Source organism: Pyxicephalus adspersus, chromosome 6 (assembly GCF_032062135.1).
Source record: "Pyxicephalus adspersus chromosome 6, UCB_Pads_2.0, whole genome shotgun sequence".
NCBI classification, from domain to species: Eukaryota; Metazoa; Chordata; class Amphibia; order Anura; family Pyxicephalidae; genus Pyxicephalus; species Pyxicephalus adspersus.
The window spans coordinates 23,914,990-23,982,897 of NC_092863.1; the positions used below are offsets into that span (position 1 = coordinate 23,914,990).

The 67,908-nt window shown below is 37.4% G+C and overlaps 1 protein-coding gene across 1 annotated transcript; it reads right to left on the reverse strand.

The window, feature by feature from the left end:
• Positions 1 to 22,704: 22,704 nt before the first annotated feature.
• MEOX1 (mesenchyme homeobox 1) lies at positions 22,705 to 60,525 on the reverse strand. Its single transcript, XM_072413742.1, has 3 exons — positions 60,000 to 60,525; positions 29,992 to 30,164; positions 22,705 to 23,472 (listed from the first exon to the last, which is right to left on the reverse strand). The coding sequence occupies exons 1-3, from the start codon at positions 60,412 to 60,414 to the stop codon at positions 23,350 to 23,352; spliced, it is 711 nt and encodes a 236-aa protein (XP_072269843.1). The 5' UTR covers positions 60,415 to 60,525; the 3' UTR covers positions 22,705 to 23,349.
• Between the last annotated feature and the right edge of the window lie 7,383 nt (positions 60,526 to 67,908).

Sequence of the window (67,908 nt, forward strand, 5' to 3'; positions counted from 1 at the left end):
TACTGAAATATGTAATGCGTGCATTGTAAACAAATGTAGATACTCACGCGTAAAGACATTAGCGATGAGTTCAGCTTTGACTCAACGTCCCTCTGCTATGCTTTGGGAGCCAGAGGCAGGATGTTGATGCACCTCTGGCTCGAGTTCCTCTGCAATGTCCCAGGAATCCCCATGGTGCAGGCACAGGTTGTGCAGGATGCAGCATGCCATGATGGCTCAGGCAGCTTTCCACCGCGCTTATAGGAGCTCACCAACGGGGTGCGCCAAGCACAGAAACGGTGGTTTTAGCAGCCCGATGGTTTGCTCCACAATCCCCCGGCTTTTTTTCAGAGCCATGTTGTAATTATGCTCTGCTTCAGACCAACATGTTAGTTCTTGGTATAGTAAGTGTTCTGTGAATGCAGTGTAACACTAGAGTTTTTTTACAAAGGTCGCTAAGGGTTGTGCTCTTCGGTCACTTTATTGCTTTTTGGTTGTTAGGAGACATTGTTACTATTGACTACCACACTGAAGTACCGTGAGCTGTAAAAATAGTAATTATACTAGAGCTTCTGGGAATATCTGAAAGTTAGTTCTTTCCCCATGCTCCCAATATTGTACAATATTTATAAAGTATTTGCTAAATTAGATGTTAGCACAAAATATGACATATATATAATATAGGTCATAGCCTGGCATTCTGACAATGCAAAGGGACATAGCAACAAAATAGGTGTCTTTAGGATTTGACTACTGTTAGTTGTATTACAGTAACGACATTATATATTACCTATTAACCAGCCTTCAGGCATTTCTCCAGAGATGAATTTCTGGTAGAGGGCTGTCGGACGCAGGATATAGGCATCATGGCATGATCCTGGGAATCCTGTGCGTGCACTCATGATTTTCCTGTTGGCATCACAGACTATCTGTACATTCAGTAAATGATATCGCTTCCGGTTGTGAAACGCAATTTCCTGCAATTTAGGGGCCTGAATGGCCACATGAGTGCAGTCAATGGCCCCCAAATCATTCGGAAATCCCGCTCGCCTGAAGAAATCCACCTTGACCTTCCTCTACTCCTGAGCTGTTTGAGGAAAATGAATATATAGTGGGACAAGGTCCACAATGGCATTGATGACCTTCGTAAAAACCCTGGAAACTGTAGGCTGGCTTAGCCCACAAATTAGGGCCGAGGAGGTTTGAAAAGAACCCCTTCCTAAAATATACAGAGTGGTCAGGAGCCTGGTCATTCCTGGCACTGCCTGGCTTCTCTTAGTTTTTTTTTCGAGTTCCAAATTTGAATCCATGATAACAGCAAACAAAATCCTTAAGCCGGCGCACATTTGAATGCACGTGCACGTTTGTGTGTGCACGTACTGAATCCCTATAAATTTTCCCAGTTTCTTAGCCATTCTGCTCATGCAAACCAAAACTTGGGGAGAAAACAGAAAAAGAACAAAAAATTGGGGAGAAAACAGAAAAAGAACAAAGGTTGCAACAAGAACAAGTAGAAATACACCATTGACTTTATTCCTCCAAAAAATGTTTTGGGTGTGTTGTCCCATACCTCTTTTATTTTGTGACTTCTAGTTACATGGAGCCAAGGAGAATGGCCACTGCCACCACCACTACCACCCCAGTGTCTTCAGTCCATAGACCAACAGGCAGCTCCCTCAGGCAAGCTAGGTTGCTCTGTGAAGCAGGCCAAGTAACATCTAGGCCCCTGGTCCCTTAACCTGGCACCTAAGCCAGTTTGAGCCGGACCAGGGATTCTGCTTCCAAGGCAACCAGCTTCACTCATGAGCAAAATGCAGCCCTCATAGAGTCCTACGTACAACATTTTCCTAGACTCCGTGGGGACTTGCACTCCTAGACTTCCCATGGTGTAAGGCAGGGACTCTGGGAGGAAATTTCCAGGAGTGTAAATGCAGTGGGCAGTATACAACGGACCATTACCCAGTGTCAAAAACGTGTGAGTGACATCTTCAGACATGTCAAAAGGGTCCTGGCCACAGAGGCCGGAAGGAGTTATGTGAAGACTTGTCACCACATTCATTCATTTTGATGTGATATACCATGTGCCTTTGTAGAACATCCATGTCTGCTGGTTTCTGGTTCTGAAGAGTTTTCACGGGCTGCATCCACTGTGGAGGTAGGCAAGAACTGGTCCATTAGTGTTTCTTTTGGGATGCGTTGGGGGAATGAACCTTTCCCAAAGTGTTCCATTTGTGTTTTTTTTTTTTTTTTTAGGGTCCCTCAGGTGGACATTTACCACAATCAGAAGAGGGGACACCTAAGTTTTCCGTAAGCAACCCATATTTAATGTATAGGATTCAGAAAAAAACTTTTGTCTAACATTAGTTGATGTTTTAATACCAGGATGCTGTCTGCATAATGTTATGGTGACCCACAAAGTTATGTGATATTGTAGTAATTTTTTATTTTCCCTTTATAGCAACCAGTGGATGCAGGTGGATTGGGTCAACCCAGTGTGGGCAGCCAGCTTCTAAACCTCAGTCAGAGGCTGGTTGACCATTTTGATAGAGGATCCTGGCCCAAGTTCTGATAATTTTGAACCGGTCCTTACGCTCCTACATGAAAACATAAATCAAAATCGCCAGGACCAAGAATTTAACCAACAACATCTGGCGGCTGTGCATCGTCTGATAGAATCGGTCCAAATTTGGGTCAATCGGCCAATTTGGGTGCCTACATATTCAGAGTTGACCATCTCTGTAACATGTTAGGTGAATCCCTAGGCCGACAATCTCGCCTACATCAGGCGATTATTCAAAGCCTGGGTTGGCAAATCCCAATAAGCCCTGCTGGCCCCCCATCTCCTGCAGACCAGCAAGCTCCACCCCGTGCCCCTGGCCGTCCATCCGGTGCCCCTTGCCGTCCACCCAGTGCGTCTGCCCGTCCACCCCGTGCCCCTGGCCGTCCACCCTGTGCACCTGCCCGTCCACCCTGTGAGCCTGGCAGTCCACCCCGTGCCCCTGCCCATCCACCCTGTGCCCCTGGCCGCCCACCTCCTAGCACACGGGCGAGCAATAGACATGCTCTGGAGGTGGGCCTCACTCGCGCCTGTGCTGTGCAGGTGGACCGTGGGCGTGCCGTGGGGGTGTCCCGTGGCCGAGGCCAGGAAATGGAGGTGACCCGTGGGTGCTAGGGTGGGCTGCTAGGGTGGGCCGCGCCCGTGGCCGGGCTGGTGAAGTGGGCTGTGGCCGGTTTGGGCAAACTATATAAGTGGATGCTGGGTGTCAGGTGAGAACATTCTTCACATTCTTCACTCAATTTTTTCAGGACTCCATGAGCTCGCCAGTGTGGGTTTGAGTTGGTATCCTGTGTGAAGACGCTTGTTTGTATAAACTAGCTTAATCTCTACTTTGTGTTTGCCCGATGTCCACAGGTTAGTAACCCTCGCACTTTGACACTTTACCTATGTAAGTTTGATGCGACCCAAGTATGCTCCAAATGCAGTTTTGCTATCTACTCCCCGTAGAATGTTCCAGTACATTTGTCAAAGTGATTCTAATCAAGTATGAAGTCTCAGCTCAATACTCTACAAGTATTGCTGTAATGACCTTAAAAAAAGCTAAAGATTCTTTCAAAATACACGATTGCATCTTTGTTCACTAAATGAACACAAATCTATAGAACTAGAACTAGGCCTAACAAACTATCTCTTAGTTTATAATCATGGTTCTAAATGAATGTTTACAATATCTAAAATGGAGAAATACTTAGTCAGATGAGGAACTTCTGTCCTGTGGAGGAGATGCTGGTGGCAAAGGCGCTGCAGCAACTGTAGATAAAAAATGAACAGCATAAGTAAAAGCGGGTGGGCAGGACTAAAGTAGATTTGTAAGGTTAGGTAAGGTGAATAGATTAATGCTGAACTTCTAAAATGATACTTTCTGCCTACGTCCAAAAATTTTAGGCAAACATTTGTCAGTACAACTATGGCCAAGTAAACAACTCATGTCTATTTTTAGTCATGCTAGCCAACAACCTAGAAAGAACGTTTATTTGATGCATGATTAATGACTGGAAGCTACATGAAATCCTGCTAGATCTTTCTTTGTATTTGTAACCAAAAATGGTGAAAGTAGTGTGAGAATGTGTTGAATTTCAACATATGTTACAAAAGTTGATTCTAAGGTTAGCTTACAGGCAATTTCCTCGGCCTTGGCCGCCTCCTCTCCTTCATCGGAGGACTCTGACTGCTCATGTGGTGCAGCGGGCTCCTCCTCAGGAGATGGCTCCTCCTCTGGGGATGGCTCCTCCTCCACCACGGATGCCACCTCCTTCACAAACAGCTCCTCCTCTGGGGATGGCACTGGCACCTCCTCCTCCTCCCCCGGGGATGTCGTCTCCTCCTCCTCCACATCCTGGGGGATGGCCAGGCGCCTGTGTTGCCGCTGGATAATTCGCAGCCAGCGTGATGGAGAGTTGGCTGTAATAACAAAATCAAATATACCAAATTAATAAGGGTAGTAAAATATAGGAAGTGAAAAACAAACAGTTCTAGGCTAAACAACACTACTTTACACAAACAAACATTCTAAAACACCAGTCCTTAACAAGAGGAGAAGACAAAATACCAAACAGGATCCGTTCCCCCACTTCACGCACCAAATCCGGTCTTCTACATTTGAGGTCGCTCCAAACGTGCTGAATTTGGACGACAGTTGAGTGCCTCCCTGCAGGGGTCCACAGCCTGTCTGCCAGCCTCTCCGTGATTTGGCGCTTTACAAAAATTGACCGCTGCTGGTCATATCTCTGCCTAATCATTGTCTAAAGAAAAAGAGAAACAAAATGTGAGTTATTTTGACAACAACCAAACACCTCTTAACCACCTGGGCGTTACACTGAGGTCTAGATTTCTGTACCAAAAGTGTTACAGGTTTTCATGAAATTTTTTTTTTTTTAAACTGTAGACCTGTAACTTACAGAAATATGTCCGAATAGGGGTCTAGTAGATATAATGAATATAAAAAATGTTTGAAACACACAATCAAAAACACATTGCAATGTGTTTCAAACATGCATGATGCATAAAACACATTGCAATGTGTTTCAAACATGCATGATGCATAAAACACATTCAAACATGGACAAAAATAGGCTAATTCTAGTAAAAAGAATGACCCTCCCCGCCCCCCCTAAAACTTTTCTAAAAATTCACTTACTTTCATAATAAAGCGCAGGTCCCTCTCTCCAAACAACGGTCGCGGCATGATGTCTCTCTCTCCAACTTCCTGATTAACTTCCCACCTACTGCAAAATGTGGCCACGCCACGTCACGTCACGCATTTGCACGTACGCCTGCTGTATGCGCATTCATACCCGCCAGTGGTCAGTTGTTGCGCATAGTTACGCGCATGTATTTTATAATAATAATACTTTTTGTATATATTTTTGGTTATGTTTCCCTTTGAGCCAGACATATGTTGTTGCTTTTCAAGCCTTTCAGGATGTTTATTCAATGTAAGCAATATCCAATGTATATCTTCCAATGAAGCTTTTATATAGGCGCCTATGTAGAAGAGTTGAACTCGGTTAACTCTTGCCTGACAGAAAAGAAATAAGTCATTTTAAAATATGCTTTTTCTTAGCGTATGTAGATGTTTTAAACATTTGAACAGCACAAACATTTTTTTATAGGGCTATGGGTAATATGTGTGCCATTGGAAAGAATGCTTTTTTAGGGGAACAGTGACTTTTAATGCAAGCTCGCCAGTGTAAAGCTGCCAGGGATGCGCAGCTCAGGCCGCGAGCTCATTCATTTGCTGAATTGCGCAACGGCTTCCGATTTTGGATCACGAATACGGATGCCTGAGCGACCTTCTGATTTTGCTTGATGAATCTCGGCCAATGTATTTAGTACTTTTATCCAGAAGAAATATTAGACATAATATTATGATTTAACAAAAAACACTCTGTCCATTTTTGTCTGCACCCAAAAATTTGGATAACATTAAAGAAAAATTAATAATCAGTTGTGAAACTGGATGTAAGGGAATTCCTGTAAATTTATCAGATATACCCATTTTGCTTGTAATAAACCGCATTGGTATATTCTTGAAGAAAGCTATCCTGTGATTAATTATATATGCATTGCAGTCTTTTAGTTGTATCATGCTACATTATATATAATTTGCATATATTTATGTAATTATTCCTTTACATTAGATATGTATACTGAATTTACCATTACAAATTACAGGGTTTTTATAAACAGGTTTGCTATACAGTATGCATGTTTGAACACAAAGCAAACTTCTGTCTTAATGACATTCATTTTTATTACCTGATTACACAGCTCAACAAAAAATAATTTTTTTTTGACTTGCCAAGAATTTTTAAATATATTTAGTGTATTTCAGGTTTGCTGAATCCAGAAATTACATCAGTTTAATTAAATAAGCTCCAGTTCTTGTGATACAGGAATCGGAATAGAAGACTTTATCAACAACAAATGTTAACAGCATATTATTATCATTCTTTATTTACACCAATGTTTTACATTTTATATATTAAATGTAGCATTATTTTCATGAAATTTTTTCCTTCTTTCTACCTTCTTCAGAAAGAAGTTGTTTAAATGACCCTATTGTATTTTGCTACATTTGTGGTGAATATTCTCAACTAAAACAGAGAAGAAACATTACAGAATTTGTGAAACAAGCATATCTTGCATATTTTAAGGGACCAATATATGGTATGCAAAACTTGTGTAGAGTGTCTACGTCATTGGAAAAATGGAAAACTAAAAAGTTTGAAATTTGGTGTACCTATGGTATGGCGAGAGCCCAAAAACCATCATAGTGATTGTTATTTTTGTGCTGTGAATGTAAAAGGTTTAAATCATTACAAGAAAAACAAATAGGAGTACGCTGATTTGGAATCAGCAAGACGACCTGTGCCGCATGGTGCTGATGTTCACATACACGCGTTCAGTACACTCCCTGATATTCCTGTATCCCGTCAAAACAAGCATCTGAACTTTAAGCATCGAGCTTAAAAGAAAAGAACTGACTGAGACTGGAAGTTCAAATAACGCTTTAAAAAACAAGAGCGGTGACACTCCTACCATATTTCAATGAAGATGGAGACATCGGGCCTAATTTATCAATGAAATCCGCGCTCGCTGGTCGCGCGTACTTTCGCGCCGTTATATCGAGCCGGTTTACCGCGGGCTGGAGTTATGCGCTCGTTCATTCGCATCTCACTGCTTGCCTTCATAACAAAATGGGCAATATGTGTGCCATTAGAAAGAATGATTTTTTAGGGGAACAGTGACTTTTAATGCAAGCTCGCCAGTGTAAAGCTGCCGGAGATGCGCGGCTCTGGCCGCGAGCTTTTTCAGTTGCTGAATTGCGCGACGGCGTACGATTTCGGATCGCAAATACGAATGCGCGAGCAAGCTTCCGATTTTGCTTGATGAATCAGCCTCAATATCTATGTAATATTAGGACACGCATCAATAGTACATTTAATTAATAACCATATTTTTATTGATTTAGATACAAGTACTACAACTGCCAAACACATGTTGCCAAACTATTACCCCTGAGAAAGCCTAATAAGGGGAAACGCATCGGGTACAACCATCAACATGATCCAATGGTTATATAATTGTATGGCAATATAATGTATATGTTGTGTTGAGATGAAGCATGTCTAGCACCCCCTAGGGCCAATTTGACATTTGGTGGACCCCAAGATAATATTGTGGTCCAACATCAAAACTGTCAAACTTATTTCATTATACGTTGTATTTTGTGACTTTTTGAAGCCTAATCTATATATTTTGTGCCACATGAAAATATTATGGCATATGTTAAATGCAATTTATTATGTTTATGTAGTACATTTATTTCTTTATGATAAATTGTACACCAAATACAGTTTTCTTTTTTGTGCAAAAACTCTGCTTTTCTTTCCTTCACAAATATGTTTTTTTGATATTTTATACTAAGGGTTAACACTTAGTTTTCTGAATTGTGAAATACACGGAGTGAGTGAAACAGTTGAGAAAAGAACAGCTTTTTGGCAACTGAAATAGTTTACCCAAAGTATGTGCAGTCAACCTAATAGGTTTAACATAGGTTACTGGTAAAAGACTTGTATAAAGGAAAACACAAATTGTCAGGAATGCAAGTGTTATCTGGAGGATTGCTGTAAATTTGAAGGATATCTAGCTGTCTCTTTATTTTATCCCGATGCATTTTGCTGTTTGGCCTTCTCTAAGAAGAGTAGAGACTTAACTGATATACAACATGGTAAACACAACAATAAATATTTGCAAGGCATACATTAAGGTTATTACTACAAACATTTATATGCAATTACAATTGAAAACAGTAATAATATTAAAAGTAAAAAATGACACAATACACCATCATCTGTTTTACTCTCAATCAATGTTTAATTACACACAAGACATGGCAACTTACTTTGGGATATGGGGAATTCTTAGGTTCCTCTGATTTGAATCTCTAATTGTGAAAAACAACAAAAGTCCTTTTGCATAAACAAAATTTGACCGCTTGCTGATAGGCGGTTGTCTCTGGGGCTCCTTTCTCTTCAAGCTTTGGGAAGCCACTGAGCTCCCAGCAGTCTGCTGCTGATCCTCAGATTTACTGTTTTATAAATACAGAGATATGAGAAGTTATTGGAAGGGAATATTGAGAAAATGCCCGATTTGTGAATACACTTGCCATATAGCTTTTTTAAAGCTTTTGACCTAAAGATATAACAATAAATACACTAACTGTGAAAATTATTTTACTGTTCGATTTTCCTAGCTATAGTTTTCTTTATTGTTCAAATAAAATACCTACTGTAAATGTTTTATACTTTTCATAAAAGTAATCTGTTAAATTAGATGACAGTATCCTTATCAGGCCATTTTGGCATTTAAAGTGACCTATCATGACATTTTCACATTTTATAAAAGAGTGGCTATCCATTTTAAATATTTAAAAATAAATGTTTTTTAACTTTTTTTTCCTATTGCGAATACCCAAGTCCAGGCATGCGTCATCAGGGGCTTTCCAAAATGTAAAAAAAGTTCAATCCTACACATGCACACACAAGGGGACTGGGACTTTTTTTTACATTTGCAGGAAGACACATTAATGAATCTCATTCATTGTGCATTTTGTGTACATGCCACCAATGTAAGGAAGCTTTACACTGATCCATGCTTCCCCCTCCAAAAAAAAAAAAAAAATACTGGATACACCACATTTTTTTTATATTATTTATTTACAACTTAAACATCACACATATATCAGCTGGAATATTACTTTTTTTTTATCAAAGGCTCTTGGAGACCTTAAAATGATTTCAGTGATTCTGCTTTTAAAAAGAGAAATAAAGTGGTATGGATGGTCAGTAAAGGCGCAGATTGTTGGCAGACTGCTTTTTTATAATGAATGATAATTTTTTTTTTTTTGGGGGGAAAGGTAATTTTTCTTTACAAGGTCATATTGTCAATGGTATTAGGGTATACAAATGCCAATAAAATGTTTTTATTGTGGTCATTGGAAAAGTGCAGTGCTTATGATTAATTTTTTTACACACTTTTGATAGAAATGTCATTGTTTTTAAATATGGTGGGGTAAAGTGATCATTTCCTAGTTCCATCGAATATTTTTTTTTTACAGTAGTTAAGAAGACACAGAAATGTTAGGTGTTGGAACATTATATGCAATCCTCAAATCTTAAAAATAGCATATACAATCTTCACAGCACAATGGCTCCAGTGAGTGTACTTACATCATGGTCACCCCAACTTAGGGTCCCTGGCTAGACAACTGCACAAAGATACACAGCACTAAACCACTTCAAAAGAGTAAACAATTTATTGACCAACAACTAGAAATACATCCAACCTATTTTGGTGGCTAGAAGAGCTCCCAATTTTTATATTTATTATTTATTAGAGCTCAAATGTATAGATTCTAAAGCTAGTACAGGCAGGGTTCACACTGAAAGCTTTTTGTATAATATGCCTAGCTATCAAGGCATATCTGTTTAGCAGCAAGGATTTGTAGACATTTATGAAGTGGTTTGGCACTTCTCTATGTATTTGTTTGAAATTCAAGCTATGCATGGTTGCTACTTTAAAATTAAATGCTGCACTACAAAGACATAAAGATTTCCCTTGTCCGAATGTTTAGCAGTCATAATAAATGAACAGTCTGCAAGGCCTTTCAGTTTGTTTTACAATATATAACTATCCCTTTGGTAGCTTTACATATAGGCAGGGAACTGTTCTGTGGCAAGTGGGTATTATTACAGAAGAAATTGAGTTGATCTTGAAATGTTAGGTAATCTGTCTTCTGGATCTAAATGATCTTCTCATTACAGTTATCTTGGTTCTCTAACTAACCACATTAAATTTAGAATCTATTGATTGATTTTCCCAGCAGCCAATGGCAGCGCAGGATGTAGCCAGGGACTAATCATCTAAATCTCCCTTCACCACAACCTCAGAGTATGTGCTGTGGATGCCAAGAAATTACAACTCAGGCTGCACAGCTAAAGCAGCAGATGTGAGCTGTGAAAAAACATAGCAAAAAAAAAAAAAAAGGACCCACATTTTTCCTACAACATTGCTTAAAATTTTCTCATAGCAGTGTGTGCTTGTGGCATACAATATTTACAGTACCACTCTATATTTTTTTCTACTTCATAATGACTGAAAAGTCCATCCATAATCTGACTGAAAAGTCCATCCATAATCTGACTGAAAAGTCCATCCATAATCAGAACCCAATGCACTTCCATTTAAATGCACTTCCATTTAAACAACAGGCAAGGTCACGTTGGGACCCTGGTCACGTGCCCAAATCTCAAGTGCCCAAATTATAAGTGCAATGGGAATTAATCCAGGGAACTCCATCATCATCATCATCATCCTCTACTAACATCACTGCTGAATGGAGGAATTCACCATCTTCATCTGCCTGCAACTAATGTTCATTTATCTCTATTTCTACAGGTACGTCTCCCAAACTGCCAAATCTCAGCACTGTGTTTGCAATTGTTTTCCCCTGCAACCCTCATCTGATACTGTATATGGTACGTCTCCCATTGGCGGATGCGCGACCCCTATTGCCCATTTTGTTATGAAGGCAAGCAGTGAGATGCGAATGAACGAGCGCATAACTCCAGCCCGCAGTAAACCGGCTCGATATAACGGCGTGAAAGTACGCGCGACCAGCGAGCGCGGATTTCATTGATAAATTAGGCCCATTGACTCATCTTTGCCCTACACCTAACTTTGATGTGGAGTTACTATAGTTATTATAATAATAATAATAATAAAAAATTATTTAAAATATATATATATATATATATATATATATATACATATAGAAAATACTTTTAACATGAAATCCTCCCTAACTTTATTTTATTTTTTTAATTATTTGAATATCTGTTTACTGGTGTACAAATCTAAAGGATCAATGATAATGAAATGTCCAATTGCAAAAAAAAAAACAAACAGCCAATTTCGACAGACTGCGCAAGTGCTAATTGCAAGTGAATTGCTATCATCTGTGCGCATAACTATGTGCATAAATTTGAGCATATATAAGGGTGTGGTTTAACTTGTTTTTTTTTTGTCTTTTTCTTTTCTTGAAGGGGCTGTTGTTTTGTGTGTTATCCTTATTATTCTATGTTGCTGCATTTGATACTTTGCTTACCATTTAGCACAGTAGCTTCTTTTTTATTTTTTTTTTACTTTGAATGTTTTAATGTCCATTTTGCAATTTTGAAGTCAATGTTAATGCTATGTTATTGTGTTTGTGGCCATGTTTGATTGCAAAATTTGATTGGTTTGGTAAGTATTTTTTGAATGCAATATTTGTTGGCCCATTTTGTTGATGTGTTTTTTGTTTTTTGGGGTTTTGATGTGTTTTTATATTTTATTGTGAACTTTTAGCAAATGTTTCTTTTGAATACAGTTGTTTGTAAAATGTTGTTGTTTGTTTTGTGGGGGTTTGTTATGTGATCTCCTTTCCAATCTCCCAGGACACACAGTTTAAAAAGACAATTGTGATTGTTTTTAAGCTGTCCTTCTTCTGAATTATTTGTAAAGCTAAAAACAGCACAATTGTCTTATTTGTTTGATGCGCATAGTTGTGCGCCAAACTTCAGGGGTTTTTGGACCCTATTGCTTCACATTGAAAAGATTGCCTATTTCTTCCTATGATTTCAGATATCATGGGCTTGGCTACAAGCAACATTCATGAAGGATATTGCTTCTGGTTAAAAGAAGGAATCCACCTTTATGTGCTTCCACTACCAAGCTGAGGGGAGTAAGTCAATTATATACAGTGGGCCAACATCTAAAATGCCATGCAAATCTGCAAAAACACCCTGAAGGGATGGAAAAGCAAGAAAATGTTTGGCACAAAGTGGATTTGGCCTTGGAACTTTGATATACTAATACTATTTGTTTTGTGTAAACACGTAAATAATGCATACACTCCAGTATTTATGAGCATTAAGTTAAGCAACAACACAAGATCTGTTCATTTCTAGGAGTGCGAGACCCTGCCTGTGAGCTTGGCAATCAATGTGCTTTGATGTTGTGCTTGGCAACCTGGACCTCTTTCCATCACCATCAGGTGTGTTAGAATGAGTAAGCAACTCATCTGGAAAACTAATTGAAAACTAGTTTGGACAGCAAGTGGAAGTGTGTTTGTATACAATAGGGCTAAGATCAGGCAGCACAGCACAATGACAACAAACCTATAACACAACTACAAATGAACACAGGAGTTGTGTGGGGACAAATCAACATGAATGCAAATGTCACGCTATAAAAAAAAACAAACAAACAAAAAAAAGAAATAAAATACCAATATGTGACAAAGGCAACGAGGGGGTTAGGTAGGAGTTTGGTGTGGAAACCATGCACACATTTGAACTCAATACTTGTGGAAAAAATGACAACACATTGCTGAAGAATTGCTAAACTACAGAAACTGGCATTACAAACCACAAAAGGCACAAAAACATTGCAGCAACAGATGAAGCTAACAATCATGAGGATTACAAAAAATCACATTAATGCATTCCATCCATGCAAACTTACTTACCCCTCCACACACACACACGCATACATACACACACACACACACACACACACACACAAACCAGTCCAGTTAAAATACAACTAGTTAAAATGCATATGTATTGCATAGTGTATGCACAAGTGAAATCACTAAATGTTCCTTAATACATGTATTATAACATGTTTGCCTATAATCCTTTACTAAAATATTTAATTTCTCTAAAGTCAAACTGGAACGAAATTTTTATGAGGTCACAAATATTTGTTCACATATTTTTTTACACTTATACTATTGTGTGATGACATGTTTGAAAGTGCCACTTAGTGTATATCCAGCTTGACAAAAATGAGTTTGCAGTGTTGCAACCAAAAGAAAAAGTAACAAGAAGTGCAACAAATGTAACTATAAATGAAGCAAGTTTGTGATGGAGTAGAATGTAACATAAAAAAGTAACACTTAAAAAAAAAAAAAAAAGCATTAAAGATTTAAACTGACCTGTAAAATGGACTGGAGAACACAGAACAGCGAGCAGGGGTGCGCTAATCAATTGCTATCACCTCATCATTGAGGTTAACATCTCCTGAATTGCGCAGCTGAAAATTAATAGCCTTAATTGGCGTATTCGCAATGTTTGCGGGGAAACCAGCAGGCAAGTTCACCAGAACTCGGGTCCGACTCACGGTACTAGACTTTACCATCCGGCGCGTAAAAACGCGCGTTGAGCATACGCGCATTTTTTATCGATAAATTAGGGCCAAAGATTTTAAAATCGATGACTTTAGGACCTTAAAAATTCGGCACGAATTGTACTTAAGTACACGTAAATAAGCCAAACAGCAAAATTGAACGTAAGAATTGAACGTAACTAAGTACTCTGACCATGATCTCCCTATTTCAACCTCTACACTGACCGAAACCTTAAAAGCTCCCACTATACCCATCAAACGGAAGAAACCAACTTTTTTTTCCCCCCCTTACATACAATACTCACGTTCAAACCTTTGTCAACGTTGTGACAGGAAATTTTGGAATTTGACCCTAGTTTTCTACACCCACCCTCAAATATCTCGAGATTACAACAAAAAGTCCTAAAAAATCTACACAATAATAAATCGATTACTATTGAACCGGCCGATAAAGGCAGCCGATAAAGGCGGCAATATAGTCATAATGGACAATCATCAATATGTCCGTATGTGCCTAAACATTCTATGTAATGCAGAATGGTACCAGACCACCAATAAATCAGATATAAAGATTTACCATGATGAATAACATTCGAATATTACAGAAGCATATAGATCAGGCATCATCGATACACCTACTAAGGAATTCTTATGGATAAAACATCTTGGTTTACCCAACTTTACCACCAGGACCCCCAATTGTGGCCGGTATAAATTCTATAACCTCAAGAGCAAGTGATCTTATTGACACCTATTTAGGACCCTATGTTACTGAATTACCATCATATCTTAGGGACACAAATCAATTATTACAAATTTTACAAGATTTGACAGTTCCCCCAAATACTTTTCTAACCACGGTGGACGTAGAAGCGCTATATAGCAGCATACCCCATTCTTTGGGTCTGCAATCAATATCAGATTATCTCCATATTGAAGATACTTCTTTAGAACCATACAACCCTTTTATTATAACATTATTAGAATATATTCTTACTCGCAATGTTTTCACATTTGATGATCAGATTTATTTACAATCGCAAGGTGTTGCAATGGGGACGAAATGTGCCCCATCATATGCAAATTTATATCTGGGACACTGGGAGAAACACCTTTTTTTCAATCCGGAATTTTCCCCTTATCTTCAGTACATATATTTATGGCGTCGCTATATTGATGATATCTTAATCAAATGGACTGGCCCAAAAGACATCCTAAAGAAGATGTTGCAGTCACTTCTATCTAATAACTACAACCTCAAATTCACTTGGAACATTGATTCCTGCAAGATAGCATTCTTGGATATTTTCATAAACATTTCACCGGACGATCACATCACTACTACACTTTACTTTAAAGAAACAACTGTGAATACTATTCTCCACGCTGAAAGTGCCCACCCTAAATCCCTCTTCAACAGTATCCCATATAGCCAAATGTTAAGACTAAGGAGAAACTGTACAACTAATGCAGACTTCAAAATTGCAGCAAAAGCCCTAACACAGAGATTGATTGCTAGAGGCTATAGTAAAATACTTCTGAAAAGGACCTATCAAAAGTCTCTAAATTAAATACAAAGGAATTTATTTCCAAACCCACATCAATACAGACTCAACCCAAATTACCCATTATTCAATGAACACCACCAGCGCGTATATCAACTAATTAAAGGACACTGGAACATCCATACTGCTGACCCCACCATTAGCACCATCATAGATGAAAAACCATGCATCACCTATAGGAGATCCAATTCGATACGAGACTCACTTTTTACAAGCCATTTCATTGCATAATCTACCAATATAGAACACACTAAGATCTTTGGAACCTTCAAGTGAGGCTCTTGTAACCAGTGCGACTGGATCCTAGAGAACCAAGCACTCAAATTACTCAATGGCACTATACACAAAAATCACGTGAATTGTCAATCGTCTGGTATCATCTATTTAATCGCCTGTTCCTGCGGAAGGTTTTACATAGGGAAAACCAAAAGACCATTGTGTAAAGGGATATATGAACACCTTTCAGTGAAACCCCTGTCAGTTATCATGTTGGATCGTTATATCAATTTGATACACACTGCATCACCTTTGCTGTCCTGGAGCAAGTACCATCTAGCCCCCGGGGAAGTGATTTTGATAAAAAAAAACTTCTACAATCAGAAACTAAATAGATTTTCCTCCAATTATTTTCCTGGCCTAAATGACACTTTTAGTTTTAAATCGTTTCTGTGATGACCCTTTACTATGATATAAAAGGAAAGTAAACCCACTAAAAATCCTTTTTCGAATTGATTATGTACATATTTGTCCGAAACGCACATATAGATCCTAACCACATATGTTACAATCATGTATATAAACTTTTTGGGGCACTTTTTATAAATGTAAAACTAGAGTATTTACACATACTGTGTAAAGTCGTTTATCTATTGTTGTTACAGATATATACTGCTGTTATAATATATGCTTTCCAAATTGTATGTATAACTTGGTTAATAATCTTGGTTCATTTACATTCATATTGTCATTATTTGGGCATTTTCCGGTTATCCATATTCCTTTGTTTCTGGCAGGGGGTGGAGGCCCCCCTCTCCCACCTGACTTGCGGGGACGGGGGCACTCATTATCATATTGGTGCCCCTCAGCTGTGCCCCACACCTAACTTTCATGTGCAGTCCTGCCTCCCCGCACATCCTCGTCTTGTTAGATGGGGATGCTGCGCTGCTCCGATCTCTGACAGGCTGCAACGCTGAGCCTGGATGGGTCACGGGTCTGCCCTCCTCCTCTCTGTTGGATGACGTGGGCGAGAGGGGCGGCGCAACGTGCTGGCCCTTGGGCTCCATATTGTCCAGCCGGCTTCTGGGGATTCCACGGAAGCCGGCTACATTCACTTGCGCTATGGGGGAGGTTCTGGGAACGCCGTCCTTTAAATGGAGCGGCGTTCTCTTGATCTCCCTTCTTCCCTGCACGCCAACCATCAGTTACAATCGGGACTTTGTTTACCTGGCATCTGCCAACACTCTGACTATACAACTAATAATCTGGACACCTGGAGTTTGCCAGTATCTTGATATTAAGGTAATATCTAACACTATATTGTTCCAGAAACTATTCCTAATAAGTTTTAGGACTTAAGCTACGTACACACGTCAGATTTTTATCGCCCGATAATCGGCATCGGCCAATTATCGGGCGAAAATCTGGCGTGTGTACAGTCGGTGTCGTCCATCGTCCGGACGACCGACCTGCCGGATCCACGGACGATGGACGACAGCCGATCCTAATGAAAGGGAAGGGGAGAGCTCGCAGCAGGGTGCCGCTCCGTCGCTCTCCCCCTCCCCTCTCCATAGAGCATGAACGGTGCTGTATGTACAGCACCGTTCATGCATCGTGCACTCCCTTGTCGTTGGAAAGGATCGTGAAAGATCCTTTCCAACGACAAAAATTGGAAGTGTGTACGCAGCTTTACAAAAACAATTTATTACTCTTTAAGGTACAGATGGGTCTGTCTATAACCCATCTATATACAGATATATACCATATTATTTTGAAAATAGTCAATAGTAATGTACAGGACATGCATCAATAGTACATTAATTAATAACCATATTTTTATTGATTTAGATACAAATACTACAAGTGCCAAACACATGTTGCCAAACTATTACCCCTGAGGAAGCCTATTAGGGTGAAACGCGTCGGGTACAACCATCAACATGATCCAATGGTTATATAATTTTTTGGCAATATAATGTTTATGTTGTGTTGAGATGAAGCATGTCTAGTGCCCCCTAGGGCCAATTTGACATTTGGTGGACCCCAAGAAAATATTGTGGTCCAACCTCAAAACTGTCAAACCTATTTCATTATACGCTGTGTTTTGTCACTTTTTGAAGCCTAATCTGTATATTTTGCTCCACAAGAAGATAATGTGGCACATGTTAAATGCAATTTATTATGTTTATGTAGTACATTTATATCCTTATGATAAATTGTACACCAAATACAGTTTTCTTTTTTGTGCGAAAAACCCTGCTTTTCTTACCTTCACAATTAGTTACTTACCAAAGAGGTAGTTAGTGGTCCAGCCAGGCTAATTTTTATTTTGGCATTTTTAAGTTGTGTCCACTGGAATCCATGTGCTACAACAAAGAACCTAGGTAGGAGCCTGAACTTTGCTTTGTTGAAAACTAACCGTGTGCGGTCTCAATGACCTGCTGCAAACCTGTTGCTATGAGCAAATACATACTTCAGAGATTATATAAGGTAATTCTGCATATTTATTTTGAATAGTATAAAAAAATTTTATTTGCTTAAATAATAACATGTAAGTACAAATGTAACGTTACCTCTGTATCACTTTTTTATCTAAATGTATTAAAAAATAGTCATAACACCAGATTCAGCTGTATTCCTTGTACATCTGGTTTTGTTCTCAGCACAAATTTCACAGAACTGATAATAAAATAAAAGGAGCTTTGAGTTTGGCATTATAAGATAATCATGAAGCAGAAGTTCATGTTACAAAGAAGCATTAATATTAGGTAATAACTTTATAAGAGAACCTATGAACATAGGTGTTTTAGTGATGCAAGCCTAAAAAGGATTCTTCGGCAGGCCACAATGATTCTCAAACATATAAATACCTGGCCAAAGGAAGAACAATAAATTAAATTTTCCATTTTACAAAAATAAAAACAAAGTTACATAGTAGGTTAGGTTGAAAAAAGACATAAGTCCATCAAGTTCAACCACTAGGGAAATAATATATCCCAGATATAAAACCCTATAAGACATAGTTGGTCCAGAGGAAGGCAAAAAAAAACAGTTGCTACAGTTTGCTTCAACAGGGGAAAAAAATTCCTTCCTGATTCCATGAGGCAATCGGATGTTCCCTGGATCAACAGTCACTGTTATTTTTTACTTTAAAGCCCTAATATCCAGTTATATTCTGTGCTTCTAGAAAAACATAAAGCTTTTTCTTAAAGCAATCTATAGTAGTTGCTGAGGGAGCTGATTCCACATATTCAGACCTTACAGTGAAGAATCCCTTCCTTATCCCGGGCTTAAACTGCTTTTCCTCCAGACGCAAAGAGTGCCCTCTTGTTCTTTGTAATGATCTCAAAGTGAATAATGGGGAAGAGAGTTCTCTATATGGACCTTTATATATTTATTCAGGGTGATCATATCCCCCCTTAAACGTCTCTTCTCAAGGGAGAAAAGATTCAGTTCAGCTAATCTGTCCTCATAGCTGAGCTCTTCCATTCATTTTATTATTTAGTTTCCCTTCTCTGCACTCCCTCCAATTCAACAATGTCCTTTTTGTGAACTGGTGCCCAAAACTGGACTGCATATTCAAGATGTGGTCTGACCAATGCTTTGTACAGGGGCAGGATAATGTCTCCATCTCTGCAGTCTATTCCTCTTTTAATACAAGAAAGTACTTTACTAGCTTTAGATATTGCAGCTTGGCATTGCATGCTGTTATTAAGTCTATAATATACCAGAACCCCCAGATTCCTTTCCATTTCTGACTCCCCCAAATGTATTCCCCCCAGACAGTTTGAAGCATGCATGTTGTTAGTCCCAAGTGCATAATTTATCAATATTAAATGTCATTTGCCACTTTGCTGCCCAATCAAACAGTACATCCAGGTCTGCTTGTAGATTATAGACATCCTGTATGGATTTAAATCCATTACATAGTTTAGTGTTGTTAAACAGTAAAGGTCCCAACACTGAACCCTGGGGTACACCACTAATAACCTCGGACCATGATAACCTCATTCAGAGCATGAATCATTAATTACAACTCTCTGGATGGGATCTTTAAGCCAGTTCTCTATCCATTTACAGATTGACTTTTCTAAACCTATTGACTCTAACTTGCATAACAACCATCTGTGGGGTACAGTGTCAAACGCTTTAGCAAAGTCCAAGTACATTATATCAACTGCTATTCCACTGTCTACCTGTTTACTTACTTCCTCATAAAAAGAGAGTAAATTTGATTGACAACATCCGTCTTTCTTGAAGCCATGCTGACTTAATATTATAATATTATTTTCCAGCAGAAATTCCTCTATGTGGTTCTTTATCAAACTCTCCAAGACCTTTCCAACTATGGACGTTAAACATTTTTAACTACTCCATTATTTCTGTCTGCCATCACCTATAATAAAAGCATGAATTAAAACCTCCTCTGAATGTAGTAATGGCTTTTAGGAAACAGAAACAAATTATACTGTACTGAAATAGTACAGTTAAGGAGGAACTAAACTGAAAAACTGGCAAAAAAAGTAGTAGTTAAGTGAGAAGTAAAGTTGGATCAGATGGCTCATTATTTCAGAAAGGGACAGCCAATGTCCCTTTTGCATTAACACCTTCTAACTGCGTGATCACTCTGGGAATCTGTCAAAAAAGTTGAGCAATCCATGCACAGCTTAGTTTTGGTTTCAAGGATACCCAGCAATCATGTCCCGTCCCACCCTGTGCTTGCCTTGATGCATTGTGCAAAGCAGGAAACAAACGTGAAACAAAAATGGCTGTTTATCTATCTGTATCTATACAATGCCATTTTTGCTACATTTTAAGTATCTTTATATATCGGGGGAGATTAGCTTCAAACACTCAAACACAAATATTTAGGGCTCTTTGCCTATTTTTATTCATGAAAAACGTCAACTCAGATCAAAATACCAGGATTTTTTCGCAGGGGATCAGTGTCATTCAGAGCATGACAACAAAAGCACAAACTTTAGTGTTCTGGCACTCTCTGTGGGTTCCACTGACCTAACTTTGGGAGACCTTTTAGGCTCTCCCAGCATACAGGCTGTACATAGTTTGTCCACATGAGCCACCTGGTCTCAGGCTGCAATTCCCCTGATTCAAAGACAGGTGCCATTTTATCAATAGCCAGGTGCTTCAGAGCCATTACCAATTTGCGACCTGGAAATGGGATGGAGTGCCTGGCCAAGCCATTATTTCTAGGTCACATCAAACCTGTATTCTTAATAGAGAGCTGTAATTCTGCAGCAATACAACTACTCATGGTCCTATCTAGGCCATTTAATTGCTTTCCCAGGAGATATGGGGGATGGATGATGGCAGATATCTCTTGAATTTGGCATTACATATACAAAATAATACATGAGTTAAAAAAAAATAATGTAGGTAGAAACAATAATTGTCTAACATTAACATAAACTGATATTATTTTTATCAAGCCAATCAAGAATAATTAGATCTAGGTGATATACTTAAACCAATGACACACAAATTGACATGGTATATTCAATTTCATAATCTAAATACTAAAAGTTCTTATTTGTCATGTTGAAAAAAAAATCAATACACTCTTACATTTACAATTTTAAATCCATATGATGATCAGGTGTTCCACATTAGGTGTCTATAATAGTAACATCTTTAGGGCGGAAAAAAGTTGGCAGGACTGGTTCTATTTAAACCTTTGATAATAAGTGGTTGGTGTTCTCGTTGCTTATGATATGTGTCAATTTTATGCCAAGATTAAAAGGTCTCACAGAAGGAAGGTTGTGGGTGTCCATGTGTCTAGCAAGGGATTTAAAAAGATCACAAAAATATTTGAACTCAATATTTCACTGTAAGAGAAAATGTCTAAAAGTGCTCCAGATTGTAAGCAAGGACTGGCTGGTCCAGCAAATTCACATCAGAACCTGACTGATGCTGGAGGTAGTTTCAGAGAACTCCAAAACCCCAAGAAAAGTTAGCAAATCAGCTTCTTCATGGTACCTTTTAACACTTACCTGAAGTTTGGCTTGAAAGTATTTTGGTTTTGAACTAGGATTATTCTGGCTCTGGATAACTCATCCCTTGACGTGTATAAACTGAAAGATTCTGCAGTGTCTTGTTTAAGTTTAATTAACCACCAATGTATTCAAAATATTGCACAAAATTACTTAAATGGTGACAACTCAACTTTATTCATGTGCTTCTTGTTCTGATGACATTATTCTGAAACTGATTTTGGTTATATTTAGTGCTAGTGGCTTGGTTTCCACGGGATAAATTATGTTTAACTGAATTTGTGGGAAAAGTACTACTTTGGTAGACTGCTACTTAGATTCCTGCCATGTTTAAAAGACTTTAACCTCTGTGACGGTCTCAATAAAAAGTACTTTTAAATGTCAAAGCGGTACATTAAAAAATATTTATATTTAAAATTTCCTGCCTTCCAGCCGCACAGTACTGCCCTATGGTCGCATGCTCGCATGGCCCTGCCCAGCCAGCATCTGCGTCCCCTTGCCTCATGTCCCCAACGTTCACACACCTGGGACGCAGATGCCGGCCGGGCATCATCAGAGGAAGCAGATGCTGGGCATCGATGGAGGACGAGTCACACTAGGGGTCACTTAAAACAAAGAACCCCACTTACCCTGTTTCGTTGTCGTCTCTCGGCGTCCTGCTGGTCCCTGCAGCTCCTCTGCACACGTATTTTTTCTTCGATCTTCTCCCGGCGTGTGCAGAGACGATCTTCTGGGTTTCATCGGTGCGGGCGCGAGGAGCGGTGGGAAATTCAAATAATTTTGTATTGGATTCAATCAAGTCAATTCAAGTCCAATAAAAAGAAATCTTTATATAACATATATATATATATATATATATATATATATATAAAATATACATGCTACTGTACAGTTATATTACATGTTTAACTATTTTTTTAATTTGCTTTTTTACAGACTTTTCTGTTTTTTTCTGTTTATTATTAAATGTAATAAATTTATTTATTGTGTGAGTGAGTTATGCCTAAGAATTACAGGCCTACAATGTAAAATTAATTTTCATGCAAAAAAATGTAACGCTTTTTGCATGGAAATACGAACAGAATTAGAACGCTAGTGGAGTTAATATTTTTTAGAACACAGACTTATTGAATACAAACACTTTCAAAACAACATTTTATTATAATAAAACCTGTATTAAAAAATACATTTTACACAGTAATTCCCGCAATTCAATACCTTAAAAAAGTTTTTCTTATAAAAATTAGTCAACTTTAGACAATGAATTGTAAGTCTGAGGAACTAATGGCAGGAAGGCAAGAATAAAAAAAACAAGAAAAAAGTTTTTAAAATTTAAAAGAATGCTTACATCTTCACCTATTGATCATGTACACAGTCAAACATATGAGATGAGTATGCTTTAAAAAAAAATCTTCAGAACACTTTGAGTTGAATGATCTCTGCATCACTAATATTTCATGAACTAATCTTACATCTAGTTCAAAAAAGTCCATGATATGAAATCAGCCATCTTGAGTTCATGTTGTAAATGCTAAATTATGAAAATAAATCCCCTGAAAAAATGTTCATGAGAGTTCAATTAGCATTCCATAACAACATGGTGTAAAACAACATGTTGTATATCAACATATGAGTTAAAACGATCTTCAATGCATTGGAGGGAATGTGGCTGTTTTCTTTTTTTTCCTCAAAGTTTTTTTTTTACACTGTGGATGTTATTAATGAGGATCAAAAATAGAAATTTTGAAAAAGACAAGGAAGTTCGCAAACCACAGTCAAGCATAAGTTATTCAGAGCTGGGGGATGCTGTGGAGTCCAAATCATCTGCATCTTGCTCATTTGGTGATACCGGTTGTCCACCTTTTACGCGCTTCCATTTCATTCTTCGGTTCTGAAACCAAACTTTAACCTGTAAGCAGAATATAAAAAAAGGTAGGAAAAGGTAAGAAAAAAAGTTATTCTTTTTACATGCTTATGGAATAATATTAAATTGGTAACACATGTTTTGGATTAAATTAGCCAAGATTCATATATTTCTTACTTTATATTTTCTAAATTACCTAACTGGTCAAGAAAATTGGTGGAAACTGTAGGTGAACCCTAAATTTAGTGACATTTGCAGAAAAGGGTCTTACAAAAACAGAGTTATCTAACATGCGCCTATTGCTTTGGCCCATTTGGCCTCCTCTAAGATTAGGTTGAAAAAATAGGTAAGCATATAGCATCGTTTGCTATATCATCCTGTTCTAAGTTCATAGGATGTTTGGCCACTGATGTTTATTTTTTCATTAATGTATGACCTTTGATTTTCCTGTAAATAAAAGTTAAATGTATTTAATTTAGGGAAGACCAAGGTTAAATGAAGGCTACCCTGAAAACATTTGACAACCAAAAAATGGCTTTTTAGCATACACTTTACTAAACCACTTCTTGTAGATATTGTGACACCAATGCAAGATTGGTGATAGAAGGGAGGTATATTTGCCCAAGATTCCTCTCCTATGTGAAGTAGCACGTGGAAAACTGACCTGCGAGGTAATTAACCACCTGGGCGTTACACTGATGTCTAGATTTCTGTACCAAAAGTGGTACACTGTTTTTATGAAATCTTTTTTTTTTAATTGTAGACCTGTAACTTACAGAAATATGTCCGAACATACAATTATTTATATATTATATAAGGATTTCTTTGTATTGGGACTCAATACAGCTTTTTTGTATTGAGTTCAATGCAAAGGATTTTAAATTTCCCGTCCCGCCTCCCGCCCGCACCGACGCATGCAGCGACGTCACCGGGAAACCCCGGAGATCGTCACTTCACTCGCCGGATGAAGACAGAAGACGTGTCCGGAGGAGCTGCGGGGAGAAGGTGAGTCTTTTTTTTTAGCGATCGACGCTGAAACAGAACAGATCATCCCAGCGGGGACCAGGTAAGTGAGGCGATTTGAACAGTGAGAAAAGTTCGGGTTTATCGATTTTTGCAAATATGATAAACCCGAACCAAGTTCGGGTTTAACAGTCGGGTGGTTAATGAAGCAGCACTGGGGGTGGGGTTATAACAGAGCCAGGAACTCAGTCAGTCTCTCTCTGCCTGGGGACACAGAAAGTTGGTCTGTGTGAATGAACTCAAACCTAAGTACAAGGTTGCTGAAAAGCTTTGTTTGGAGCTGACAGGGAGAAGCCCTCCAGCTGATAGACAGGAAAGTCGGATGTATAGTAAGTGCCGGACAGGCGAGGTTTTCTTTTGCTATTTTTGTTATTTTATCCGCAACCTTTAAATAAACCTGACTACAAGTCAGCTTAACACCTTTACCTCAGTGTGTGATCTGAATTGGATGAATCAGACAAGTGTCCCTTGACCCCAGCAAAGGCGATCCTGAGCTTAACCCCTCACAAGTGGTGGAGGATGCGGGCGGCACAATAAAGTCTGAAAATGGATGAAGTGGTAAAGGCCCTGATACAGTCTACGGCAGCCCAGCAGGAGGCAACCCGAGTACAACAGAGCACAAATGCAACCCTGCAAGAGGCCAACCCCTTGCTGTCTGCACAGCTCGCCACCCTGATAAAGGCCACGAGTAGAGAACGTCAAGTCTTGCAGGAAGTGGTGCAGCATGTGGCAAGTCTTCCAGTGATACAGCCAGGAAAAGAGCAGACAACTATCCATGTGGGTCACTTTTTGCAAAAGTTGACAGCAGAAGATGATGTGGAAGCTTACCTGGTTACCTTTGAGAGGGCACCAGTGCGGGAGGCTTGGCCAAAGGCACGGTGGGCAGGACTGCTCGCCCCATTTCTTGCAGGTGAGGCGCAAAAAGCCTATTTTGACCTGGAACCTGAGGCTGTGCAGGACTTTGATAAACTGAAGTCTGAGATCCTGGCTCGGCTAGGTGTTATCCTAGCAGTCAGAGCCTAGAGAGTACATCAGTGGACATAAAAAATGGATAAGCCCCCACGTTCGCAGATGTTCGATCTCATCCATTTGACTCGGAAGTGGCTACAACCAGAGATGTTTCCAGCCCCCGACGTAGTGCAGCGGGTGGTCCTCGACAAGTTCCTGAGATCGCTACCCCCAGCTCTAAGGAGTCTGGGGGAGTCATGGGGACCCCAAGACAGCATACCAGCTGGTGGATTTGATGGAGCGATACTCTGCGGCTGAGGATCTTCTAAATAACTCTCAGCCCTCATCCCCACGGATTCCGGTAGTTCCTGGTAGGACTGTTCTGGGGTGTAAGGGAGCTGGGAGAAATGTTAAGACTTTAAATGACGAAGATACTGAGACTGTGGGATCAGGAGAGCCCAAGGTGTATAATTTTGGAGTAAAAAAAGGACATATAAGATGTTTTCGGTGTAAGGAGTTGGGACACATTGCAGTGAACTGTTCTATAACTACTGAACCAATGCAATGTGATGTTGCCTTTATGAAAAACCGCATGTCTATGTTTGCGCAAGTGGTATGTACTGCGGCAGGTTCAGACAGCGCGGAAAAACATTTGTGTGAGTTAAAAGTGAATGATCAAAGTGTGACTGCGCTGCTAGACTCAGGGAGTGTAGTAACTCTTGTGAAAGCAGTGATAGTGAATCAGACACATTCACGGTGACTTGTGTGCATGGGGATACATGTGAATACCAGACAACCCTTGCTTATATTACAATTCCCTATGGGCCAGTGCTTCATAAAGTGGGATTATGCAGGAGATGATTCTTGGGGGAGATTTTCCACATTTTTGGAAATTATGGGAGTCCAAGTTGGAACCAAAAAGAGGTGCACCGCAGATATTTACAGCATCAGATATAAGCCCAGAACCCTTAGAAGATTCCCCACTAGGGGAGGTAGTAGAGGTATCGACAGATAGCTCCATCCCTTTTCCATTCTCTGTTATGGCCGGAGACCTAGATGAGTCTGCGTCAGGGACAGAGACAGAAGGGGTGACACTTCAGGGTATGCCTGTGCTAGACGTTAGGAAAGACAACTTCCAAAGTGAACAAATGAAGGACCTTACCCTTACGCGAGCCAGAGAGAATATAAAAGTGGTAAATGGGAATCCTGTGGAGTCGGCTTCTAGGCTTGTTGTATCAGATAGACAAGAAGGGAGAGGAGGTGGTACAGCAGTTAGTGGTTCCAAAGCCCTACAGGAGAACCGTTCTGGATCTGGCACATGAACACATTATGGGGGGGCATTTAGGGATCCAGAAAACTACTGAAAGAATTTTAGAAAGATTTTTCTGGCCTGGAATGCATGGAGACATTAAAGCATATTGCGAATCCTGCCCTCCGTGTCAGATTACAGCCCCTATGCCCCATTTCCGCAGCCCTTTGGTGCCCTTGCCAATTATTGAAATACCCTTTGAGCGCATCGGGATGGATTTGGTTGGCCCCCCAATAAAGTCAGCTCTGGGTCACCAGCATATTTTAGTCATAATGGATTATGCTACCCGTTACCCTGAGGCCATACCTTTGCGCAATACCTCATCAAAGACCATCGCAAAAGAACTGGTCCATGTGTTTAGTTGGGTTGGTATTCCGAAGGAAATACTCACAGATCAAGGGACGCCCTTTATGTCGAATGTCATGAAGGAACTTTGCAGGCTTTTTAAAGTTGCCCAACTACGTACATCAGTCTATCACCCCAAAACTGATGGTTTGGTCGAAAGATTTAACAAGACTCTGAAACAAATGTTGAGAAAGGTGGTAGATAAAGATGGAAAAAATTGGGACTTTTTGCTCCCATATCTGCTGTTTGCCATAAGGGAAGTACCACAGTCATCCACAGGGTTTTCACCTTTTGAGCTTGTATACAGTAGGCATCCACGTGGTTTGTTAGATGTGGCTAAAGAAACGTGGGAAGCACAGGCCACACCGTACAAAAGTGTAATAGAGCATGTGTCACAAATGCAGGACAGGATTTCAGCAGTCATGCCAATTGTTAAGGAACAAATGGAATGGGCTCAAGGAGTACAGAAAATGATTTAAAATAGGGGGGCCAAGATCTGAACATTTGCGCCAGGAGATCGAGTACTAGTTCTCATCCCCACCGTGGAGAGTAAATTTATGGCTAAATGGCAAGGCCCATTTGAAATTATGGAAAGAGTGGGTGAAGTGAACTATAAAGTATACCAACCAGGTAAAAGGAAGCCAGAACAGATTTACCATATAAATCTGTTAAAACTTTGGAAAGACCTGCCAGTCCTGGCAGCAGCACATGCTCCACCCATAAATGCTGGGGCAACAATGCCTGAGGTCAGAATAGCCGAAACTCTGTCCGATGTCCAAAAAAAGGAAGCCAGACAGCTGGTCGCTCAGAACAGAGGGTTTTTTTCTGAAAAGCCAGGGCAGACACCACTCATAAAACACGATATCATAACTAAACCTGGGGTTAGGGTCCATGTCAAACCCTATAAGATTCCTGAAGCCAGACGAGAGGCAGTCTCAAAAGAAGTGAAAGAGATGCTGGAGTTGGGAGTAATTGAGGAGTCTCATAGTGAATGGCCAAGCCCTATTGTATTAATTCCAAAGCCTGATGGTACCATAAGGTTCTGTAATGATTTTAGGAGGTTGAATTCTGTGTCTAAGTTTGACGCCTACCCTATGCCACAGATGGACAAACTTCTAGACCGACTGGGTACAGCCCGTTACATTACGAGCTTAGACCTGACAAAGGGGTATTGGCAATTACCCCTGACGGACGCTGCCAAAGAGAAGACAGCATTTTCCACACCTGATGGCCTATTCCAGTATGTAACTATGCCTTTTGGCCTGCATGGGGCTCCTGCTACATTTCAGAGGCTAATGGACAGAGTTTTGAGGCCACATAGACAGTACGCTTCTGCTTATCTTGATGACATAGTAATACATAGTGCGGACTGGGAGACACACCTACTCAAAGTACAGGCAGTGAATGATGATTTGAGGAGAGCAGGGTTGACTGCCAACCCCAAGAAATGCAGCATTGGTCTAGAAGAAGCGAAGTACTTGGGTTACATTATTGGGAGAGGTGTAGTCAAGCCCCAAGTGGCCAAGATTGAAGCCATACAGAACTGGCCCCAGCCTGTAAATAAGAAACAAGTGAAGGCATTCCTGGGGATTACTGGCTGTTATAGACGCTTCATACCCAATTTTGCAACTATAGCAGTTCCCTTAACTGATCTCACCAAGGGAAGCAGGTCAGGGGTGATAAAAGGAAACGATGAAGCAGGGGAGGCGTTTCAGATTCTAAAGCGGGCCTTTTGTTCCCAACCAGTATTGATGACCCCTGACTTTAAAAAAGAATTTGTGGTACAGACAGATGCTTCTAACACAGGAATAGGGGCAGTGTTGTCACAGACGATGAATGGAGAGGAGCATCCCGTGCTTTACTTGAGTCGAAAACTAAATAGGCATGAGAGGAACTACACAGTGGTAGAGAAGGAGTGTTTGGCCATCAAGTGGGCTTTAGAATCACTCAAATATTACTTGTTTGGTCGGAAGTTTCAGTTAGTCACTGATCATGCCCCTCTGAAGTGGATGAACTTGAGCCGAGAGAAAAATAGCAGAGTGACAAGATGGTTTCTGGCCTTGCAGGCTTACAATTTTACAGTGGAACACAGGCCAGGAAAGTGGCAAGGAAACGCAGATGCGTTGTCACGGGTGTACTGTCTGTTAGTTTCAGTTGCTCAGTCCCACTTGCCTGAGCAGAAGGGGGGGGGGGGGATATGTGACACCAATGCAGGATTGGTGGTAGAAGTATTTGCCCAAGATTCCTCTCCTATGTGAAGTAGCAGGTGGAAAACTCACCTGCGAGGTAATTAATGAAGCAGCACTGAGGGTGGGGTTATAACAGAGCCAGGAATTCAGTCAGTCTCTCTCTGCCTGGGGACGCAGAAAGTTGGTCTGTGTGAATGAACTCAAACCTGAGTACAAGGTTGCTGAAAGCTTTGTTTGGAGCTGACAGGGAGAAGCCCTCCAGCTGATAGACAGGAAAGTCGGATATATAGTAAGTGCCGGACAGGCGAGGTTTTCTTTTGCTATTTTTGTTATTTTATCCGCAACCTTTAAAAAAACCTGACTACAAGTCAGCTTAACACCTTTACCTCAGTGTGTGATCTGAATTGGATGAATCTGACAAGTGTCCTTTGACCCCAGCAAAGGCGATCCTGAGCTTAACCCCTCACAATATATTCAAGCTGCTGTAGGCATAGGATAGGATAGATCACAAACTGCAAAAGGGGAGATTGGGGTCAGTTAGGAAACTGATCTAATTCAATGCCAATTTTTGTAGTAAAACACCTGCCCTTGCTCTGTTTCAAGAACATTCTGGCCTTGTCTTGCTCAATAAAACTTTTTTTTAAAATTAAATAAAATATAATAAAATTTAATAAATTAATAAAATTTTTTACTTTCATATCATCTGTGGTCTCTAATTTCTTAAAACAGTTTGCCAGAAACTGAACATACCTGTCTCTCAGTGAGGTCAAGATTAACAGCAATCTCATATCGCCTTAGCCGGGTAAGGTAATTATGATGAGCAAATTCAGCCTCTAGCTCTCGAAGTTGCTCTTTGGTGAAAGCTGTTCTTTCTTTTCTTGCTTTGTTGCTTGTTTCTGGCTTGTTTGTGGCATCTCCATTTTCTGCAGAAATGAAAAAAAAAATACATTTAATATTTATAGAATACAACCTACACCAGACCAACCATTACAAAGACACTTCATGGGAATTTTCTGAGCGCTCCTGTGTATCTTCCTAAGAACTTACTTTAAGTAGAAGTGTGTATTTCTTGACATGGATTGTTACATTGTATCAAAATACTGATATTGCTAGTAATTAAGGGTACTGGAAACAATTGTGAAATTGTAATTTAAAAAGCTGCCCCTCGCAGATGAAGCTAGTAAGTTAGTAAGTAAACTCACTGGTATTACCTGGTTGCCCATATGATAAATAGGTTTGTAAAGTGGCAGGGCTGTGATTAATAACAATAATACACCATGATGCTGTAAGCAATAATAAATAAACACGACATCACAAACTATGTCTACCCGATCTAATGGACATGATGTGTGTACAAAATATGGTTGTGAGGAAGGAAAAAACATATATACAAGGCTAAGAATGAAATTATTTTATATATAAATGCTAAGTGAAGGGATTGTAGCTGAAATAATATTTTTCTGCTGGCTAATGGATTTTGGGAAGTTGTTCCAAACTCAAACTGGTATGAGGTAAAGAAAAAAATCCTGTGGAATTCCCTGTTCCCTTGTTGCAAGTTTTAAGTATTGTGGCTCTTCTCTATAATAAGTAGCCACCAAATAATAAAATACAGAGAAAGGGTTTTAAATGAAAGAATGTTTTTAGGCCCTTTTATAAACTAATAAACATATCTTATGTGCTCCCTTTTGGTCTATTTATCATAGCATTTGTAATATTTCGTTGAATCATGTGAGTTGTTTGGTTGTGCACTGGATGTATCTTTTCCACTGCTTAAACAAATGTTGGCTGTTCATGTACTGTTCCACCGATATGTACTATTTCTTAAATAGAAGTTTAAATAGACATTATCTATACCTTTCTCACTGTTTGTGCAAGTGCCTATACTGTATTTTATATTAGGCAGCACCATGGAAGATAATTGATTAGCTTTTCTCAACCTTTTTTAAAATGGGGGAACCCTTGAAATACCTTTCAGGTCTTCAGTGAAAGCCTGCTATAATTACTATGTCCATGGCTCACAGTATATTAGTGTGGCAAACAGTGGGAAGAATGCATCTTACATTGCTGGTCATTGGGCAGAATGCTAAAAATATCATTAGTGTCACTTAAACTGACCTGAGAGGCAATTACTCATTGCTAAAGAAACCCCTAGCAACATCTGGAAGAACCCTAGTGTTCCACAAAACTTTGAGAAATAATGTGCTACATAAATCCTTATTAAAAATAAAAACTTGGTTTTAAAGAGGAACTATACTCAAAAAAACAAAACAAAAACACACTTACCTTTAATCCCACAGGGCAGACCAATCACTCTAGGGGTGTCCAGCATCTGGTCCCGCGCCGTCCAGACATTCCTCCCGGAGGTGATGCTCTGGGCGCTGCCATCTTCATCTTCTCTTCTTGCTTCTTCATCCTACATCACCCGACCCAGGCGTGAGATCGGGTAACTTAGGATGACTGCGCATGCATGAGATTGGCAGTCATCCTAAGTTACGCTTGGAAACACACTAGCAAATATTTACACAGAGGTTTTCCAGAAACTCTTGGAGAGCTACTAAATGCTTGGTTGCAATAAGCGCTCCCAATTTAATTAGGGGGCAGTGCTGCACCTTTTTTTTTTTAAAAAAAAGGGTGTTGCATCTAAAAGAAAAAAAAAAAACAGAATTTTTACCCTACATAAAAGGGTTCTCTACCCTTTTATGTAAAGTGTTAATTCTGAGTATTATTATTATTATTGTTACGCAGCGCTGTACATTAAATAAGGATTGCAAATGACAAACTAATACAGACAGTGATACAGGAGGAGAGGACCCTGCCCCGAAGAGCTTACAATCTAGTGAGTATAGGTATGCTTTAAGGTTATTTACCCAATCAACCTCCACAAATGGCAACAAAAAATTATCCAAAATTGTCTGCCCTAATATATTTTTTTCAGCAACAGATTATTTATTTTATATTCTGGTAAATATTTACTACTAATCTATCTTGCTACTAATGAACTATCTTGCTACTAAATTCCAAATCAGTGACATTCATTGTAAATTTTGCAGCACTTGAAGTGTGAAAATATTGGGTAAATACCATAGTGAGATGAAATTTCTTACTGAGTCTTCTAACGCAAGACTCTAAAATCAGAAGCCCAGCCCAGTACATTTCCATTAATTGTAATGTATAGCTATTAACTATTTTCAACAAGTTGTTAATTGTCTTCATGAACTCTGTATCACGTGTATATGCCAGAAACCTTGCACTGGGGAACACATTTTTTGTTGTGTTAGATCTTACACTTGTTTTTTACTAAGTTTTGGGTCGTGAATCTAGAAATTACCCCAGTTTTTGCTATCACATCAAGTTTTACGATACAGGGTACAGTCAATTTTTGTCTAAAAACATACAAATTTTACATATAAAATATATTATTTTTAAATTTCTTTTGTTCATACAAAGGATTTACTGTTACTCTGACATTTTATTACACTAAAACATTTGAAAATTAATCGGGTAAGCGGTAAAAATTTACGCTTTTAGCTTTTCCTGGAGTGTTCAGTGTTAGGACAATCCCGCCAGATACTCCAACAATAGTCAGCCATCATATGTACATCCCATCTACCCTGATACCGTCCTTCCATGACCTTCAAATCGATGGAATCCTTCACCTTGCTCATCACTGACTCCACCAAAGTTTTCTGGGAAGTTAGAAAGATAGCTATGCAGAAAAAAAAAAAAGAGTTTCTGGAAAATTTCTGTGTAATTATTTGCTCGTGTGTTTCCAAGAAAGTTCTTGACAATAACTTTGAATGATAATTAGGCATTATTTTCGACTTCTGACATTGTCCTGATGAAATGTTGATCTTTGATGAGCTGCTGAATCTGTGGACCATCAAACACACCGGCCTTTATTTTTTCAAATGAGAGGCTAGGAAATGCCAAAATGAGGTACTTGAAACAGTCTCCTTCAGTTGGCAAATCTTAACAAACTGCTTCATCAGACCCAGTTTCATGTGCAGAGGCTGGAATATAATATTCTTTCTATCAAGTGGCTCATGTAGAATGTTTGGATCACCTGGTTTTAGGGCAGATCTTGGAGGCCAATTCCTTTCCACCCAATGCTTCTCACGAGCTCCGGTGTCCCACATGCACAGATAACAGGGATGGTGGTGTATCTGCGTTGCTGATCAAGAAGGAAGCATACCATTTTAAGGTCAACACAGATGACCCAATTGTGTTGGTGATATTGCAACAACTGAATGACTCTTTGGGCCAAATTTATCAAGCAAAATCGGTTGGCCGGTCGCGCATCCGTATTAGCGAGCTGAAATGCGAAGCGATCGCGCTAGTAATCAACTGGATGAGATCGTGGCCAAAGCCGCACAGCATCGGCAGCTTTACACTGGCGAGCGGCATCAAAAGTCACTGTTCCTCTAAAAAATCATCCTTTCTAATGGCACACATATCACCCTTAGCCCTAAAAAAAAATGTTTGCGCTGTTGAAATGTTTAAAACATTTATGTGCGCCAAGAAAAACTTTGAGCTATCAATGAATAGTCGCCATTCAGTTGAGTTATAGATTGGAATTCCCAATTTCTCCATTAAACCAGGTATGTTATGGCAATAGACAAAGCCACTGTACGTTCCAAAGTATTGCAGAAATGCAGTTTCTCTGGATGGAAAGTACACTACCTTTGTTCCTTTTTCAAGTAAGTTTTTCCCACACAGTCTTGATGCTAGGAGTTCTGAAGCCTTCTTCGATAGTCCCAAACCACTTGCCAAATTACTCAACTCATGCTGATCAAATCACCTACGAACAGAGTCCTCTTCAATTTCATCATTGTTGTCACCTAGTTCATCACCATAATCATGTTCTTCAAGATAGGGTAGTGTAACGAAAACCGGCACAGGGATTTCATCTGAATGAGCCACTGGGCATATGGCCGATGGTATACTAGGATACTCTATGTTACATATATTTTTCTTGTTATATCGTGAAGTTTTCACTATACAAAAGTAACAGTCACTGAAATGATCTCCTGGCTCTCGCCAAACAATAGGTATACCAAATGGCATCTTATCACGTGTTCCTTTGACTGGGGATGGTGAAACTGCCACAAATATTACAAAACGAATCAGGGTTGTTGAGGCACTTACGACGAGAAATTTTCCTCCATTTTAAGAACTATTCATAATTCAACGGAAATTAGCTGATCAGTAAATATTGGCATCTAAAAGATGCAATGCCACAGCCCAATTCGTTGAATCAATATTCATATTTTGTGCAGAAAAACAGGACTTTTTAGGCATAAAGTAAAATTAAACAATAAATACTTTAATAGTGAACATTTCAAAACCACAATGAAATTTGTACAGTTGTTTATACAACATAAACAATATCACAAAAGAGTATTTTCATCACAAATTCTTTTCATAAATGCTGGACAAGGATCTCTTTCTAACATGTGGTCTCTTAGTTGTACTATTCTACATCGACGCATTTCAGGACTATAAAGTCGCTTCTTCAGGATGAATCAATAATTTAGAGACCTACAATTAACAAACATGATATATAATAAACAACATATATAACACTTCCAATTGTAAACAATATATAAGATATCAGTTTTACAAATCATTTTACAAATAAGTTTAACATTATACTCACTACTGTGCAACACTGATAACCAAAATGCAATAGACTACTTTATCCAGTTGGAAATTGGATCCCAGCAAAGAATGGAGAGTGATGATAGCAGCAAATTGAACAAGAGCAGCAGATGTAGTTGAGAAGCCTATTAGATGAATGGATGGATTTTGAGAAATGTTTCCCTAAGTGGCAATACGACTAATAAGTAGTTGGTTGAATAATGAACTATTAATCAACCACAGTAAGGTCATATCATTATATTAATACTTATGCTTAACCAGTATCACTTCATAGTGCTACCTTTCCTCAAAGTGATAAACATTCCAATATATCCTATGAGTAAAAGTAGAATCATTTAACATGGCCATAATTTAAAAGAAAATGGTATTCATACATATTTGGTCAGTAAAGCATCCAACTATTAGGTATAGACTCAGGAATAGACATATATAAGGGCCAAGAAAAAATAATTGCCAATTTAAGCAGCAGGTAAATATCAATGCTTGGCAGTTGGATATAGATATATATAAAAGCCAAGGAAACATAATTGCCAATTTAAACAACAGGCATATATCAATGCTTACCTGTTAATTTAAGATGAAAGTAAAAGCACAAGAAACCTCCATTGGAAATACTCTGTTCATACACTAGTATCCTACATGCTGCACTGTCCACGCTAAGCTGCTTCCACATACTCTCCGCTCTTATGGGGCCGCAGGACTGGTGTCTCACATGTGTAGAGACCCGCCTCTGCAATCACGTGACGAGGGTAGTGGCCACGCCTACAAATTCTCCAATGCATCATCCGATGCACTGGAGAGTAAGCAGGCTTCCCCTCGTTGACTGCAATTGGCAGGAAGGGGAAGTCCGCGATGTCAGCGGACACCCAGTACATGGCCCAGCAAAGGATCCATGTTAGCTGCCAAACAGTACAACACCAAAACCCCACAGTAAGGGTATACATGGTGGATAGTAAGGCAACAGAAAGGGGGTGTTCACCAAGTAGGTTACAAAGCAGGTTCATACAAAAGTATACCAACATATACATTATCAGACTTTTGATGTTTACTCATAGATAAGTGTGAAGAAGACACAGCTTTTTAATCAAAGTTACAATAAATACAAAAAAGTATACAGTACTTCCACTACTTAAAAAATAAAGAGGCAAAAGGGGAGGGGAGGGGAGGGGGGGAGGCAAAAGAGAGTGGAAGGGAAGGGCATGGGGAAGAAAGATATGGGAAAGGAAAGAAAATTAAAGATAAAAGGAAAGACACTGGTCAGTTCAAGATGAAGAGAGGTGTTTATAGTCGCGAAACGCGTCAGAATAGTAGAATAGTAGAACATGTAGAATAGTACTAACCAAGAGACCACATGTTAGAAAGAGATCCTTGTCCAGCGTTTAGGCGAAAATAATTTGTGATGAAAATACTCTTTTGTGATATTGTTTATGTTGTATAAACAACTGTACACATTTTTTTGTGGTTTTAAAATGGTTCACTAATAAAGTATTTATTGTTTAATTTTACTTTATGCCTAAAAAGTTCTGTTTTTCTGCATAAAATATGAATATTCGTTTTAAGAACTACTTGGAGCAAATTACAATTTCAGTGACCTGCCCATAAAGAAATAAAACATTATTTCAGCACAATATAAGCAAGGTGAGTCACTGGTCAAGATTGGTTGAGACACTCAGACACACTTAGATAAAACTACAAAATGTAAAAATATATATTTGGATCTATTTACTTTATTGCATTGATAAATAAATGTAACATATAAATGAACTTATATAAAAATATGATCATAAGAGTTAGCAAAATATATAAAGGTCTCTGTATGATAATATTTTTGTGTTACTATCCTTGGAACTCCTTGACATACTGCAGCTATCCTAATGGAATATTTTGTCTCATCTGTACTTTTTAAAACAACATTGTTTTAAGTGCAAGACACTCTTCACTGTGTTTTCCTCATGCTCACATAAAAAAAAAAACTTGCACACTGGAACACAAATGATCCAGCATCTGGATTCTGCAAAGTAAAGCTGAGCAAAGATCACACCTTACTGCTCGTAAACCCGAAGATAGTCATGTACCTTTAACAAAATAACACTTTTTGTGAAGGTGGAAAGAAAAAAGAGCGTAAAAAGATCAACAAATTTTAGAGGTAAAAAATAGTCTACCGTTACTTGAAGTACATAATAAAAATGTTTCTGCTTAAACCTAAACATAAACTAAATAAATGTGGAGCTTCACTGTGTTTTACAATGTCATACTTGGTAAAACTTTCTTTCCTAAATGATAGAAGAAAATGCTGGCTTTTTACAAAACACATACATTTTTATATTTTTTTTAACACCTCCAGGCATTTACCTTTCTCAGTTTTCCATCAATCCACCAATTTGCTATGACCCAATCATACTGTCAATAATGCTGCTTCATAGTCATGAAATTTACTTTTAAAAAGGTATTTTTTCACCAAGTCCAGTGAAATGCTGTAGTAAAAAGCACTTACCAAGTGTTCGCAAATTCTTACTAGTGCATTACTGAACATTATATTTGCCGTTATCAGATATGATGCCCAAATAAATGGCATTACAGCACTGCCCTTCCTATCAAACAAAAAAATATTCTTATGTGGACATTATCTTCCTGTCTTCAATCCATTTTATGAGAATTAAGGATCTTTTCCCTGCTAAATCAGGCACTATCTATATCGTTACACAATGAAAAACTTTCTGTTTGTCAAACGTTTTTTTTCTTTCTTCATAGAATGCAGCATATACTATGCATATTAAGAACGTCATTGGTGAAAACTGTCATTACGTCAGCTCTTTCAACACTTTAAATGGACAATATCTGAGCTGTATTTTACTTTATGATATCCAATACTGCCTTTTGAAGTTTAGAAATGGTGAGAAAAACACTTCAGAATGTAACGGTATTTCCTGCATGCAGCTTAGGTTTAGAAAGTTTTCCTACTACCATTTGTCTAATGTGTGATTACGTAACAAATACAGGAAACCTTAAATCATTACTCCACACAATAATGTAATTGTTTTTACTTTGTTTAATATACAAAATATAGTTGTACTATAGATTTACTATACTAGTACTGTGTACCATATACCACATTATAGAAACTCAAATCAGATGAGATTCTTTTGGATCCAATTCTAAAATATTTGATCCTTTTTTTATAGTATAGAGATAACAGGTACGGTTTTTTAACCATGTTATATATTGGCCCCATCTGCATGAAAAAATACCTTGTGTTGTTTCCATGTTACCTGTTTCATAATTTTATACAGCGAAAGTGAACTAGGATGTTAATGTGTGTCATTGTTGAGAAGGTGTGCATGAAACTGCTCTGCTCCTAAGTAAATAGTGGAAATTAAATGTGCTAAATTGTCAATTTAGAGCAGAACAATTATAAACAATATTAGAATAAATAGAGTAGTCATATGACTACAAATGTGATGTGATAACTGCTGGTATTGCACATTTTTTGGTGACCAAACAAATAAGAAACCTCTAAAGTTTTTTTGAGTTGGGGCAAGTCAGCATTTGACCTAAGGTTTGTAGTAGGTTGGTGCCAGCGTATGTTGAAAGTTCTTAAGTTATTTACATGATGAGACTAGTCACATGCACACTTTGTAGATTCTTTTGGGTGGTTTGATAAATACATTGATGTACTAATTAAATGACTCTGGTATCCAACCTGAAAGCTCTTTGGTAGATAGTATTTGGCCCTCAGGCTCCACGAGGCTATAGCCATTGGTTTTGCTCAAGAATAGTGAATAAAAATTCTATTCTACTACTAAAATATTCTACTAGTTTAGTAGCTAAATTACTTGGTTTACTATTTTGACATTTTCATTTTCCTTTGTCACCCATTCTACCCACTCTTTTTTTCTTTTTGAATTCCTTTTTTTTTCTGATGCTGGGAGGTATGACAGATGTGGTGCTAATATTTTTAGGGGAGTGTAATTGGATCTCTAACAGTCTCCTATAACATCATAACTTCAGTCTTCGATTGTCTCATACAGCATGTTTCTAGGTTCCAAACATGCCGGTAGCATATCTGCAATCCTTGAAATTCTCCAGTATTACCTGCATTGTCGCTGGCCATCCACTATAGTATGTTCAGGGAAATATTGTCTCTTATCATTTTCTGGAAGGTAACATACAGTAAACTTCAAGTTCTGCCCTTTGGTGATGTCAGCAGTCACACTTCAGGCTTCCTATATTAGGCAAATTAACCACCATTGGGTATTAGTTGCCAAAAGAATACTGACTCACAGAGTACTCAAGAACACTGACTGAAACTTATACACTGAAACTGTGATGTGGCTTTAGTGGATCACTACTATACCAATTTTGAGGAACCTGTGGCATTTAAAGATGTTCTCAGCTGGTCTGATATTATCTATGATGTTGGGGGTCTAGGTAAAATATTCCCTGCATGTGGTACCAAAACCAGGCCATCTGGCATCTCATTAGGAGTAGTTTACTCTACACTGGTAATAGAAAGAAACACATTCAAGGTCCATAGGTTTGTCCACTGCAAGAACAGCAAGCAATAATTTTTATTTTAGATTACCAAAATTAATTGGTGTGATATAAATTCTTCTTTGTAACTGTAGGTTATTGCATTTCGCATTGTGCCTCCTAAAATCTATATTCCTGTTGGAGTGAAGGTAAAAATTTGTCAGTATGTTTTGTTTAACTTTTTAGGAATGATTTCACAGCAATCCTCTGCCATGCACAGTTCCAAAACAGTTCATTGTAAAATTAAACAAATTATTCTAAATCGTTTTGTGGCCTTGGTCTCTGCAGCCCCGGGAGTGGAGGTGATGGAAACAGATAAATGAAGCGTTACTTGCCATATGTGTCTTTTCTGCCAAAACTACTATGTCAAAAAATAAAAGCACATGTAAAAAGGAGAAGTTTTCTGAGTAAGTGAGCTCTGGTTATTTATGTTTTGTTGACATTTAACTCTTTTGTTTACTTAACTCTTGTAGTATGGAGTGCTATGATAACATTCTGATACAGATGTGTCACTAAAGTCTTACAAACATCTTGGAGGAACAACATTCTAGCCCTGAGCTGATGCTTTCCTATTTTTACATAGGATGCTTAAGTGCAAAAATTTAAACATCTACAATTTATACTTTTATGACAGTTCATTTAAGAAGATATATGGCTTCAGCTAAATCTAGGGGGAAATATCAGCTTTTCAAGAAATGCTAAGGAAATGTTAAGGAAACTGCTCCAGTGGTGGTATGGGTGGGCAGAAGATGGTAAAGAATTAAATGTTGATTCAAACATTTTCCAACTGAATCCAGTGTGCAAAATGTGTAAATGTTGATCAAAAATTTGGTGAATCTTGGTCAAACACATTTTTAAATAGATCCCTACATTTCCTTTTTACCAGTTTTTACAAATTAAATGCAATTTCTGTGAGAGCTATTAGCACTACTAATGCTACATTTACTATTTTTATTGTCTTTTTTGTAACTACAATAAACATCTAGCATTAGTTGTCCCAGTGTTATTTGTGTAACAAGCACTCCAAATATTGGTATTGGTAATACTAATGCTAATGGTGATCCTAATATTCTCTGTATCTGAATTGTTAAAAACTACAATACAATTTTAATTAGTATATTAATTTTATATTATTATAATATTATATTAAATATATGTATTTTAAGAGACAATTTATAGATCTTACTTCTGTAAAATAAAGCACATGGTAATGTGAAAACAAAACACGTACAAGAAATGTTCCTTTAAAGCCACTTTATAGACCATATGTCAGCGGAACACCCTATAAAACCCGATGACAAAGGTCAGAGGTTTGAGTCAACATATAGTTCTCCTTCACATGTTATGGTGGCAGGATTTGTACGTAGTCTGGAATTAGAAACTTGTGCTTTCATGAGCTTGAGAGAGATTACACATGGCCTGTACTGCCATAAAACCTTATGTGAGAGACTTGATCTCCAAGTGACCTAGCCCCCTTCCACACAAATGGAGAGAAACTACTAAAAAGCTGTATTACCTTATTACCCTAATCACTCTGTCATATAACTGTTTGAAACCTGCAAGTATGTTTTCTAAAATAAGAAGATGTATGCTGCTCGATACAGCCTGCAATAAATTCACTCATCTTTTATAAACTTATCTATTAACCAAAACGGGAAAAGCTGCAAGTTTTATTTAGTAATTCACATTTCAAATATGTATTCCAAATGGCTATAAAGTAGGTTAGGGTCACAAGTTTTACCCGAAAAAAAGTGAAAATTTCAGAGCAAGTTATGAATAGTAGAAACCTTATAAACTTCTTGATTTTACATGGTATGTAACATGTAACAGTATTTTAAAAGAGCTGCTGAAACCTATACAAGTCGATTCAAAAGACAAGCCACTTGGCTACCATTTCTGAATGTTTTCACAAGGCTGTGTGGGCACCAAGTCCTGTCAAGTGGAGAATGGGTTCAGCAGGTACCTTCTCTTCATAGTCCCCCAGAAATAAGTGTATTTCAAAGGCTTTGAAAATTCTGAGAGGAATAACATGATGGAAGCTTAACGCAAAAGTTTTTATTGCAGAGGGAGAGGTAAGAACACACCATCAGAGTTTCATATAAAAGACCTACTGAATTTGATGATAAAAAGATTGAGCTAATCAGCAAACTTAAGCCAGTTTTGTAGGGTTCACTTGAGAATCAGTTAACAACTGAGGGTCATCTTTAAGGAGGCAAAACATTCCTATATACACCCTATTTCCCTATCCTATTTTTTCAGGACATAATCTTTATTCCATTATACTTGTTCTCCTTAATTCTTTCTGCCTCCATATCTCTTAGATCATCCCTCCATCTCAATATTCTTTCTTGATCGTGTTACATCACATCACCTTGCATTTCACTTTTTCCTATTTTACTTGCCATATCCTAATAGCACAATTACCTTTACCTGGTTTCATGTACCCTATTTTACTTAGCCATCTTTTCGATCCTGCCTTACCCACCATTCCTAAACCTTTTAGTCTATTCTCATGTATCCCTGCGTATTCACTTATTCAAACCTTCAAAACTTCATTCAACCTTTATGCTACTTACATGGCTGTCTATATTTTTGCTATGTTTTATAAGACATTTAATTTATCTTTCTACTATCCTTATTCTGGCAACCAGTTCTGTAATGTATTCTCTACCCTATTGCTAGGTGTATCCACACCTTCTCCTTACGTCACCCACTAACTACTGTATATCAAATGTTTCAGATTGCAGCTAATTTTACTAAACAGTGTGTTGGTGTCACTAAGAGCTAAGATATGCACCCCATTTACACATTACCTTGTTCTATACTTTATATTTTCCTTTGGAGTACAACATTTATATTTTCCTTTGGCGTATAACATTTTTTTATGGGTATTTACAAATGTTACAGTATAGGGGTGTTCCTTTAGTTATTTATTTTCTCTGTATTTTTTTAATAAATAACAAGGAAAACTGCTTTATTGACAATACAGAACCTGGTTTGTCTTTGGACTGCAAGGGTGAAGACTACTTCATATATGAAATATATTTTACAGGTAGCATTTGTTTGTGCAAGATATGCATTTGCAGTTCTTTTCCCCTTTCAGGATATATTTAAAATGCAGTGGTCATACACCATGCATTTGTGTTTCACATGCTTACATCCATAGCTGTAACAGCCTAATGCTTCTGTTAACAGTCCAAAACTAGGCATGATTATCTATACATATATATTTCATTTGATGTTCATGCACTGGTTGAGTATCTTTGTTCTAATCATTTGATACAGCTTACCAAATTAATAACAAAATACATGTATTCCCCTTTCTATTGTACATCAAACATTAGATCACATGCAGCTGAGATTAGACTATATTTATACAAAGGTACTAGTCTAAGTATAAACTATTATCAAACTAAAACAAATCAAATACGTGATGTGGACTGTACATTCTAGTAAGACTGGACTGGGTTTTTTTAAGGACTATTTTGAACTGCTGATCCTGTCAACAGTCCTGGCAAAAGAACTGTCACTTCCTTATTAAAATAGGTAAATTAATTTCTTTTAAAACATCAAATGTACCAACTAGCATTGTAAATATCTATCACTCTGAGGGGGAAAATAGGGGTTTTGGAAGGACTTTCATTAATCTTTTGGAATGATTGATGCTGGCAGTCACCCACTAAGAATATGGACCTTGTGTCCTGCGTGATTTCTGACTCTCTTAGTGAATCTGACACTGATATTTTTTTAGCTCTACTTTTTAATATTAAAGATCAAAAGAAGTTAAGGTTGGATTAAGTAATAAATTACATAAATAGACAGTTGGCAGGGAATAGATGTATGAAGACAGCAGATGATGTTTAACAAAATGGAGGATGAAGAAAGATAAATCTGGGTATTATTCACACACTGTTTCCATTTCTTTGGTGTAATTAACATCCCTCAGAGTCATCTAAATGGGAGCTAAAAGTCTCTTTTTTATAATGAACACGTTTCCTAAAATTTCTCTGGAGCTTTTAGTGGAAAATTCCAAGTTTTGGAAAACAATCAGAACCGTAAAATTCAATCTTTTATTTTAATAACTGCTGTAAAAATTCCTCTAAACACAGCATCCGAAGTGAGACAGGAATGAAATGGTCCGAAACAAACAAGGGAATAACTTTAAAATCCATTGTGGCTGCTGGATCTTTCCACGAGACATAAATGCATGAGCTCAATTTCATGTTAATAAAGGTTTGTAAGCTATGGTGAGTATAAATATTTAGGAAAAAATTCAAAAAAATCCCTTAAATATCTGCAGGAAAAAAATGGAAAGGAAAAGGTAACCTGACCTAAACATATTTATTATTCCAAGATTTATTTAAAATTCTATAAAACACAAAGATTGTGGTAAAAAAATGAATTGAGTCATTTCCATATCCATATCCCAAGCCTTAAATTATGCCTTGCACCATTCTTTAAAAAAAAAGTTTAGAACTTTTTATAAAGTTTATTAAGAGGCCTAATTCTAAAGAGAATGAATAGATGACACCATTTTCTGGCAAACATCTCATTTATAAAAGTTGCGATCAGCCAATGGCTTTTTAGGTGCTACTAGATTTTATAGTTCACCAAAAAAACAGCCCTGCGTAATATGTTGGTGTTTGATAAATAATGTTCAATAATATTCACAAATGTAATTGTGAAGTTTGTATTTAGTGCATATTTCCCCTTACTTCCTGTCTGGTAAGTGTCACAAAAACAGGTGAGCAAAAATCTTTGTTGGAACCCCAGACAGCAAAAAAAACATACAGGTTTTCCATCCTCCCCCATTCTATTCAAACGTTTTAAAAAATGGTAAAGATTTATTTAAAGCACAGGGTTTTTGAAAAAGTAGTAGAAATACAAAGCCAAGTGAATATTTTACTACATTATTGTCAAGTAATTCAAAGAGTTCTCATCTTTGCACATAACTGGGTGTTAGGTGTGCACAAAATATTTTTGTAGATCACCTCTGCGTTGTTCAAAGCTACAAAGAAACACAAACACAAATTTTAACTAGATTAAATTTTTCTTTTGGGTAGCTTCTATTAAATAGAACTCATACTGCCTAATAAAACTATAGAAAATGTTGCTGGAATATAGATGTATGGGATTATGCACTGGTTAGCTTTTCAAACCTCTGAAAGCGTTATGGTTACGTAACATAATTAACAAAGTAAATCTAAACAATGATAATAAACACAGATTCACCAGTAGTATATGACTGCTTAAAAGATATACCCTAATATAATATGCACTGTTGCTCGCTGTGTGCACTCCTTAGGATGGGTCTACTTGGACTGTTTCCCCAGCGTTTACCTGAGGCATGCCAATGATCTAATCTAAACCAGGGCGTTTTCACTGAGGCAAATTTTTGAGCATTATATATAACCCTCTTTGCAACATTTTAAAAATTAAAATGGGGGGTTAATATGAGTAAAGATGGGTAAACGCATCTATTGATTTCAATGGGGCATTTATAAATGCTTGAAATCATAATGGCGGTAAAGTGCATTAAAATTCGGCACTGACGTTTTTTAGCAGTGTAAAGGCAAGCTTTATAACACTTGTAAAAAAGCATAAAACACATACAAAACGCAGTAGGAACAATTACATGCATTTTTAAAACTGTCCGTATAGACCCAGCCTAACAAAATAAAGATAGGTGTATTCACAATTATTTATCCTGAACAAGTTCATTTAAAGGAAAATAAAACCTTTTATCCATAAATATATAAAAAGATATTCTATTATTTAACCAATAATACTAGCATTTAATATGAGCGGCTTCTATGTCGTTTTATTGCTGCATACTGCCTACTTTGAATTCTAAAATGAGCCCTATGACATCATCTGTCTAGAATGCAAGCCTCATCTGAGTACATTTGTTGACTTCGGTTTGCACAGATCTGTAAAGGGATTTCCTCAGCCTTAAAATATATATATTTAGGACATAAATTATTGGAACAGAGGAAACCAAATTCAACACATTTGAAAAACCCAATTCATGTTCTATTTATTTTAGAACTTATGTCAAATTTTAAAATCAGATTAATAGAAGAATCAGTAGTGCTCTCTATTTACAAAAAGCATCAGCTAAGAGCGTCTACATAGCAGTGGATTTAGTGTAAAATAATGATTTCATTCCATATAGCAATGCAAAAAGCTGTGATGAATAGAAATTCACAGGAACCAAATTTCCACTTTCACATTTGCAGCTGTCAGAATACCGTAAGACAAATATGTTATCTGTTGTTTGGGTTTACTGCACTGTAATCAAGTACTTTTGTATATTTTCACCTATTAAAAATTCAAATAAGATTATTTGGTACAGCAATCTATAACAGTCACACATGCTACAAGAAAGTCATTTCGGCCTTTCTAGATAGCGACATAACACTTTCAGTGATTAATTGTTGAATTTTAAAAGTTGAATTTTAGCCTTTCCTTTACTCTTCCACAGCTCCTCTCTTTTAGATGAAGCCCACCTAACTTTACATCCAGCATTATCTAGTCCTTTCCTCCCCCGCCTTACTGTCCCTGATACACAATTTAATTGGAATTCTTTCAATCATCAATGCTCATAATCAAATGTGGCCATTAGTAGAGTAACCCAAAAAATTACCAAGCTTAAAATTTGCCTTTCATGGATAACAAGGAGGTAAGGGCCAAAAATCAGTAAAAGAAGCACTGATGAGATGGGCTTGCTTCATATTTTCAAAAGTGTGGGAGGGATGTTTTATAATAGTTGAGTGAAAAGTATGTTGTAGTTTGACTACCCCATGTTGTAAATCTGAATATCTGCAACCTGGGTGAGCCCACTTACAGTGGGTTTGGAACCCTCTTTTTGACAGTGTGCATAGGGGGATCTGGTTGATTTAAATAAAATGTTGCTTTAATTTACTGAAAATAATTTGTGAATACTTAAGTTGCAAAGTAAACAGTCTTTAAGTAAATTATCCTATTACATCTATTTTGTCATAGCAGAGTTGCAAACCTAAAAATGTATTTTATTTTCCATATCTATCTTTTGTATCCAATAACAATACTTTTAACTTCCTCTGATTTAAATCTTAGTACACATGGACTGTAAAAATAAACCTGTCTATTCTGTTAGTAAATAATTCTCTGTGGAGCGGTTTAGGTTTTTGAGTATTTGAAGACCTCAAAATATTTTTTGTTTCCTAGTAGCTCAGGTTAGCACTCTGGCCTTTGCAGTGCTTGGTCCCAGGTTCGAATCTTGGCCTGGACCCTATTAATAAAGATCATTAACTGTAATAAAACACCCCAGATTGTGAACTGGACTATAAAAATGCTAATATCCAGGTTCCTATTTTTATCAGTATTGATCTCAATCGTCTACAAATAAGCTAGTATTCAAATTTTTTATTGACATTCAAAGATCATGCCAAATCACTAATAACTTTTAGACCAAAGTATATATTTTTGCAAAGTTAGGGTTATGTCAACCCTAAGCGTCTTTACTAAATTAGTATTTTAAAGCTTTCCTGTATGAAAGTGACTAATAGGATGCAAATTATTAACCCCAAAGAACCAAAGTACAACATATTGTAACAAGTACACAAACAATTGGGCTTTTACTGACATATGTCTAAACTAAAAACTGCAGATATTAAAAAATAAAACACAATGTAACTAATAGCATTTTCTTTCATTTATGCTGTCATTTTAAATATTTAGAAAGACTTGCATATGTATTTTAATAAATTCTTTTAAAATTGCAGCCAAGGAAAAAGGTTTTTATAGAAAAAACAAAATCATATGTTGCATACAGAGTCTGGGTCAGTTACAGTGATGTATCCCATCAATACTGACTCCTTAAGGTCTTTATTAAAAATCTAAAGTATAAAAAAGCACTGTCTGTCAAAAAAAAGACTTTTGAGATTTTGTTTTTCACAGTTTTATTATTTTTGCAATGCAGAGTCCTCTGGGATAGATCTGGAAATGGGACATTTGTGCAAAGCTAACAACTGAAACTGTGTCAGACGTAACTACCAACAGTAAAATGTGCTCTATATCCCTTTCCACTGCCAGTGTAAACCAGGGAGTTTAAAGTAGGAGATTTTATCATATGGTAGAATCGATGCATCACCTATTTTTCAGTAAAGAAACGTATTGCACTAAACCACTTTTGAAGACAATATTTACAAACATCTATATTCCCTAATACTAGATAAAATCGCTTGTAAAACTAAACTGGGATCTTCATCAAGTTTACAGCTTCTGTCTGTCATAAAGTGTAAGCTGTATAGATAACTATTGTTTCTTACTTGACTAGACAGCCATAAGCATAAAAAGTAGCAAGTAAGTTTTTTCTCTTGTCAATATCTTACATTTATGACAGACTAAAATGCTTAGAACATTGGCTTTTAGTATAATAAACACACGTTCAGACTTCAGTTCTTTCAGGCTTTTGTAAGCATATTTACATCCAGCATACACTTACAAAAACCCTGTACAAATAGTTTAAATGAAAATTAATAGGCCTGTTTTGTGCAGACCTAAGGATGTTACAAGCGCAAGTAGCTTCTAAAGGCCTTTGGCCCCAGACCCAGCCTAGGCCTGGGACCCAGCTTGTCAAATGACTAAGAATTTAGGGAGGGGGATGAGTCTGTTTAATGGGAAACTTGGAATAAGCACAGCATATGCAGTATTAGTGCAAAAATCTTCTAGACTTCACAGTGAAAGGATTCATTTTCAAGTGTCCCAGCCTAAGTGCCAGGGATTCTTCAAATTGGCTGTCCCAAGGTGGGATCTCTCCAGGGGGCTCTGCAGTGGTGTGATGACATCACAGCACAAATCCAATCAAAGGATAGGTTTTAGAGATTTTTTATGCTGTGATTTACAATGTTAAAAAAATCCTTAAAGTTACAGTAATAACATTACTGTATCTAATTAAGTCACTTTAGGGCTCAGATAAACAGATAAATATAAATATATATATATAAATATATAATATATATATAAATATAAATATATATAAATATATATAAATATAAATATATAAATAAATATAAATATAAACAGATAAATAATTTGATAGATTTGATAGATGTCTAGATCGATTATCTTTGCATCTGAGTTTAATTATTTTCCCTCTGCTGCACAGAATAAAAAGGTATTCAACTTTTCTGTGTATTTCTCCATTGTTATATGAACAGAGTACAACACTAGAAAAGGTTTCAATACAGTAGATATTACATAATATATAACAGGCAGAATTTCATATATATACTTTTTCCAGGTAAATGTAATAATGCCATGGGTGAGCTGACAGTTTACAATGAAAGTGACAGGTACTATTCCTGAAGTAATCAAGGACCTAAACAAAACAACCCTCAACTTACGGGAGGAAATCTTCTATTGCTGCATATTGCCAAGTGATGGTAGTGATTACGTGATTAAGCAAGAACATTCAAATTGCACTTTATCATGCACTTAAGTACTTAGGATTTCAGTTTTAAAACCAAAATAAGAAAGAGTCAAGCTTCCCAATGTATTGATTTACTGAAAATGTACAAATTATATTTTTAAACCAGTGGTTTAGGGTGACCATAAACAAGAAAGTACTTCAGAGGAAAACAGGAAAGAAAGATTTGTCAAGCCTTAGGTCAGCCATAACATTTCCTGTATCCTTCACAAGCTCCTTATCTCAGCCGATGAACACATGTTGCACACATGTAAGAACAGATTGTTTAATCTAAACTTTTTCCTTTCACATTAGCCCAACAGTAAATGTTATGTAACATACAAATTTTACAATATTTTCAACTGACCATATATGCTACAGGGCAAATAGATATGCAGAAGAAATTTGACAACTCCCAGACACCTGCACCACTCAAAACATCAAGACATGGGTAACCATGATTAAGCATATGTAAAAAAGAGCAGAAGCCTCATGCTGCAGACACCCCATGTGGTGGCTAATCAGAAACAAGTGAAAAGATCAGACTAGGTCAATGTTTCTTATTCAGATTTGAGACTACCACACTAATGTACTGTGAGCTGTGAAATATAGTAATAATAGAAGGGGTTCTCTGAGACCTGAAAAATCTTTCAACATTTCTCATATGTTAAATAGGTTTAAAAAGGCTTGACTGGGTTGTCTGATTTTTGTTACACCCTTACCCTTGAGCATTTCTGTCTCTGGGTGCTCTAAAGATGGTCAGTGTAAAGTGGAGCTTGCTGGAAAAAAGTCCACTCATTATATCTGAGCAACACTTTTACATCAAGCTTGCACAATGTAATAATTAGCAAATATATTATTATTATTATTACACAGTATTTATATAGTGCCATGATATTACGCAGTGCTGTACAAAGTCGATAGTCATGTCTAACTGTCCCTCAAAGGAGCTCACAATCTAGTGTCCCTACCATAGTCATATGTCAATAATGTAGTCTAATGTCAATTGTGAGGGGAGGCCAATTACCCTTACTGCATGTTTTTGGGACGTGGGAGGAAACCGGAATACCCGGAGGAAACCCACGCAGACACGGGGAGAACCTGCAAACTCCATAGTATCCAGATAGAGTCCTGGCCGAGATTCGATACTGGGACCCAGCGCTGCAAAGGCCAGAGTGCTAACCACTGAGCCACCGTGCTGCCTAATAAATCAAGCTTGCACAATGTAAAAATTAGCAAATATATTATTATTATTATTACACAGTATTTATATAGCGCCATCATATTACGCAGCGCTGTACAAAGTCGATAGTCGTGTCTAACTGTCCCTCAAAGGAGCTCACAATCTAGTGTCATATGTCATTAATGTAGTCTAAGGTCAATTGTGAGGGGAGGCTAAAAATATACCAAAGTGTTAAAAGGAACATTGTAGCTCTGTATAACTGAGCCACCTACCTCATACTTAATAGTAAGAAATAAAACTATAGCATAATGAGTAATAAACATAATCCTATCCCTGGCTTCAGAAACCAGCACCTAAAAAATGGTGACATAATAACCCTTCAGAAAGATTCCAGAAAATGCTACCAATCCAAAATTTTGCAAGATGCTTCTGCAATGCACTGGAGTATTGTGAGATGATATTTGGGGTACTTGGCATTTCCTGGGATTGTGCCCTAAAGTTGCTATTTGGAATAGAGGGGTGCAAAAATTTTGGACTTTTTTTTGGTTTACACTGATAATGTGTCCCCTGTAACACCAATATATCCACTGATCAATTATTGTATGCAAGCCAGATGTAAAAGTGTCCATGAACCTCTAGGATAACAATTACCTATTACTTACAGTAAACTAATCTAAGCTTGTCCAATCGATGTGGGTTCAAAAACAAAGCAGTATACCCCTAGATACAGTATACTTGTTAAACTATAGTCCATATAAAAAAAAAAGAAGTGCTGCATAGTACCGATTACAATATTCCATGAAAGATGTATATTTATTTGTGTGATTTGCCAGCTTTTTATTACACATAGTTGACACAAAACACTATGTTCTTTTTAGCTCTTTCACAGCCATTTGGTGTGAAAATTACAAATAATGGCTCTAAAACCTATTTTCCCTGCACTGAGGTTTCTGTCCCTTTCCACGTTCCCTTTCATCCAACCTCCTGCTTTCACAGCACCCTGTAAGCTGTGAAAACAGCAGTTTATCACCTCCTCTATCTTGCCACCTATCAATCTCATTCTGAGTCTCCTGAGTTCTTCACTCACTACTAACCAAACAAACATCAGCCCTTTTGGCTGCTCTCCATCACAAGCTGTGATTCCTAGCCTTTGTACTGCAAACCTTATGTCCCTCTGGGCTCTGCTGCTGCATTCTGCTTCACAAACAACTTCAGTAACCAATGGATGTCAAAACATTTGGCTAATACATACAGCATACTTAATTTACCACATAACAATAAATAAGCACACAATTACTGTAAAATATTTTGAAAAGCATACTGAACTGTAGATTGTTTTTAATGACAAAGATTTCTGATGTTGGCTACAATCCTTCCTTGTTGTGCCATAATGCTAATAAAAGTTGACAAATTGGTAACCACTAAAGAAAAAACACTTTAATAATGAGCAATTTCAGATTTGATTGGATTCTTCCTTTACAAGCCTAGTAAAACCAAACAAAACTGGAGCCTCAGGAAATCAATTGGGACAGCAATGTCCCACCCCAGGCTTAAATAATACAAAGCTGACTTACTAAAAAATCAGTTATAATTTTTCCTTTGTAAATGATAAATGTTATCATTATTGTTTTTTAATTTGGCTATATATTTTTAGAACCACATATATTTTAAATGTGTTTTACTTTTAACAGTGAGATTATCACGCATTGTTTACATGCGGAAATGGTCTTTACATATGTGTGAGAAGTAATAATAAATCACAGTCACTAGGGGCTCCTTTGTTCCAATGTGATGTCCATGTAAACCTGTGCAAAATAAATAACTAGTTGTTCTAAATTAGGTTTATTCAGTCAGGTCACTTAAATTCACCAACTAAACAAAAATATCTTCCTTTGATTTTTTATTTTTATTTTTGTAACATACTAAAAAAACTGTTTTCAATCCATTCATACCTTTTTTTCATAAAATCTGTTTTCCATTGACATTATATAAACACATTACTATAAATCAGTTTATGATTTATTGTACAGTAATATACAAATTCCCACATTAAACCATCAGATTTCAGTAACCTGTTAAAAAATACAAGGTAGTATGACTGACTGACTCATGTGATAGGTACAAAGCAGTGCATGTACAAATATTTAACATCTACATATATTACAATATCACAATGTAGGAGGATTTTAGACAGCATAAGTATTATTTGCAGGTCACATTAGGGAACAAAAAGCTTTAACAAGTTTAAGAATGATAATCTGTGCTTTACCAAATGAAATGAAGCAAATCTGAAAAAGCAAAAGTTTCACCTGTGGAGTGTCACCTTTTTTTTACTATAAGGAATTTATTCTAGCTTTGCCCTGATGGAGGGCAAATATTTAGAATGACATCTAATGAAAGTAAGTCTGATAAGTTGGAGCACAGGAAGTGTGTTAAATCTGTAATCATTGTTTAGACTTAGGAGTGACACCTGACATATAGTACTGGTAATATTTCTGTGACATGTTTGTTTTCCATTCAATAAGCCAAGTAAAGTACAAACAAGTTATTCTAAAAATATTAAGGTAAGCTTTTAAAGAAATAGTTCAGCATTTAAACACCAAAGCCATCAATGGCTTAAAATCTTGTTTATCATTGTTGATAAAATCATCATCTGGATTTGAAGATATTTGTATATTATACTAATATGTATATATCATGATACATATATTGCTTTTGATAAAGTGTCACCATTGCACTGATCTGTGTGAGTGTCTACTTCAAATGATTTATCAGATGTGGATAAATAAAAACAGAGCCATTTCCCCTAAACCTTATTATCTGATATAAACACCAGCAAGTGTGGAAACTACAACTTTAGTAAATGGGTCCTTATGTGTTATTTGTCTCACTTCCCCATACTTTATATTTTTGATGGAACTACATCAAACAGGTGTTTGTTTTAATGTAGTACCAACAGATTAAAGTCCTACAAAAATATTCTCAGGGTCCTCAGTTTGCTTTCACACTTTCACACTTGCTTTGTGTTGTGCTACAGAACCTAAACCAGTAAAGTTATCCCCAGAATTCTTTCTCCACCTCTGGGGAGTGCTGACAACCCTGTGGCACATATAACATGTGGTACTTAGAATAGCAGTGTAAACAAAGCCTACTATGTACCTTGTTATATAATTTAAATATTTAATTTATATGAGCAGGTAAACTTAGCAAATATGTTTTAAAGACAGATAATCAAATAATGATAAACAGCAGAATACCAAGCAAAAAAACTTATTTGTTAATACATACATATATCCGAATCATTACTTTTTTTTGCTTTATACTTCTGCTCTTCATTCATTGTTGTGTCTATTTTTGCTTACCAACACACAGTTAATGTCTCATCGATAGGGAGCAATACCAGGGCTGCTATTTTCTCTTCATTAACTCTGCAACTGTGGCCCAATCTAACTTATAATGTCATCCAATGGTTTCTGAGCAAAAAAGGGCATTTTTACTGTTTTACTCTGCTCTTTTATGGCATTTCCATTTAGGAATGTGCCAATCAGTATTGATTTTTACTTGATGCCTTTTTTCTGCAGTTTTATATAATAAAAATACCTTTTTGTGCAGGGTGCAGTTCAACTTTAAAACTTATGAGACAAAAACCATATCTGAAATTATACAGAGAAGAAAGTGCGATATAAAAAAACGGGCATTTTGATCTTTTTATATTACATCAACAAACATCAGAAAGATTTCTCTAACCTGCATATCTTTTGTCCTATTATTTGGGTTCAACATAGAAAAGTCAGATCATCAGTATTTGAATAATACAGTAAAATTTTCCTAACTCACTTGCAGTTGATCAATTTTCTTAAGTTTTCTTGTAAAAGAAGGGCCGGCACCAACAGCCTACACATCAGCAGTCATAATGATAGCAATCTCCAGCCATGACTCTGCTACATTATTAATAAACAGGATTTATATAGCGCCAACATATTATGCAGCGCTGTACATTAAATAGGGGTTGCAAATGACAGAGCTGCTACATTGCTTTTACTGGCCATCACTGCTCCAAATATTGGTGGTTATGCCAAATATTATAATGTTACAGAGAGTTATGCCTTTAGTTGGAAGAACATTAGGACAAGAGATTCATACTAAATTAAACCAGAAAAAACACACCTATTTAGGAATCAAGAAAACTTGGATAATGCAGTAAGACAGTTATTATTACTTTACACTCACTGATGAAAATACTAATTACTAATGCATATATGGATAATCATAATTAATTGAGGCTTTTGTATGGGATATGAGGTAGTCAAACTATTGGGAGGAGCGGGTAATTTTTGCATTAGTTCCAAGGTCCTGATTTTTAATGTTGCCTACAGACAAAAATAACTTTCACCTGACATGTTTCTGTCTCTTTGGAGGAGTGCTGATGTGTTTGTAGGCTACTCTTTTTGCTAAGAAAATTGCAGTTGGGCAGATGTGATGGATTTCCAGGCCAATCACTACTGTGCCACCTCAAAACAGCCCACAGCATACATAGCTAGTTCCCTTTCTAGCCTACATAAAAAGCATGCAAATTTAGCCAATACACAAATTGTATCCAAAAATAAGACTGATTAGCTGAAGCATGCTCACCCAGCCACCCGTATTAAACGTTTGCAGCTTCAGTGCCAAAAACCCTGTCATGTAAATGATCTTCATTTCACTTCTTGTACTGATCATGGACATTAACATAAACTTGATGCCACTAGAAATCATAATTTTCTTTGAAGCTGGGGGTCCATCTGGGCATGGAAAATACTGAGCCCCAACAACTGAGCCTATTTAATAAAAACAATGTTAAACACATTTTTTTCCATTCGTCCACAACATGGTATGACAAAAGTGTCAAAAATCAGATCAAAACCTTATTAGGCACTGTGTTAAAATGTTTATTTAACAAAGTATTTATTTCACATTGCATTATCCAATATTTTGAATGATGAGCCATGGGGGTATCCTCTGGAGCATATGAACAAAAACAAATGTGGGTAGTTTGCTTTAAAGTTGGACAAATTTTTTAAACATGTCAACATTTGACAATGCTCTTTTTTTGGAATTTAATATTGTGCACCTGAAAAAAATAAAAAAGGAACAGCGATCACACACTGCCATCGTACAAAATCTGTGGTATGGTATTACTTGTATTTTTAAGAAAGTCTCTGATTAAAAACTATTCAGTAGTCAAAACAGTTTCTAATCTTTTTTTCTAACAGAAACTAACCTAGTAGTCAGTCAGAATCTACCTTGTATTTTTTTAACAGGTTACTGAAATCTTATGGTTTAATGTTGAAATTTGTATATTACTGTAAAATAAATCATAAACTGATTCACAGTCATGTGTTTATATAATGTCTGTGGAAAACAGATTTTAGGTAAAAAGTATGTTTAGAAAAGTAGATATTTTTGAAAATATATCTGGTAAGGCTCTTTTATAACACACCTCTTACTGTGCTTTCCCTTGTTCTTGCTCCCTCAATATTATTTTAATGAAATGAATAAAGAATATTATTTGTTTTCATTTACTGAAGCAGGATTGTATATACAGTGACATTATCACTAGGTCTCTACAATATAGGCAGATCATCTTAAACAGAAAGCTGTGGTGATGCTCACATGCTTAGCCTCTGAGACTGAAAGAAATTACATCTAATGAATAAACAGTATTGGCTAGATAATGATGGATGTACATAAGCCATAAGCCATAAAATAATGCAGGCTCTATGTGACTTGTTGTGGCTTCTAATGCACAAAGTGACAAAATCAGGAAGAGAAGCCTGGATAAAAGCGAACAGCTTTACATTAAGTAAAAGTGTTACAATCAATGTATTTTTTTACTAAAAAACTGCTATGGCTTGTATCCTGCCCAGGCATTTCAAAAGACACTTCACTGCTGAAATTTTTATAGCAGATCATACAGTAAACAATCTAGGAGGTGACTTGGATATGAGCTCTAGTACCTACAATGCCATCATAACACATTTATATTTCAATAAGGTGTTACTGAGATAATGTGGAGAATTGTAAACAAATGTATATGGCAAACAAAGGCACAACACCAACATTAAAACAAAACTAAAAGTTATAAATGAGGGAAAGGGGTAAAGGAAGAGAAGGAATCTTTTTTTTAACCCACAAGTTTTCATATTTATCCTCTTTTTCCTGCTTTTCTTTTGTGTAAAGTAAGCTGCAGGGACCTGAGCTCTCATCAAACATCCAGCAGTGGGGAAAAAAAAGTTCATTGTTTTACACTAACTTGCACATAGCTGGGTGATTGGAGTGCCCATACAGGTTCTCTTACTATAACTTTTCTGCACTTTTAGTTCAGAGACCCTGACTTGGCTCCAACAGATTTATTATATAACCATATTGTAACTGCAACATTTTGTAACAGCAGGGTAACTGACTTCAGTCAGCTGAAATGTAATTTATTTGTTATTGATGGGGATAGTAGTTTACACATTGCTTTTGTTTCCTGTTCAACTTACATGAAGTGACAAGGACATTGCATTTCTAGTAAGATAATTTTTTGTAATTGCTGAAAATATTCACCTAAAAAATGAAAACAAATGCAGATATGCTCCTCTGCCATGTGCTGTTGATCTTCCTGCTGTCCCCTGTGATGTGAGGAGCCATATTGTGACCTACAGTATAAGTGGCATTTTATGTTACTTAGTACCAGAGGTTCACTATGATAAGGTACAATAGGTATGAATACATTTTGTTATTAATGGACACATAACTAGAATGAATACACTAACACCTTTCCCAGAATATGAAAGCAGACTTCTCGTTGGATCTGTATCTGGATACAGAAGTGTAATTTTTACCTGACCAAACCTACATACACATCCGTCTTTCATGGATCCGTCCTTGTTATGCATGAACAACGGACGACGAATGACTGCAATACAAACGAAGAGGACAGAGCGCAGGGGAGGGTGCCGCTCGCTCGTTCTTCCCCTTCCCCTCTCCATAGAGCAGAATGGTGCTGTATGTAGAACGCTCAGCTCATTCCTTCATCTTTCAGTCTTTTGTCATTGGAAAGGTTTGTGAAAGATCATTTCCAACAACAATTATTGAGCGTGTAAACGCAGTCAAAGTCAGAGGTAGAAATCTTTGGAGATTCTACTGGCAGGTGTTTAATAAGAAGACGTTTTTTTTTTTTACCTATATTTTTAAAAACATTGCTTTTTAAAGAAAAACAAAGCATGATACATAAAACCCCGCAAAATCATGTTTTCCATTTGTTTAGAACTAGTAGACCAAAGTCCTGATTTCCAAAGCTCAAGTTTACCTTCCATAATTTCAATACACTGAATACCCAGCCATGCTGTAAACTTAATTTAAAACAGTCCTCTGACCAACATTGTGTGACATGGTGGTTGGTACAGGTTAGACTTTTTTCTTACTACTTGTTCCAATGAGACTTGCTGCCTGGATGGCCAATAAGGGAACATAGAAAATAAAAATGCTCAACTTCCCCACATTACGGAAAACAGTTCATCTCACTTGGATTATGAGTTTTATTGGGATAAACACGGTCCAACAGAAAGCCACAGCTTCTTTAGGCTGACATCATTATAAGAAAAGCAGTTAGAACCCACAAATACCCATCTCCTGACTCAGGGTACCTTCCTGATCTTTGCTATGTCATTGTATGGAGCAGAGAAATGGACTGGCTGTTATATAGTAGGAGACCCAGCTCCAGGCGATATGAAAGTATTTGGAGAATCCAGCTGCTATTTTAAAAAGAGAAGTTATGAACCCAAATTTACTGTGATTCTGCCCACTATTTCTCCAAATGTATGTGTATTATATTGTCTATTGGCAATACTACATCAATGACAGCCACAGTTTCACTGGATAGTTGATGTAAGTCTAATGAATTATGAATACACTGTATACATTTCATATTAACATCACATGATTCAATTTACTGTTCAATTATAAAAAGGATAATACATACATTGAACTAGAAAAAGCAAACATTTACACACACACAAATTTCAATTTAACAAGTAATTAGAGATAACATTCCAGAATGTATCCTGCTATTTTATAGTACCTGGAGACATTTAGGAGATATAGAAGGACTAAAACTGTACAGCTTTTTTAATTTCTGACTAATATTTGAAGTTTTACAATAATGTGTCCCCAACATTGACTCTCTCTAATCAACCCATGCCAGATCCTAATTCTAATTATACCAAAAAAAAAGAAATAAAAACTTTTTAGGGATATTTTATGCAAGCTATTTTTTTCCATTAAAATTGTTGGATTATATTTAGGTGTAATAAAATGGCATGCCTAAACAGAATGTTTTCTTTATTGCTTTTTGGTATAATTATGTGAAGTTACCCAAACTGACAAAACAGTAAATTCTGACTACACAGTCTGTCACAGTCTTTTTTTTTTTTTTTTTTTTTATTGTGAATACAACATGATTTTTCATGATTATTGTGTAGATAATCAATCACTTATAAAAGTTCTATGGGAGGGGAAAATTCAGCAGAACACTTAAAGTACTCAGCATCATGCAGGAGCAACTTTGTGTTATTATTTGTAGATCCCAATTTAACAGAAAGGTCACTACTACTCCCTAATGAGGAACAGAGTGATAGTATCAGTGATCATGCCAATGAATATCAATACTACTCTCTGTGATGTGATACATTTTGGGCACAGTGTTACTGTCTGCAACCAATCTCATGAACACGTGACCAATAATCGCCCACAGGTTTTACCTTCTTCTACCTGATGTGGGCCACAGAACTGCTCTGTGCAGTCACATAATTGCACACACAGTTTATTAAATGTCATTTTTTACCTCATGTGGGGAACAGTGCTATCTTCAATCAGCCATGTAATTCTGTGACCATCTACAAGCTTTACCAAATATCATTTCTTTTATCTGTGCTGTGATTCTGAGCATAGTACGAGCTTTAGCAAATATCACTTCTGATTTGGGGCATAGTTCTATCATCTGTAAACACTCATGGTCTGATGGCTGTCCAGCTCTATGTTAGTCCATGTTACACAATGGACCTGATTTCCTAAAGTTCTCCAAGACTGAAGGCTAAAATGGTAGGAGATTCAGCAACCCAGAATGGATTTCTTAAAGTAACTTCTTATTTGGGAAATGTTTTCAATCTTGGACCAAATACATTCCAAGTTTTTCAGATCCCCCAGGTTTTCCCATGATCAATCTTGGAGCTCTTTAAGAAATCAGGTCCAATGTAAAAAAAGGCCAGTGGGCCGCAACATCCAATCATAGAAATATACAATGGTATCCAGACCATTAGGACAAACAATTGTACAATACAGACACACATTTCCTAATCTATGATCAAAGTGTTTCTGTTATCATTTCATGAACTTAAAAAAAGTCCAAGTAAAGAAAATGGTAATACCTGCCTGTCCCCTTCTGAGCAATGTGCGAGGGTTGGTGATCTCTGGTGCTTGGGGCCGGAGAGTGGGATCAGAAAGCGCTGGGAAGGGTCAGAGTCTGACACCTCCACAGGTGTCCGATGGGGAAAGCTCTTTGGATTGCAAAGAGCAGTCAGGAGGCAAACTTATCAAAGTGTCCTCAAACAGATCAGCAAGCGCCTTTGTCCTGAGACAACAGGAAGTGAACTGAATTTGACCAGGGTAAAGGGCCATTACTTGTACCAGATTGCAGGAATTGATTGTAATATTGATCAAAAAATTGCATAGCATACAGCAAATGTTAGCTATTCCAGTGGAAGATTCCTCCTGATCCGGTGACAATACTAAGTTGGACTCCATATTCCCATTTCAGGGAGTAACCATTGAGGGCAACTGAAGCAATTAACCTTTTATCTGTGCATACCCATCTCACAGCGCCAACACTTTAACTCCTGCATGCCCAGCACTCACCTGCTTCGTCTTTTTTCCTCTTGCCACTCTTTTTCTGTGTCGGCCCAAACTCTTCATTGGTACACCCGGAGCCGTCCAGCAGGTTGGGGCTGCTCTGGTCACCGGAGGTGAGTTCTGGGTTGAGCCTCCTCATGGCCTCAGAGGCGGACAGGTGCCAGTCACTATGATGGAAGGGATGCTGCTGCTCGGAGTACAGGCGCTCCTCCCGCGGAAAGCTGTGCGGTGCGGTGGCTAAGCAGGACGCAGAGAAGTCCGTATAAGCGGCGTAGTCTGGCTTCTGCTGAAAGAACGAAACTTGTTGGAAGGGGAGCAGCGGGGATGAGCCGTTCATTTCCCCCGGGGTATTCCTCATACAACCCCATAGCGGGCCGGTCGGGTGAGCACTTCTCATACAGCTGCTGGCCGAGGGATCCATGGACTCACGCGTTTTACCTGAGGAGCCGCGAGGAGCCGAAGTACTGCGGTAGAAGGTGAGCAGCCCGTCATCCACTCATCACGTGATGTATGCCGCCGGCCGCACTGTATATATAGGAGCCGGGTAACAGGGCTGTGTAATGTGAGAGCGGGGAGGGAGGGGTTAATGACACACATTGCGTCCCTCCAACCAAAGCACAGCAAACTTCCATTTATCACCAGAAACATGAAATCCGCGTCTAATGGCATTCCCAGATGTGGCTCCAGCTTAAAGGGACACGAGGAGCCTTTCATCTGCTATTTTCATGAGGCTGTCTTTTTAAGAAGGACACACAGAATTAACTCTTATAGTACCACAAGAGTCAGAAAAGTTATTGAAAGGCCTTCTAGTCACAGGGTGACACCGCGTTGTCACCCATGTTATCTACTATTTTTGTATCCTCATCTGATGTTATTTACAGATTTGGCGTACCCTGCACAGACAGAGCCCGATGTCTTCTCTGGTAATAGCGCTCCAGAATTCATTATTGGGGTTATTTATTTTTTGTTTAGGCTTAGCAATGCGGAAGAAAAACGCAGCATTCTTGGCATAAAGAATATTACCCATCAATAAGCAAATGAAAACCCACTTGACCTAACATCCTAATGAATGTGTTTACCATTGAGAGCCATTTAGTGTTTACCAATGTGTTTACCACTGATGTTTTATTTTCTGTAATATTTCAATATCTGGTGATCCTGCCAGAAAAAAAGGCTTTCCATTCATAGCGTGACCAGACTAAATGCAGGGCATTGAATTCACTACAGTGTTGTCATCCTGGACAACAAAAAAAGGATTGCTGCCATTACATAAATAAAATAATAATAATATTAAATTGCAATTGTGACATAGGATAATGGGATTCATAAACACATGTCATGGCAAAAAAAAATAAAAATAAAAATCACTGATTCTGATGAAATGACAAAGTCTACCAACTCCTCAATATTTTCCCTATACTCAGTTCTTCACCTTTCTTTAGAAAGGTATCAATTATCAAGATTTTGGGTATCACTTGCTATTGTTTGCACTTACACAGATACTACAAAAAATAAAACTTTTCATGCTTTTTTTTTTAGCAGACTAAAAGGGAGATGATACAAGAAGTTGAATGATTGGGTTTACACACACGCTGGGGTGGAAGATATTCCGTTTTGTTATTGATGACTCTCCTTGCAGCCAAGGAAAGGTATCCAATGACATGTGAAGGCAGTGACACTGGACATGTTTGCACCCCACCTCCCCATGCAATGTGGTCACTGAATGGCTTTCTACAGATCTTGGGAATGTCTCCTGCTGCCTTTTCCATAATACAAAGCAAACACCAAAAGGAAGAAACAATCCCAATGACTGGATGTGTGCAGACCTGGTGACTGAAGAGATCTTTTAGTCCAAGAGTTTAAAAAAATAAAAACTGAATGAGTATAACATTTTGGACTGAGCCGTCCATCGCTGGGTTTTTTCATCATTGTTACTTACTTTATGTTAGTTTCAAACTACTACCCATCTACACTTTTATGTTAATCTATATATCATGCATATTCTACTTTTGGCCTTAATTTGTCCCAGAAGTGATCTTTGTGATGTGACAAGTAAGTGACATTATTGTTGAATGAACTCAACCCTGGAAAATCTGTTCTACTCAATGCAAATTGTAAGGTGACCAAGATATATAGAATCATTGGTTAGCCTTCCTCTCTTCCACTAACCATATACCTGTGTGTGAATGTGAAAAAGTATTAGAGATATATTTCATTCCTGCACTGATGTATATTAAAGGCTAAGTACTTTTAAATATAAGATTCTGCTTTTTACTGTTGTTTTGAAGTTATCAAATTATACTAGTATATATAAAAACATGTTAATTTTTTACTTTTATAACAGGACACCATGAACATGGCAATCATTCCTGATTTTCCACAGTTTGGGGCATCCAAAAATTGAGGTGGTTTAGTACACAAATCATAATCAGCTCCTGTGGCTGCTAGCTTCCACCCCCTTATTCCTTATTGGTGAGAAATATTGTCTTCATAGTGATGGATTAGATCAGGGGTCATCAAACTCCACCCTGTATATATTCCCACTTTGGCAATAAATATGTGCTGCCCATCAACATTTAGAGTTAGGTACCTGGCAGAATGCGGATCCACAAGCTGGTCAGCAGTTTTAAAACATTATTAATTACAAGGTATTAAACATTATTACAAATATTTTCATTTTTTAACCACTTTGTAAAGTTCCTTCTAGAAAGTTTTATATATTGCTTTCCAAAGAGTAGACTTTGATTGGGTAAAACCTAGAAAATTGGCTAATGTTGAACATTGAAGTGCAATATCTATGTATTCACATTTATTTGTAGGAATAAAAGCACAGAAACTGCAAACTATTCTGGGGAGGTCACAAATAAAGATCAGGCAATAAAAAGGAATTTCCCACCTAGAAGAGTTGTGATTTCCCCTCATTTTCTGTCTTGTTGATAATGGTCACTGGGTCAAATAGAAGGGTAAATCTACAGGCAGCAGTAAAACATTGGCAATAGATCTAAAGTTACGTTGAGATAAACGGTAAAGTTGCTGTAAGGTTACTGATTCCTCATACCCATTAAACTAGCCTGCAGTAGTGTCTTACCTGTGACCACCCATAGGATAAAAACGAATGGTTGAGTACTGTCTGCTGTCAAATATTGTAACATTGGGTTATTAAGAAGCAGTGCGGCAGTTGGGTCTGACAAGAGGTTGGCAATGTACTAACCTCTGGGGGTCACCTGGGAATGTCTGTTTCCACCACCTGTCTGAACTTACCCTAACCCTTCTATACTCTTCTCTATCTTAAAAAAAAAATATATACACTTTCTTCTCCAGATACTGAATCAGTTAAGCTACGTACACACTTCCAATAATTATCGTTGGTAAACGAACGACGAACGATCCTGCACAACGTTCGTTCATCACGCATGCTCAGACCATGGACGATCAATGAACGACTGTACACACGATAGATGGTAAACGATCGTCGTCCAATCCGATCTGCCGGTCCGGTCGTTCATTTCCAGCGACTATCCTCGGTTCGTCGGCGTCGTTGGTTACTTTTTTTACGAACGATTTTTGCCCAATCGATCGTTCGTCGTTCGTTCGCCGTTCATTTCCAACGATAAAAATTGGAAGTGTGTACGCAGCTTTACTTAAGATTCAGGCAACTAACACATCTACAAAACATTTATGAATAGTGATGAACAAATTTCAGCATTTCAGCTTGGCTGGTGATTTGGCTGGTGATTTGATTTGAGTTTAGACCCAGCTAGTTACCTAGTCACTGGAGTTAATTTAAAAAAGTAATAGAGGCTGATTAATTTAGAAAGTAAATGTTTACTTTGCAAAGTGAACGTTCAATTAGATTAAGGATTGAATATTACTTTATTTACTTGGTAAAGTGTGCAGAACAGTGTCTAGTCCCTTAGTAAATCAACCCTGACGCTACAGGAATATATACTGTTTTCTTTGATTTAAATACTTAAAATCCTTTTGTCAGTGTCACCACATCACTACTTTTTTCATCTGATTATTTATTAAAATCGTTTTGTGATGTTGGGTTAAAAAAATCAAATATAGGATCCAGGTGTGCCTAACATAAATCTTTATTTTAGGAATACCTTCTGATCGTCTCACTTGACTGTATGAGGTCATTTAATTGTAGTGGTTCTCCTGTTACTTCAAGCTTTGAAATAATCCACAGATGGAAAACTCCTGAGCTAGAGGTTTTTCCACCCACTGCTGTCCTTCGCTGGTAATGTCTGCTCCGAGTTCCATCTGACATCACTTTAACCAGCTAGCAATAATTTAGTAAAAAAATTTGGACTGATTATGTTGTAAACATGCTGGAGAATAATCAAATTTAGTATTATCTCCTGCATCAAATTTCCACTGACAAGTAATACACTTTTATAGGTAGCAATTTATTCTTGGACAAAGTTGGTTGTTTGAAGCAAAAAGCATGGATATGTCTAGATAAATGTTGTGATATGTTCCTGAAATCACAGAGATCTAAAGCCATTTCTCCTGCATCTGAGTATCGATCAGTATGCCCAGTATTAGTAAGTACTGTAGTCAGTAAAAGACAAACTGATTCCTTTAATATCTTTACTGTATTGTGATTTTTTAAATACATGTGATAGATTCACTTTAAATGTAGTAATAATCATATTAATACTAACAATAGTAAAAATAATACTAAATTAGGTAAATGTTAGACACAAGTATGTAACATTATTGTTAATAAAATATGTAGAGCTTTATGCAAAGAGGGGATAAGGTTGAGGCCAATTCTACCTCTCTCTGGTATAATCTAGAAGTGGTCAGTGAGATGCTGAACATTTGGCATCCCATTGAGCAACTCTAGTGACATAAACTCCCTAATGCAACCTGTAGATTCAAATGATTTCCCAGAGACTTCTAAGGTTTGCTGGACGTACTGGTAAAGGACCTATAAAACCTGGTGTCTTTCAAATTTTCAACTTTCCGGGGTTGAATTGATAGCCATGTATTTGGTAACTAGTCCTCTGACCTCTGTTAGCACAGCGCACAGGGTTGACGTATTGGGGGCATGCAAACTTTACTTAACAAGAGAATTATCCCCTTAAGGATTTTTTATGTAGCTTAGTGTAGAATGTGGTAAACATACACCTTGCAAAGAATGCACTTCATCCACTAAGAAAAATATGCCTTGCAAGTGGATAAATTAAACTTTTTTCTCAATTTCTACCTCAGATTTTTTTCTCTGGGAAAACCAACCCCATTGTGTATGTTCTTGTAGAAAAGGGCAGAATTTTATTGTAAATCTGCCTAACATCCACATTGCAAATAAGCACTTCAAGTGCAACAGCCATCTTTAAAAAGTCAAGCATTTAAACATATACTTTATTTCTTCATAGGTCATTCTTAATTTGAAATACAACACCACTATGTATCATTCCTCCCTCGTCAACTATTGCTTTTTGTATGATATTATTGTTAAAAAAGCAATCTTGATATCAAGCTAAAAAGAAGGGGGACGTAAAATAAATAAAGGGGGACAAAAAAATAAAGTATAAGATAAGATTTGAAAGGAGTTAATCTTTTACTTTAAAAGATTCCAAAGATTGTTACTAATGCTAAAAGAATGTCAGCCTTACCCATTACAAACAAGTACCTGGGGTACATATGTCAATTGTGGAGTAACTGTACCATATACTGTAACTCTCAGATGCTTACTATATATTTAGCTGAGAGCATCATTTGCTTTGAAGCTGTCTAATTTTTTATTTTTTGGCTAATCAGACTTAAAACACATAAAATTGAAAGCTGATATTTTTTAGGATTTCTGAAATGAAAGTCAGCTAAGTATAACAAATTGCTTGCCCACAATTCCATAATTATTTCAAATGTCTTCAAATAAAATATTGTGTTTTATAAATCCCTAATAAGTTCACACATTTCACATTTAAGTCTGGATTCAAAAAGTAATGTAAATCTAAATTCAAATATGGATACATTATCATCAATTTCTTCAATAACTATCCTAATCCAAAGAATTAAAAAATTGTGACCAGGCAGGTCCTTTATTGCAGAAGGGACAGGCAATGTCCCATCTACAATAAAATAAACTTACCTCCCTGAATGCAGTTTTTTAATTGCATTCACCTGTCCATATTTTGTCACAGGCACCACTCCTACTTCTCTTCCTTGTTTCCATTTTCTGCCATCTTTATTGGCTGGCTCGGGATGATGTATCCCCTGCTCAATTCGCAGGCAAAGTCTTTATGCACGGAGTGTCCCAGCTTCAAGGAGCTGCATATGAGATAATCTGACAGAACTCAGACAGATAAAAATGCTTATTGCAGAAAGGATATCACCTGTCCCTTTCTGCAATAAAGCCCTGTCTGATCCCAAATTTTGTTAAGAGGAATGTCACTGTTGACTCAACAAATCCAATTGTGCAATCTAAGGAGCTACAGCGACATTTATGGACAGCCATCTTCACGGTCAATCCAAGAACATTTGATTCACACATATCTCAGTGATTTATACATGACCTTTGATATTTTACCATTCATCAAAAAAAAAATATAACTGATGGCTTTTTGTTCACTGTTCATTGGTGCATGAGCTATGCAGTGTAGAGCTGGCACAGCCAACAATAGGCCTAGATGCCAAAGACAATTCCACGCGCAGGAGTTACTTCCTCACTGGCAGTCCAATGGCTGTAGAGAATCACATTGGACCTGGGAAATGACAGTTATGGTTGTGCAGCAGTAATAGCATCCTTGACTCATAATCGCTGGAGGGCATGAATTTATTTCCACTAACAATCCTAACCCAAAGCAGTTGACAAATCACTAGGACCTGATGAATTACATCCAAGTGTCCTCAAAGAGCTGAGCTCGGTTATTAGAAAAGCCATTATTTCTAACTTTTAGAGACTCTTTAATCACTTGCAAGGTACCGATGGATTGGCGTAAGACCAATGTGGTTCCTATCTTCAAAAAGGGAGCAAAGTCATTACCAGGTAACTACAGAACAGTTAGTTTAACATCAATAGTTGGAAAGGTCCTAGAGAGTGTGATAAAGAACCACATAGAGGAGTCAGCTCTGATAGTCAGCATTGCTTCAAGAAAGACCAAAGTTGTCAAACAAATTTACTCTCTTTTTATGAGGAAGTAAGTAAACAGGTAGACAGTGGAGTAGCAGTTGATATAGTGTACTTGGACATTGCTAAAGCATTTGACACTGTACCCCACAGACGGTTAATTTGGAAGTTAGGGTCGATAAGTTTAGAAAAGTCAATCTGTAAATAGATAGAGAACTGGCTTAAAGATCGCATCCAGAGAGTTGTAATTATTGATTCATACTCTGAATAGTCTAAGGTATTAGTGGTGTACCCCAGGGTTCAGAGTTGGGACCTTTACTGTTTAACTTCTTTATAAATGATATAGAGTTTGGAATTAAAAGTACCATTTCTGTGTTTGCAGATGACACCAAACTATGTAATCGAATTAAGTCCATACAAGATGTCTATAATCTACATGCAGACCTGGATGTACTGTTTGATTGGGCAGCCAAGTAGCAAATGACATTTAATATAGAAAATCGTAAAGTTATGCACTTGGGAGCTAACAACATGCATGCTTCGTCTAGGGGGAATACAATTGCATGAGTCAGAAATGAAAAAGCATCTGGTGTTCTGGTAGATCATAGACCTAATAACAGCATGCAATGCCAAGCTGCAATATCTAAATGTATCAAAGTACTTTCTTGTAATAAAAGAATTAGACTGCATATCGAGATCGAGACATAATCCTGCCCCTGTACAAAGCATTGGTCAGTCCACATCTGGAATATGCAGTCCAGTTTTGGGCACCAGTTCACCAAAAGGACATTGTGGAATTGGAGAGAATGCAGAGAAGGGTAACTAAACGAGCAA

Bases quoted from the DNA above. Each gene is read 5' to 3' on its own strand.
- MEOX1 (XM_072413742.1), bottom strand. From the start codon at position 60,414: ATGGATCCCTCGGCCAGCAGCTGTATGAGAAGTGCTCACCCGACCGGC. The intron at 30,165-59,999 runs GTGAGTGCTGGG...TCATTTCTGCAG, and splicing joins GAGGAAAAAAGACGAAGCAG to AAAATGGAGATGCCACAAAC. The intron at 23,473-29,991 runs GTATGTTCAGTT...TTCTGCTTACAG, and splicing joins TTGACCTCACTGAGAGACAG to GTTAAAGTTTGGTTTCAGAA.